The 72,089-nt window shown below is 36.7% G+C and overlaps 1 protein-coding gene across 1 annotated transcript; it reads right to left on the bottom strand.

Annotated features, from left to right (window-relative positions):
- Positions 1-17,952: 17,952 nt before the first annotated feature.
- On the bottom strand, positions 17,953-57,969 carry ADAM7 (ADAM metallopeptidase domain 7). Its single transcript, XM_064368771.1, has 17 exons — positions 57,918-57,969; positions 56,511-56,614; positions 51,577-51,653; positions 41,263-41,341; positions 39,828-39,904; positions 38,624-38,813; positions 36,789-36,842; positions 33,049-33,120; positions 30,363-30,532; positions 27,684-27,768; positions 25,732-25,862; positions 24,050-24,224; positions 22,456-22,545; positions 21,245-21,456; positions 19,934-19,949; positions 19,321-19,419; positions 17,953-18,012 (listed from the first exon to the last, which is right to left on the bottom strand). Exons 1-17 carry the CDS (start codon positions 57,967-57,969, stop codon positions 17,953-17,955), a joined length of 1,743 nt encoding a protein of 580 aa, XP_064224841.1.
- Positions 57,970-72,089: the final 14,120 nt, after the last annotated feature.

Genomic DNA, 72,089 nt, shown 5'->3' with positions numbered 1-72,089 from the left:
GGGCTCCATATAATTGGATGTGACACCAAATGGGAAAAGAGAGTGAATATATTCCTTCCCTTCCTTTGGCATGAAACTCAGCAGAATTTTGACATTTTGACAGTCAGAGTCCAGGCAGGTCACAGGTGCTGCACTTGAATGGGGGATAATTGATAAGTGTAAATGAAAGGAGTACCAGGAAGAGGACGATTTGCCATTTTGCAAAAAGGTATATTTAGGGTTTCAGGAAAATCAAAAAGGATGATGAACCCCAAGGCTATCAGCATCATCTAGTCCTTACCACCCTTATCCTAAAGGGCAAAGGGAGCGAACTGTTGCTGGAAGAGAAAGGTGTGGGGAAGTTGCTGTAGGGGACAAGGCTGTTTGACAAGTGCTGTGGACTTTAATAAAGCAGCACAGCAACTTCCCAACCCATAGCCCTGTGTGAAAAGAGTTGGGAGAATGAAAAGCCCAATCCTAGTCTTCCCTTTCCAGACTTCTGGCTATTGTTCTACTGAACAAACTCCACAGGAAGTCCCAGAAAGAAAATGTTCATTGCTGTTGTCCACAGCATCCTTGGGCAAGAAAAAAGGGTATAAAGTGAATCTGACACTCGTAGAGAGTATCCAGCAGAGGCATCCTGATGATTGAAAGTTCTGAATGATCTGGTGTGCACAGTGCTGGGATGAGATAGCAGAAAGAGAAAGCATAAGCCTGGGTGGACAAACAGCATAAACTTGCATGACTGCAGCCACCTCTGTGATTTGTTGGGTACCTGTGAGAATCCCTGTAGGACTCCCAGAACTATTACAAATGGAGAACATTTTGTCAGGGTCACCACCTGTGAGCGTCTGTCCTGCAGACCCTGACTCAATGATGGATGAATAAAGTACACTAACACACAAATACTATGCTTTGCCAGTTCAGCTGAGTGGGTCCAGGCAGCTTATGGGCACCCTGGAGAATGCTGTAAACAGTTTCACTGGCCCCCACATGCTGGTCTCTCCAGCCTTTTTTCAGCACACATTAAATGACAAAAACTCTGAGTCAACACCACTAGAGTGAGGATTAAAGGACAGGTTCTGATGCCCAAAGCAAGCACCATTAATGGGTAATGTCCCTGGCTGACCTCACCCCAAGAGAGCCATCCAGTTCAAAGGTTACTTTTAAGACCACATGAGTAAACAAGTTATTCATGTAAACTCCCCCATATACCCTAGCCATTTACTTTTCTTATTAACTAAATGTAAAGAGGATTTAGGCTGCCTTCAACCAAAACTTCTACTGAAACTATGCAAACTTCTTGGCCTTCCAAGAAAGTTTGTGACTATATTTTAAAACTTTCTCTAATGTTTTTCCCTTAATATTTTTTCCACTACCCCGCCGAGTGAATCCCTACTATATTTAAAGGTAGGTATTATTCAGTACCTACCAGTGAAGCTTATGGGGAAGCAGTGAAAGCTTTAGTAATGGCTCAGAAACATGCCACTAGTATGTTTCAGAGGTGAGAAGTCTAACTTGGGTGGCTTCACTGCAGAGCCAGCAGTTTTAACAATTTCACTCCTCTGCCTCTATTTTGAAGTCACACTGTAGGGAGACCTGGGATGTTTACATTACATAAAACTATATACTGTGTACTATATCGAGCTTTGAATGATGTACTTTGTATTATTTATAGGTAGATCTTATTTTCACAATCTAAATAGAAAGATAAAAACCGCTTTTTGTTTTTATTATGAGAAATAACAATGAAATTCTAGGCCTCCCAACTGACTGAATGGACCCCTTCTTTTCCAAGGAGAACTCAGAGAAACCTTGAAAACTGAGTTCTCAGGCATGATGGGATGGGAGGTTAGACATGCCTCATTATACCCCTTCCTTAGCAAAGTGCTATTAAGCTTTCTTCCCAAAGAGAAAAACAGAAACCAGCCCTTTCAAAAGACTCTACCAATGATGTCAACCAACCACTGGATACTGCTCTATCTACCCTTTTGCAGTTTCAACAAAACAACAACCACATTCCTTCCTGATAAGAGCCCACCAACCATAGAGTGGCTTTGGTCAGTCTATAAAGAATGTATAATGAGGGTTTTTATGTTCTCTGCTTCACCTTTGGCCATCAGATGGCTGAAAACTCCACCTTGGGGTCATGCTTTTGCAGCCATTTATACTCATGAAGGGTCATGAAACTCAACTGTGCATGCACACATTTCTCTTTTCATAAATATACATGACTGCCATAGCTTTCCAACTATATGTTTGGCCACCCTGCTTAGCATAAATTCCTGTTCCCTTTACCCCTCCCTTGAGGTGTCTGTTTTTGGCTTCTGACCAGAGGCTGTGCTTCCCAGTATGTTAGAATGGTCACCCTTTAGGCTGCCACCCTTTAGGTTTCAACCCTTTATGAGAAATTAAGCTCTCTTTACCAAATTGATAAGCCTCATTATTTTAAAGTTAACAACAGTTATCATGTATATTTCATAGTCTTTCTGAGGGCTGAACACATAGGAGGTGCCAATTAAATTTTTGTTGATGGCTTAGTAGCCTTTGAAAGCTAAATTTCATAAAACTTAGTTATATATAAAAACAACTATCTGGCTATGGCTATTTTATCCCCATAAAACTTCTAATGAATGACACAATGACAATGACAATGAATATCCTTGCTGGAAGCTACTTTCTGTGTATCTCATTTCCCTTGTGTTCATACATTTAACATGAGGAACAACAACTGTTACATCTTCTATATCTGGCATATATTCTCTCACTGGTAAGTATGTTAGAATGTCATGAACAGGAATTACAATTACTTTGAGACATTTTATGTAAAGTGAATTGAAGAGAAAGATCACCCAAGCAAGAAACAATGTTTTGAGATATATATACAGCAGATCTAGTACCATGTTCTGTAAATGAGTGCTTACTACAGAGCACAGTGTTATAGCAGGAGAAATGGCTATTCTCATTCACAATCAAGTGATGAAAAACTGAGAAAATAAAACAAGCCAAAAATTTCACCACAATTGGATAGAGAAAGCTTCCTACTTAGTGTAGTGTTCTTCCAAAGTTTTTTTTTAGGAGTTTACTCTTGTACTTAATATTCAATACAGAAGACACATTTAAGTAGGCATCATCAGGTATCTTCATCCTATATGCCTCCTCTCCAGTAATACACAAGATGTTCTGAAAACTCCGAGTAGATTTTTTACTAAGATGAGAGGTGGGCAGTGGGGTTGGCAATGCCCTTCATGATCCACCTTCTGTGTTAGAGGAAGAATATGTGATGCCCTTGTATGGAAGAAGAGCCTGTGTTATGGTTCTGCATCTGTTCTAAGATCTCAAATGAGCCATCTGCTGTTCTGAGAATGAGGATGGAGAGTCAGGTGTCTCTCATGTTTCTATCTTAAAAATAAGTATTAATTTGTAGATTACTACAGAAAATCTCCATTGATTTTAACTAGTAAATTATGCAACTTTATAAAGATAAATTTGATAATCTCCTTGACTCTTTTGTTTTCTATTCCCACAATGACCCATGCTTAGAGCCTGAAAAAATAGTATTTCACAATGTCCTTCAGGTTCAAACACACAAACTCACATATAAGGATAGATCACCCTGTGCAGTCAGTCTATTTAAGGTTAATGTGTGCCACTTACCATGGGATTGTTTTCCTGTACATATTAGTCCTTCTTCCTAAACTAATATAAGTTCCCAAGAGCAAGGACGATTTAGAGTATCTGTTATGCTTCCTTTCAGATAAATACAATCCCATCTCCTAAGCCACTTTGAACTCACTCACTGCCAAGGTGTACTGCTGACCCTGTCTTGACATGACCTTTTCAGTCATACTCTGAGGACCTATTAGAAATCCTAGTATTTTGGGGGCTATCACTGACTTTCTTAAACAAGTACCCCAGATCTTAACAAAAACTAAAATAAAACTAAAATAACACTTGTATTTCTTTTATTCATAATATCTTGTCAAAATGCAACTTTTCTAAAGAAAAACTTTGCACCTCTTGTAATGGGGGAAAAAACCATACATGCATAAGTAGGAAATTTGTGAAAAAGGGAAAGATTTTAACAAATGAATGCAAATATTAATATCACTAGCTTAGTGTATTTTTAAGTTTTTCTTGTGACATAACTATTCTTCTAAAAACCATCTTCCACCTTCTCTAATATATATGCACATCCTTTGAATACACTCATAAAAATTATTATCCTAGTGACTAAAGGAAAATTGAATTCTCGTATTCTAAGTACTGCAATGTAATGCAACACATTCTAATCATTGGTTTTAATTAAAATAGTAAATCTCTTTTAAAAATCCTTGTGTTATTACTAAAGTCTTGATTTTAACCTTCCTATATTAACATTGCTTCTTAAAGCAAAGAAGTGTGCCCATTACCTAGAAGAAATGAGCCTTCAGTGCTAGGCTTTTTAGTCAAAGGCAGGATGTAGATATTTTGTCAAGTCAGTCAGATAATAATGATGCTGTCATCCAATGATGCTGTCTCATCATTGCAACAAAGAGTTTTGTCTTGATCACTTGCAAACTGGTAATTTCATCTATTTGGAGGGCTCATAGAGGCCATGGATTGAATTTCAAAATTCAATCCTTCATGTGTTTAGGTATATATGTATTGGTTCTAATTTTGAGGCCTCCCATTATACAACAGACTAAAGTCATTTTTTTGTCCATCTATTTTAAATGGAAGAACTCACTTATGCAAACGTATATGGAGAATTTGTACAAGCCTAGTGGCAGACATTGGCTCTCATTCTGGAAGTATTCCAGGCCACTTCTTTTTTGCTTCCCTCATCTCAGCCAGTTCTTCCCAAATTGCCTAGCTCTCCAATTCTAGTTGATTTCAATATGTGGACTCTTGATGCTTCCTCTATTGCAATTTTAAGGACCCACTTTGCACATGCTTCTCTGGCTCAGCCTCAACATTGTCTGTCAGTCACAATTTCACATTGTCTTTCTGGCATGACGTAGAGATGATAAAGGGACAGTCCTGGTCTTCCCTGAACCAACCTTGTGGACATACCCCCTCATTCTACAAATTCTCCAATAGGGAAACCAACTTGAAATTCAGAAAAAAAAAAAAAAAATATATATATATATATATATATATATATATATATATATTTATCCATCCACACATCTATAGGCACCTATATATATTATACATATGTCATATAATAATAGATATAATATTAGATATTTTGGTCTTTATATACTGAAGACCAAAAAAAATACATCTCATGTTATTTCAACCAAGAAATAAAAATATTAAGTTTTTAGCAAAATTATCTAAGTTACTTACTCAATTGTATGAAACATAAGTCGAATTTCTTAATTAGCTCACTGTATCTTGTGAGGGACAGCTACTTTACCTTCTTTGAAAATAGGGTTGTTTTTTTTTTCATAAAATGTATACATCGTTTAAGATATCAAATAATATCCAAAGATTTATAATGAAATACAGGAGCTTCTGCCCCATATGTTACCACTTCTGATTCTCATTTGTTATGTACTAAACATTCCCTACTTTTACATTCCCACTACCAGCCGCTTCCATATATCTAAGTAAGTTACTTGTACTTCCATTTGTACCTTTGTCAGTTTTAGGAATTATATGCTGTCTTGCAACAAAGAAAGTGCAGTCTGATGAGCATTTTCCTTCAACTCTTGAAGGTTTTGCTCCCTTTTCTTCTGACTTCCCAAGCTGCATTAAGAAATATAACGCCATCCTATTTTTAATCCCTTTTTTATAACCTGTATTTTCTCTTGGAGATATTGGGTTCTTCACTTTAAACCCTGTGATTTGAAATTTTACTGTGACTTTTAAGAAGAGTACTTTTTGCATGGAAACTCAAATGCCCTAGTTTTGAAAATATATTTTTCTTTCCTTTTTCATCTCCTTCTTTTTCACTTTACTGAAACATATTTATCCATTGTTATTTGAATAATGCCAATCCATTCTCTCATCGTTTCAGTTAGATATGTTACATCTTTTCACTTTCTCTTCCGTGTTTCAACTATTCTTTTGTTTTTCAACTATATCTCTGTATGCTGTATTTTGGAATACCTTCTTTAGAATTGCCATAAAGCTCACTAAGTATCTCTTTGGTTATGTCCAAAATGCTGTTCAACACATTCACTGTATTTTAAATTTCAACTATGTTATGTGTGTTTTAAATTATTCAGGCCATTTTTATTTTATATTTCTATTTTTCTGGTCATCTTGTAACTTTTTAAATATAATGAATACACTTATTTTATATTTTGAGTCTATTACTTCCAAAATTGATATTTGTGAGACTTTTTTTTTTCTGAGATGGAGTTTTGCTCTTGTCGTCCAGGCTGGAGTGCAACGGTGAGAACTTGGTTCACTGCAACCTCCATCTCCCGAGTACAAGTGATTCTCCTGCCTCAGCGTCCTGAGTAACTTGGATTACAGGTGCCCACCAGCAGTCCAGGTCATTTTTGTATTTTTAGTAGTTATGGGGTTTCACCATGTTGGCCAGGCTGGTCTCGAACTCCTGATCTCAGATGATCCATCCGCCTCAGCCTCCCAAACTGCTGGGATTACAGGAATGAGCCACCTCACCTGGCCATATTTGTGAGTCTTAACGTTGTTGTTTACCTTTTCTACTGACCCTTGCTCTGGATGACTTAGTTCCAGCTCTATTCTGTGATTTTCTGAAACATAGTCTCATGTTCGCGGGAAACTTATTGTGAGATGAAACATTGAGGTTGGGATTAAAGTGGTTTGTATTTACCTTACATTTCTGGATTTATGTTTCTCATTGTTTCTGAACTCAGAATAACCTTTACTTTCTTATCAAAACAGCAGTGCATTTAAAAGTTAAAAAAAGTTCCAGACCTTTTCAGAACCTTTTGGTCTTTTGTACCAGGTATATTTCTTTAGCTTTCTTTTTCACTATTTTGCCAGCTAGGGAAGCTACAATTCAGCTTCACTCTTTACTTGTATCCAACCAGGCACTAACTAGAGAAACAGGGACCAGATTTACTCTCTTATCTGGAACAACTGCAAAAACTTAAAGGGCAAACAGTCTGAGAACAACAATTTAAGGTACAAGCCCTCCAACAGTGAAGGCTGATGAATCCTGAGAGACTGACATGAAGGAGGTGAACTATCTGGTTTCCCAGACTCACTGCCTTGAGAGTTTTCAGGCTGCAGCACAAAGAACGGGGAACCCAGGCAGAGCCCAGCAGATTCCCTGAGGTGAGGAGGAGCTATGGATCCAAGTAAAGTAAGGCAGCTATATTTCACAGCATGTGTTAGTTCATTCTCACACAGCTATAAAGAGATACCCGAGATAGGATAATTAAAAAAAGAGGTTTAACTGGCTTACACTTCCACAGGCTGTACAGAAAGTGTGGCAGCATCTGCTTCTGGTGAGGCCTCAGGGAGCTTTTACTCATGACAGAAAGTAAGGCCAAAGTAGACGTCTTGCATAAAAAGGAAACAATCAAAATTAATCTAGAACAGACGCAGATGTCTGATTTAGCCGACTAGGATATCAAAACACTCTTTATAATATTCAGTATCTTCAAAAATTTATGTAGAGACATGGAAGATATAAAAGATATTAAACATTTACACTGGACTTGGCATTCTAAGACAGGAAACCAAGGAAGATAGAATAGGATAAAAATGTCATTCTTTCTTTTCAAATAGAATGCCTTTCTTGCTTGAGAGGACCTTAACTTTCTCCCTTGAGAGGCCTTTATTGGGGCTTAGAGTGAAAGTTCTAGAGGGGCTTACTCAGGAGAGCTATAAAGTCTTTGCAGTTTGCAGAGAATTTTTGGAATAGCCTAATAGTCTTCTCTATCTCACCAGTGAGTCTGCAGATGAGCAGGGACCATGTACTACATGAGAAGCAAGTGGAGTTGGATCCTGTTTGCAGAATCATCCATATCTTGTTTATTTTCCACTAGTTGTTTAACTTTACTGGGCTTTGTTTGCATAACTTGTAAAAGGAACATGTTTCTTTTAAATCTAAAACAACATTTGATAGATCTACCCTGTACCATATACCCTGTGGTCCTAGTTCAAGGTTCTAGACAGTCAACTGTTAGCACAATAACTGAGTAAAATTGAATGCATATTTTTAAGTAATCACTTTTTTAGGAAAACTTATCTGAGTAATTATTTCTCAGTATACTTTTTTAAGATTTTTTGGTTGATATATGATAGGTGTCCATATTTTCAGGATACATGAATAGGGTGTCTACACTTAACATTCATCACTTGTACATCACATTTCAAATTAGCTGGAAAAAATAATTTGAATGTTTCTTGCATAAAATAGTTAAATATTTAAGGGATAGGTATCCCACTTATCCCAATTTGATTACATAAACTCACCAGTATACTTTTATCATTATATTAACTCACTATATTTATTTACATAAGAAAGTTAAAAATGCATCAAAATTAAGTTCCGTTGTCATCTCCAATCTAACCAGCTTCGCTTTTCTTTTCTTTTCTTTTTTTTTCTTGGTGAAGGAACCAATGAAGCTTCCACACAAATCAGAAACATAGAAGACAACATCAACTGTGCCCTCCACCTCATCCCTGTTCCCTCACCCAATCAAAAAATAACTTATTGAAGCCCTCCCTTAATCTATGTTTCTACCACCCCTGTCTCTCTGAGGTTTCGTATTTTCTAACTTGGAGAGTACACTAGTGTTCTCTAATCCAACCTTCAAAATCATGACTTCTTTCCCCCTACAACAAATTTTACCTTGTTACTTTCATTTAAGTTAATTTACCAAGCCAGTTTTCTTTAAGATATTCACAGCAGGCCAGGCACGGTGGCTCGTGCCTGTAATCCCAACACTTTGGGAGGCTGAGGCAGGCAGATCACTTGAGGCTAGGAGTTCGAGACCAGCCTGGCCAACATGGTGAAACTCTGTCTCTTCAAAAAATAAAAATAATTAGCTGGGCGTGGTGGTGCACATCTGTAGTCCCAGCTACACGGGAGGCTGAGGCAAGAAAACTACTTGAACCCGGGAGGCGGAGGTCACAGTGAGCTGAGATTATGTCACTGCTCTTGAGCCTGGGCAACGTAGCAAGACCTTGTCTCAAACAAGAACAACAACAGATAACCACAGCATAGAATACCGTATGTAGTCTACTTTGATCTATTCTCATACTATGCTTTCCTCTATACCTTATGATATCATTACACTAACATGCTTTCATGATCAGACCCATCAAACTAAGGTATGCTTAAACTCACTGCTTCTCCCTGGAGTGCTAATTCTTTGCTTGGCAAACCACTGTACCTTTGTTAAGACCTTGATTAAAAGTTGCCTCTCTGATGCCTTCTCCATTCCGACAAGCATTACACGCTTCCTCTTCCTTCCCCTGGGCAATTTCACCTACTGCCTTCCTCTGGTGCCATGTATCACATTAATTTACTTTTCTATTTTTTCCCAAGCATTTCAGTTTTCATGTATATGTAGTAATGTATTTTATGTTTAATCTTTTAATTTTTAATTTTTGTGGGTACACAGTATGTATGTATACTCTGAGGATACATGAGTTGTTTTGATACAGACATCACGTAATTTAGGGACCATCCATTTAGAAGCCTGTTTTGCTTGTTCGCAAGGCTTGGTTTTCTCAGGGCAGGGTTTGTACACCTGCATATCTTCATGTCCCCGGAATAATCCTCTAACACAGCAAGTATGAGATGAGTACATGTTGAATGAAAAAGTGAATGGATAAGTAAACAGAATGTACATGACATCAGTCCATATTTGTTGCTTGTTTGTATAATTTTTCCCCTGAAATCTATAGTTGTTCTTGATCTCTGCCTCTGCTTTTTTGTTGTTATTTTTTCTATTTAGAGGAGTCACTGAGGGAGCCTAGTGAAGAGGGTTGTAACTTTGCCTGTTCTGTGATGCAGGAGGTGATGTCACGTGGTTCTGCCATTGTATCATTGTTCCTTCTGAGCCTGAGTGTTCTTTCTCTTGAAGATTCAAGTGAATCAGGGCAGGAGGATGACATCAGACTGGGCTTGTGCCTGATAATTCATTTCTGAAGGTGCGATATTAAGTGTCGCAGTGTCCAGCTGGTGCTATTTTCAGCACAGAAACCTGTTAAACAGCCACAGCACCATTAACGAGATGGAATGAATTGATTTATTTCTCTTCGCAATTGTTTGGCAGTGCCTCAAGACTGAGGCATCAGATTTGCTCAGTGTGCTACTTAGGAGATTATTTCTTCCTTCCCCCAGCCAGCCAGAAGACTGCAGTAGGTAATGATAGCTTAGACTTGGCAAATGTCCTTTTTCAGAGAGAGCACCAGGAGACGTTTCAGAGAAGATCAGATGACTCTCCAGCTGCTTTCCCTAGTGGACCTGAGGAGGCCCGCCCCTGAGCCAGGACTTTAAGGGAGAGGATGGAACAACTTGGAAGCTCAGGGGGTCACTCCAACCATTATTTCCCCATCTGTGGCTTACTGACAAACACTTTGATAACAAGACACTGATTTTGATAACGTGAGAGAAAGGAATAGGTTAATTATGAGATGATGAGTATTTTAAATGCTAAAGGCTTTGTCTAAAACAAATCACATTTTTCCATCCAATGATTCCTCTCTTGAATCTTGTTAGACTGACAATAGATCTTTTAATTTTTTTCTCCCTCTAGGCATGACTTTGAAGAACCTGCAAACGTGAAAATGAAATGGATACTGTGCTCTTTTAGGCTAGGACTGGGGAGGGCCCACTCACTGATCTCTGCTACTCAGCCCCTTTCAACATCAAAGCTCCTTTTTGCAGGATTGAACTCCGAGGCCATTCAGTGGCCAATTGTGATGCTGTTGTCACTGTTAAGACTGGAATGAGTTACGGTTCAGATGGTGGCTTTTGTCTGAGGCCTGGGATTCCTGTTTTGCCATTTCTTGCCTGTGTGTTTGAGGCCCTCTTATCCCTAGCCTTTTCATTTGTAAAATAATCTTTTCTATGGACCTTGTGCATTTCATGGAAATGTCATAGCCTCTTGCAGGTGCCTGGGGTCTGGAAGATGCTTTGTAGATGCCATACCTTTCCTATGTGTTCCAAGTGACCGTCATGTGGTGCATTCTTCATCTGATTCAAGCAAGGAAGAAAGTGTTGGCAGAGGGCTCTATCTCTTTATTGGCCCCTGCCATTCCCTGGCCCACTCTCTTCCCTGTTATTCACAGTGATGGCAGAGTCAGCAACAGACAGTTTGGCCAGACACACTAAGATGAATTAAAGCACCACCTAGGTTGAGGTCTGTTCTGTTAAGAAACCATCATCCAGATCGCATGCAATGCCTAATGCCTATAATCCCAGAACTTTGGGAAGCCAAGGCAGGTGGATAACCTGAGGTCAGGAGTTCAAGAGCAGCCTGAATAACATGGTAAAACCCTGTCTCTACTAAAAATACAAAATTAGTCAGGTGTGGTGGTGCATGCCTGTAATCCCAGCTACTCAGGAGGCTGATGCAGGAGAATCACTTGAACCTGAGAGGCTGAGGTTGCAGTGAACCACAATCGCGTCCTTGTACTCCAGCCTGGGCAACAAGAGTGAAACTCCATCTCAAAAAAAAAAAAAAAAAGCATCTAGAAATTGAAGTCACTATAACACAAAGGAAAGATTCAAGGATCACAAAGTGCCTGCTAGGAAGTGGCCAATGAGGGCTGCACATAGTGTTTAAATGTTAGTCCATCCCCAAATACATACATCCCAAATACAGCCTTGGACAACAGCATCTCAGCCATGCACTGGCCGAATTAGGAGGTGACAGCTGCCTGGCTTTGCTCTTCCTGCCTGCTGTGTTAACTCATGCACCATTATTACTGTGGTTGGGAAGTATGGTGAATGGTAGATGGAAGAAGAGAATGGGAGTGAGATATTTACACAGTTCTGAATGTTGGGGGTGAGGACTGTGCATTTTCCCTGTCAAAATTATATTTATATCAGCAGCATAATAATGATTAAAAGCATACTCTTTGGAGTTAGACGTCCTGGCTTAGAATTATGACTATACTACTTAATCAACTATCTCTCCTTTGACAGATTTGACTTTTTTGATATCAATTTCCCAAGCTGTAAAATGAAAATAGTAGAAGTATTTAACTCATTGTTTTAAGTTAAATGAAGTAAAACATATAAAGTGCTTAGAATAATGTCTGACAAATAGTGTACACTCACTAAATGCTGTTTGTTCTTGCTGCTGAAGTAGCAAATCTCTGGTATCCTTGGGCAAGAGATTTTGGCTTTTGAATTTACTTATCTAAGATCCGCTAGAACAGCTCTAATACACTTTCTTCCCAGCAAGCATTCCTGCGATCCCAAAACCCCCTTTTCTATATTTTTTGTCCTTGGAGACTTCTAAGGTTTAAAGTTATATGTATCTTCTTTTCTTAGCAATCAATACACATTACATATGTCTCACAATTACAACTTTTCCTGGAGACAGATGTTAATGGATTCTGTCCAACCCACAAGACCATCACTGCCCTGTACATCAGCTCTTGAGTTTTCTAAAAGCCTGACCTTCAGTTAGAAAGTGATCAGGAAGCTTCTAAAAAAGCCTAGGAATCTAATCAATATTTCTCACTCCATGATGATGATTAGTAGAGGACATCAATTGTCGTCAGCAGTCCACCACAATGTCAGATAAGTAACACAGGCTGCAGGCTTCTGACATTTACCATCCATTATACATCCCCTGGGAGGTGGGAGCCCTTCCAGTTTCCATGACAGCAGTCAGCCAAGCTAATTTGATGGCCTTCAAAAAAAAAAAAAAAAAGAAAGAAAGAAAGAAAAAAAAAGAAACCAGATAATATATAATTAAACAACAGTAACAAAACTAGACAGTAGTTTTTCAGGAGCCTGGGTTTTTTAGGGTCTATCCAAACACCAATGATTGGACTTCATGACTCAAAAAGTAAAGAAAATTTATCCTTCCAGTCTAAAATCTCCATTCAAAGCTTTCCAGCTGAGAGCCCAGTTCCCCTTTTGTTTAGGGCTATGGTTCTTGATTGTCTATTTCCATCCACAACTCTTCCAGAAATTAACACGGTGTTTGAAACAATTAACCTAGATTTCCTTCTGTAATAATCAGGAATGGAATTGATCACATTCCTTAAGAAATTTACTTAAAGTCTCGATTTTGAAGGCCCAGTGCTGTCTGGAAAAGAAACAGCAGCAGCCTGGAGCAGTTTTCCAGCTAACAGGAATTCGTTAGCTATGTGGCCACCTAGTGGCGCTTCCATGAATGTCACGGACGGAATGTCAGGTACACAGGCAATCGCTGCTAATGAAGAAGTTATTATCTTTCTTAGGCTATGACTTCCTAATTTTAGCACATATGATGTGAGTTTCTGAATTCTAGAATCGTCCAGGAGGACAGATGTCTTGAGAAAAAAGGCAAAATAGCTATGGGGAGATGGTTAGTATTTGAGAATAATTGCTGGTGTATCAGGAATGCTGATGATAGGTCATCCATCAGTGAAGGTTTGTTTTGTGTCATCATCGGTGCATTCCTGGCAGATCTGATGTAAATATGTACGTGAGATTCCTTGCACAGCAACATTTTGATAATATCTTATACAAAGCATGGAATCCGATTTATTGTTTTGAGTGTTTTTTAGTAAGTGGCTGAGCTGGTCCTAAACTGCACAATCAGTTTCCCCCGTCAACTCCCCTAACTCCCTTCCTGAAGTGTCCAGCCATGGGCAGCTCTGCTCAGGTTTTAATTCTCATTTTTATGTTTTATCCTGTTTTTCTATGGGTTGCCCTGGGGTGGGCGTGTTATAGTGGTCAGTAATTTGGACAGAGGTTTTGTTTAAGCCCCCAGGGGTCTGTAAAATTTCAGCCCTCAGAGCACTGGTCTGTGTGTGGGTTTGGAGTGTAATCAAATCTCATCAGCTTTCAGTCCTCTCTTGGATTTTACTCTCCGCGGTGCTCTCTCGGGTACCCACTCCCATGCATGCTGCAGGGGTGAGTGGAGAGCTTGGCAACCCTTCTATGTTTCTCTTCATTCTCAGACGTCCCTGACTGTGACCCTAATTCCAACCTTGGCTGGTCCACTCCTCACCTCAGCTGCAACTCCAGTCCCAGGATAGCTAAGACACATCTTTGTCCTATTTGTTTTCCATAGGTTATAGCATTTTTGCTTATAAATCGTTTGGATGTCCCCAACCCAAATCCAACCCATGGAAGGGCATTAAAAATGTAAATACAGAATTAGATAAACAATGTTGAAAAGATTGATACATATGATGGGCTCTAAAGGGCAAGATCATTTGCTTCCAGATAAATCTATGTCTGTTGAGAGCAGAGGGAACATGACCCAACTGCAAGGACAACTCCATACCCTAAAACATAGCATCTCCAAATACAACAAACTCAGGCTGAATTTGGGCAAGTGTCAGCAGTAGAATGGGTTCTACATCTATGTATGGGGCAGGGACTCCCGATTTCCCATTCCTGGGAAATCATGGTCAGTAACTGGCTCCACGGCCATGGCAAAACTGGGCTGGTAAGGGGTCAACAAGTAACAAGGAGCTGTGACATTTGATTCTGCTCTGTAGACATTGGAAAGAGAGGCTTGCTATCTAAAAGAAATAGAAAGTCCTAAGGCCTGGAGTCTACATATGGACAAACTTGGAGAACGTGATCTAAAATTGAAAAGGGGCTTAACTGTCAGAGGCTTCTGGGGTTGTTTGAAGGAAAGGGAAGCAAATTAGAAATGTAAAGTGATCTGAACAGGAAGCAATACGGTGGGAGAATGGAGGGGGCACAAGGCATGTTTATTATTGGAGAGAGAAGAACTTTGAGAAACAAAATCACCAGAAAGTAGCAGTTAGTTAAATATGGCGCCCAAGACAGAAGCAATGGGGGGAGATGATGTTCTCTGAAAGAGATACGGAAACTATTTAAAAAATGAATCAGAAAGGTGATCCTTTTATAAAGGAAATACCGTATTATCCAAATGTGCTTTGTTCATTCACACATGCAGTGTTCAGGAGAATATGAAGATGTGGCTGTTCCTTAATTTTGGACGTTAGAGGCTTATTGTTTGCTTTAACGATGCCAGCATATATTAGATGTGGAGTTTCTGGGGTTCTTCGCTTTTCCAAAAATTTACATAAAATGTTTAAGTTCCTTCCTTTGGCTTTAAGTGCACATTTGTCCACACCTTTTCTTTTTTTTTTTTAATTGTACTTTAGGTTCTGGGGTACATGTGCAGATCACGCAGGATTGTTGCATAGGTACACACATGGCAATGTGGTTTGCTGCCTCCATCCCCCTGTCACCCACATCTGGCATTTCTCCCCATGTTGTCCCTCCCTGACCTCCCCACCAGCACCATCCTGCTGTTGCTCCCTTGCCCCCCCGCAACAGACCCCAGTGTGTGATGCTCCCCTCCCTGTGTCCATGTGTTCTCGTTGTTCAACACCTGCCTATGAGTGAGACACTGTTTCTTAAAGTGGCGGCTTTGATAAGAACAATGGACGCTGAAGGAAAGCTCCTGTGGTATCCATTGCTGAGTCACTGCTGTGCTCTGCTGCAGGCATGCTCTCCACCAGGAGAAAAACAAGTCAGCAGAGCAACGCAAATGTCAACAGGGTCAACAACCTTTCTGCCTTCCTTTGTAGCCTTCATTTATTTCATCGAGTCAGAACATTTTCATTTAGCACTTGAAATCTTTATTTCAGTAAATGAAAAAAAATATTGCATGTAGTTTTAACAGTTCACAAGACGAAAATAGAGGACACAAGAGAACACCTTGAGAGGCATCTGTGTTAGAAGCAGCTGAAATCATTCCCAGGTTAACCACCCCCATCCCATAACAGACAGGGAGGGGGCAGAGATTGCACAGAAATGGCACATGGTCAAGTTGCACATGATAAAGACCTTAGAAACCCTTCTTAAGAGTTGTGAGTATGTCCTCTCACTTGGAATAAATTTTCTGAAATTCTTGTCACCGTCTGATTTCTCTGTCAGCTTCTTAAGAATTTCTAGAAAGGCAAACCTAGGAATTTAGAATTGCCAGGAGCATTCTGTGTCTTCCTTTCCTGCCACTGTTATCTTAAGGACTATCTTGCAGTTCTGGCCACTATTCTTTTGCCTCTTTCACTGTAAATGACCTGGTGGAATCCGTGTCACTCTGCCCTGCCGTCTTTGGCATTTCTACAGGAATTTCATTTAAGCCAGAATTAGTGATAATGATGTCATGTTGAAGTTTTTAAAAAGTATTTTTATGTTTTCAAAGAAGTAACTTTTTATATGCAGTGTTTTACTTATTAGACTATAAGTTATCATCCTAGAAGTTTGACTCTTAAAAGAAACTAGAGTAACATTTTGTAGGAAAAACCCTACAGCAAGGGTACAAATTTTGATATTGCGCTAAAGAGCATTTGAAAGACCTTAAGAAATTTTTTTCTGCAGCATATGTCTGTGATAGAGAGTGTGAATTCTACTGGTGAGTATTAACAGGAAGAAGTTGTTTCTCTTAAACATATTCTGTCTGGATAAAGAACATTAGAAGAACTACCAAAAATTTGAGTAGCAAATATCTAGGTAAGGTTGTGAAGATCTTGGGATCCAGAATCCCCAGCCTGGGCGTGCACAGCCATTTTGTATATCCAACTTCAAGCTCTAAATAGAAACAGATGGTTAAAAATAAGTTGTTTTCTATAAAATCTGTGAACTATATATTTCTTCATTTATATCTACTAATTAGAATAACCTTTCTGGATTCTGTAGTCCCACATTTGTTTGTGCTTTTAGAGATCTCCCTAGCCATTGCTAATTAAGCAGTTATAAAATAAATAGGCCTATTATGAAAGAAAATAACTGTGTTTTCATTATGGGATGCCAGTTTGCTTGCACTAAGGAGTGTCTCCACTCTCTACTCTCTGTGGGAGAGGTTTGTCATTGTGGAGTGGCAGGATCATTAGAAGATACCGTGCTTTTCAGTGGAGGGAGACGGTATATCTGTATTAAGCAAAATTCCTCATAAGAACACTTTTTTTTTTTTTTTGAGACAGAGTTTCGCTCTTGTTACCCAGGCTGGAGTGCAATGGCGCGATCTCGGCTCACCGCAACCTCCGCCTCCCGCGTTCAGGCAATTCTCCTGCCTCAGCCTCCTGAGTAGCTGGGATTACAGGCACACGCCACCGTGCCCAGCTAATTTTTTGTATTTTTAGTAGAGACGGGGTTTCACCATGTTGACCAGGATGGTCTCGATCTCTTGACCTCGTGATCCACCCGCCTCGGCCTCCCAAAGTGCTGGGATTACAGGCGTGAGCCACCGCGCCCGGCCCAAGAACAGTTTGTGGAAGGAACCTTCATACTAATCCAGTGCCTAGTACACTGTAAAAACTCAGCAAAAATGAAAGAAGGAAGAAATGAAAACAAACTCGAAGTATACTCAAGCCATGCTCATTTTCTTTCCCTTTGACATAAATCACAATTTTTGGATAAATGTTCTAATACAGACATACTAAGTCAAATGTGTAATCAACCCTCCCACTTACTGATTTGGTAAGGGGAAGATTTAGAAAAGTCATCACCAAGGAAACTGTTCCTTTGCTGTGATTCCCAACATTACTAAGTCCTTTAACATATTGAAGAAAACCTGTGGGTTTGTTCCCTCTGACCGACAAAAGTCTGAAAGAATCGTGCTCCTGACCTGTATTGAGACTCTGGCACTGTTGAATTCTAGATTGCTCCTTTGGTCTGGCTTGAAAGTTTTGGATTAAAACAACCTTAGCAGAATTATATATTAGAAATTTAAGCATGTCAGCTAAAACAATTCTGACCCTTTTATTCTGTTGATAAGTACAGAAGATATCCCCAGTAAGTCAATGAGTAGTTAAAGAACACTAAATTATGCCAGCGTTTGAAAAATAACAAAGGGAGGTGCTATCTGTCAGGGTAACCTACCACTTGGCATTTTGATTGGGATCTGCAGTTCCTCTTGAATCTTTACTTGCAGGTTTCTATAATAAATGAATTATGTTGTATCAGGAGCTGCACCAGATGTTACAGTCATGTGCATCCACACACAGACATGTATATGCACACAGACACATGAGCACATACACACATATGCAGACCACCTCTGCTTAACACAGTTTGTAAATTCCTATAGGATTTGGGAAGAGGAGGATAGATAGTTCTGGTTAAGTGAAGTTCTATCAGAAACCATTATTCCTTGTAAAATGTGTGAATCTTCCTGAGAATGTATTAGATAAGAGATTTTCAAACGCTTTTTAATTATTAGCACTTTCATTCCGATAACATCTCTGTTGGAATCCCAGTAAAATTGATTTGAAACATAGACTGCACTGGTTCAAGGAGTAATTCATTCATACAACTCCGCCAGCTGTTTGGCACTTCCTGTGATCCTTTTGTGTGAACTGAAGATTCTGTGCAACCACAGACTAGAACTAATCAACGAATCACAGCGTTTTAGTCATCCATAAAGAAAGCTTAATGAGAATGGTTGCTTTTAAAAATACAGAGTTGAAAATCTATGTGTATTCAGCACCCAGTTCTGAGTAATAAGTGCTCTATGGAGTAACCTTGAGGATGCAGAGATAGAGACTCTAGCTATTTGGGCAATTCCTAGAAATCCTGTAATCATTCTCTATCTGTGTGTTTGTGTTTGTGTGTGTGTGTGTGTGTGTGTGTGTGTGTGTGTGTGTGTGTGTGTGTCTGTTGACTCAGTCTCTAATGCATGTGTGTGCTAATATGGCTATTTTGTTTCTCCTTTATAAATAAAGATGCAGGCATTATACTCCCTCTGCTAAATGAGGGTTCCAGGGGAGTGCCCTCTGGCTGATCAAGGACTCACTGAAAACCATCACTGTTTTTTGCCTTTCAGAACAGGGGCCAGGACTAGAGTGAGGAGAGTGAGGCATTGGTCTCAGGAACAGAATTTAAGGGGTGAAAACTAATTCAGCAATTAAGATAAATTATGTGCAAATGTGTTAGTTTAAAATATCAAAATTAATTTTCAAGAAAATACATTTATCATGATGAACAAAATGAATGCCAACATTTTAAACAAAGACTAGGTCTGCCCCAAGACTTGTCTGGCTCACTTCACCCTCTTCACCCTAATCTCCACACTGTTAAGAAGTAAGTCTCTATGAGAGAGTGTCCCATTTCTACTTCCAGTCAGAGAGCTATCGATGTGATATTTTTGGGCCTTTTCAAGGAACCAACAAATGGTTAAGTTGCATAAAAATTATTAGTGGAAAGGACACAGGCCATCACCAAGAGGAATGGGAGGGGGAACATACAGGTGTGATGTAGTAAGGACTTGAAAAACTGGTGGGCAGGCTTTCCAAGGAATCTGGAGTTCTCTGCTTGTGAAAAGAGATACTGTTAACCTGCAATTCCTAGTAAATATAGAAATACTAAAAGACCCAGATAAATATTCTTGCCTAGATTGTTAGCCTACGACACATGAGTCTATCTAAGGATCACGAGGTCAAGAGATCGAGACCATCCTGGCCAACCTGGTGAAACCCTGTCTCTACTAAAAATACAAAAATTAACCAGACGTGGTGGCATGTGCCTGTAATCCCAGCTACTTGGGAGTCTGAGACAGGAGATTCACTTGAACCTGGGAGGCAGAGGTTGCTGTGAGCCAATATTGCACCACTGTACTCCAGTCTAGCAACAGAGCGAGACTCCGTCTCAAAAAACAAACCCACACATATCGAGTGCTAAATATATACCAATCACCGTGCTATGTACATTTACATATAGTTCTCATTTAAACCTCAGGACAAATAAATGAGAATTATATTAGCATCATGTGGTTTCATTCCTGAAACTTTCAGTGTAAACTTAAAAAAAATCACACATTTATTTTGTCCATTCTAATGGTCAATTAAGACTCGTTTTTACTTTCTTGGAATCACATCTGGCATAAAAAAGAGTATAAATGGATAAAATGATAAGTAATCATCATACTTAACCAGAGAAAGATCCACTATGGCTATGGTCCAGTGACATTCAGCAGAGGCATTTCCGCTAAAATGTCATATATGTGTTCTGGGTGATAGAGTGGGGGCATGCTCTGCAATGTTGCACAATAAAAAACACAAGGCTTATGGGATGCCGAGGGCCTGGTCACAGCATTCAGAACCTCTGGAACTATGTAACAAGACCACCCCACCAAACAAAAATATCCTGACTTAAAAATACTGCCAACGTTATATTTGTATTGGCACTTGCATGTGGCAATAGTCACTTAATTATTAGCCTTAAAATTTGGGGCTTTCGATTCCTTCTTTATGACTTAAATCCTAATGGGCAGTTTCATCATTTCAAAGAGATAATCTTATCAAGAATGATGCTTTCTTCATCAGCTAATTTTTTTAAAAGCTAATGCCTTTGTAGTTAATCTTTGCTTACAGGTTTTGTCTTGTTTTATCGTTGTTGTTTGAGACAGGGTATCACTCTGTAGCCCAGGTTGGAATGCAGTGGCATGATCATAGCTCATGGCAGCCTGAGGCTTGGGCTCCAAAGATTTTTGGTGCCTCAGTCTCCCATGTCGCTAGGGACTACAGGTGTGCACCATTATGCTTGGCTGTGTATATATAGACAAAGCCTTGCCATGTTACCCAGCCTGGTCTCAAACTCCTGGCCTCAAATGATCCTCTTGCCTTGGCCTCCCAAAGTGCTGGAATTACAGCTATCAGCCACCGTGCCTGTCCACTCAGTTTTTTAAGTGAGCTGAATGTATTGGAAATCGTAGCTGTTGCTACAGTCATTGAACAAGCTGTGATTTGCAGGGACATCTGCAGGATTTTCAACATTTTTCTTAGATCTTCATATATTGCTTATATTCCTAGTTTACTGAGTTTTCTCAGGAATAGATTTTAGATTTTTTTCAAATATTTTTCCTGCATCTATTGATATGATCAAATGATTATACACTTTCATTGATAATATACTAAATTAGCTTCATTGCTTTTTTGAATGGTGAAGTTTCTTTGCATTACTGCAGTAACACTTGGTCATGATGCATTATCCTTTATAATGATCGTGATGCTTTGTCCTTCATCATGAGATTCAATTGGCTAAAATCTAATAATAATTCGTGCACCTATATTTGTTAGTGTATTGGTTAGTAGTGTTTTCTTCTCTGATCTTGACCCAATTCCTACAGGGAAATAACAGAAATATAGGCCATCATCTGTGTGAATCATTCACTGTGATTGTCTCTCACCATCATCAAATAATTCGGAGCATTGATCCCCACGAGTGGGACACTTCCCCATGAAGCAGTAGCCTTCTGAGTTCTTGCAAGGAAATCCATTGACTATGAACTGGTCCGTAGGACATGCAGGCGAGTGGCCAGTGCACATTTCAGGCAAATCACATTCATCTTTCACTGGCCTGCATATGGACCCTGCTTTTTTAATCTGTTGAGGAAAAACAAAAAGACTCCTGGATACATTTAGGTCAGTAAGGTTTTGTAAGTGGGTAGAAAGGTGATGTATTTATCTTAAAAAGTTTTTAAGAATAGATCACAACTTCCTTCTCCATTCCACCAAGAATCATTATCATTTGTAAATGTATTGGCACTCATGTGATTTTAGGAATGACAGAATGATGTTTTTGAAATTTGGTATTAGAACAGCCTTGGACAGAGTTGGGATGTACATCAGGTGAAGAAATGGGCAGGTGTTCTTATTTTTCTTGTCTTTGTCCCAGGGGATCCAGTATACAACCTGCCTGCCCCCTACCCACCTAGAACTGGGAACACCTGCCTATGAGGAGGAAATCTCCAGTCTCAGTGAATCAAATTCCTGCATATGAGCTGGAGAAAAATACCCTTGCTTTCACTGCTGGAGGGAACTGCACAGAGAATCTCTCATTCAGCCATTCAATATGAATTTGATTATGCTGGGTTCTAGATGAATTTGAAGATGCATAAGACATGTTTGTTTTCTTTATGAGTTTACAACATATTGGGTGAAAGAAGCGTCAATAAACCCCAGGACAGAGCCATTGGGGTTTCTGGTTGTCTTCCTTAGGAACGTTTCTCTACTTACTAGCCAATCCTAAAATAACCCCCCTTTCCCTTTGAGCTCACGCTTGGGAGTTCACCTATCCTCTCAGCTAAGGTTAAACAGACTGGTGATTATTTACAAAGGAGCAAGGGAAGAGTTGGTCATTTGACTTCCCTCCTAAAACTCCAATTGCTACTTGAAGTTTCTCCACTCCCCAGGCCATAGCACAGCCCAATGCTCAGATGTTGGAGCATCTCACAAGAATCTCTGATGGGTACTTGCAAGCCTAGCTTCATTCTGGAATCAACGGTGCAGGGTTCTCCAATGGTTAGATAACTCTTGGATCCTACATATTCTTAAACAGAAAAAACACTTCTCCTGGCAATGCAGACCTTGTCACGACCTTACCTGACAAGATTCACAGCATTCTCCTTCTGCACAAGTAAATCCTGGCTTCAGTACACATGTGTGTGCATCACAGCAAGGATTAGTACACTCCTGGCAATAATCACAAAAGAAAGATGAGAAGTTGATATGTGCTTTGACTCCTGTTTGAAGAATTAATTAGTTGTGCTTCTGTGTAATCTGCTAGAGTTAAATACTAATGCGTGATTGTTGGCTATGGTGTATACATAAAGATTACTGTTTGGAACTGCTGTTTGGGACTTTCACTGTGTCTCCTTCTCTCGTGCTATTCGGTACACTACACGTAATGGATTCTCATTGACAGAATTAGGGAGTCCAACATTTGCAATCTTCCACTATCCTAATGATCTCCATTTCCTTGAAGGATCTTACCACTTCCCTGTACTGAAGTGTGATGTGAGACAGTTCAGCTGCTGAAGATCTGATTTTACCTTTTGCTCAAGCTGTCAGATGTTTCTGGCTCACTTTTATTTTTTGATATATCATTAAATAGCATCAAAACAGTAACTTATGCCCTGTTTTCTCAAACAAAATTAAAACCTCAAAGAAAATGGAGTCTGGCTGGATAAGGTACTTCACATGTAAGAATGAATTCATGGAACCATTCCAAAGAATGCATATGGACTGGAGGATTTGTTTCTAAAATTAAGCACCTCATTACATCTAAGCTGAGACATTTGAAGACATTCTTATGCCCTTTGGACAGGTCACTGTCTCCAGTCTGATTATGGAGTCTCTGACAGTCCTTGAATTGTGCATTATCTAGACTGTAGATATCAAAGTTGTGGTCTTCTGGCCAGCAACATCAGTGTAACCTTGCAGCTAGGTAGGTGTGCAGAATCTGAGCACCACTCCATACTTACTGAATCTGAGTCCATATTGTAACAGTGTCCCCTGGTGATTCATCTGTACTTATTAATTTGAGAGGCAGTTGTCTAGAACACACACCTATGTGATAAGCTCTTAAAACAAAAAGCTTCTATGTTGGGGAAAAGCGTATCAAGAATTACTTTCAAATTTGCCTCAAGGGCTTTTCCTAAATGCTCCAGAGACCACAACTACAATAAATACATGAAACAGTAGAAGGTTTCTGCTCTATTAAGAAAAAGGTTTCTGCTCTATTAAGAAAGAGTTTTCTAATACAGTTGGAACCGCCCAACTGTGATATAGGTTTGCTTCATAAGGTAGTAAATAAAACTTGATTGAGTAAGAGATTTTGTAGAGCAGATTCCAACTGTGCATGAGAGATCAGACTTAAGGACACTTATGGACCCTCTCACAAGCAGAACCAATTACATATAAACAGGAAAGGTGATGCTGCTGGTCTGCAGCAAGGTCACTACCCATGATTTATGACTTGATAAGAAGCCTTGGAATGAGACTGAACCAATAATTTGCTTTATAAAATAAAAATGGAAAGCTGTTTTTTTAAAAAAAATTAAAAACTTTTTTTTTTTTTTAATTTAAAAAAGCTTTACAAGGAACACTGTGGTTGATTTGATTAATGGCTGCAATCTGCCCAGGTTCTACCTGGTCATAAACTTTGCAATTTAAAGATCACATCATTTGTACATACCTGACCAGTGCCACAGTCACACTCTTCACCCTCATCCACCTTCTTGTTTCCACAGTATTGGAAATCATCGAAATTGTAAGGAAATGGAATGTTGAGCATGCACGTTGGCTTGTGATCCTTCAGATATTGCTGGTATTGGTCTTGGCTGCATTTACTGAATTTTAGTGCAGGAATGCTAGAGATAGAATGAGGTAAAATAAAGATTAATCATATCCATGCAGAGTGCTACAGCAGCTGTGAGCATTTTATGAAGCATTTAGAAAGAACCAATGTAAATGTAAGTAACTGGGTTCTTTATTATAGAAAATACCTTCTCAAAACACAGCTAACCCATGCTATTTTAGTAAAAGTATCTTGGCTGTACATCTTCCAGCAAATCCTTCCTGAAGCCCACATTATAGCCTGATTTTCTATGTTTACTGCTTCTAAATCCTCTTTAATTTGATCCTCTCGAAATAACCTATGTACTTGTTTATCATCCCTACTAGATTACAAGCATGTCAAAGCAATAATTGTATCATGTACGATTTAAAAACAAAACACTAGTTAACACAGTGCCTGGCACAAAGTGGTTCTCTGTAAATTTGTTAAGACAAACGGTGTATTTAATAATACGCATATCCTTAAGAATGTGATATACTTCTTAAAATGAAATCTATCTCCCTTCCATCTTCCTTTTCTTTTGACTCCCTTAACATTTTTATTGAATTAATAATTAAATATGGTAGGACTTTAGAATCTTGATTTCATTAGACTGAGATGGCAGGACTCTGAAAAATATTACTAATTATGTAAATAATAATGTAAAGCTAAATATTAATTACTGAGTTCTTACTCTATGCCAGTCATCACGTTTGGGTGTGTTAGCCACTTTACTTCATTTAATCTATGTTTGGAAGCATTGGTCATTAAGAAACTTTTCTTACTATATACAATGCTTTATGTATACCTGCTATGAAGGAATTCAGACTTATGCAAGACTTAGAACCTGACTGCATGGTAATTTGCAGTACAATGGGGAATGCTGGACATTCATTTATTTTGTAACTATTTATGGTGTATCTACTATGTGCTTGGGACTTTTCTAGTATAATGGTGATGTAACAGTGATCCAAACAGATAAAATCCTCTGACCTTGGGGGAACTAGCTTATATTCTAGCAGGAGAGTAAAATTATAAATAAGCTAAATGCATAAAACAGAGAATATGCTAGATAGTAGTAAGTACTAAGGAGAAGACAAAAAACAAAAGGAGTGGGAGTTGAAATGCCAGGATATATGTGTGCTCTAGATCGGGGGCCAGGGCAAACTTTTGTGGGACAAACATTTGAGTAAAGATGTGAAAGAAGACATTATAGCTTATCGAAAAGGTGACAAAACAAGGCATACAGAGTCTATTTCTCCCCTAATTGCCTTGGTAGTGATTGGTACTAATTGTTCATGGTATACTTTTGCAATGCACCTAGAAAGAGTTTTGAAATTTCTCTCACAGTATCACCAGAGAGAAACACTACCAGTTGGCAAGATTTAGCTTCAGAAGAAAAATTCCCATGCTTAGTTTATTATGTAACAGATTTTTTAGGAAATTACATGGCATAACAACATATGCTGCAATAATGGATTTTGACTCGAAATCCACTTCTGAAATATTTAAGTGTATTCTCTATATTGTTAGAACCTCACCTTCCATCACTGTCCATCACACATTTTCCTGAGGGACAGGTGCATGGGAACTCATCATGCTGCATCCCGAGGCTGTGCCCCAATTGATGGGCCATTCTGTTTGCAACTATATTTGTGTCAGGTAAAAGATCCTGATAAAAAAAAAAAAAAACAATTGCTTTAGAAATTTTTGAAAGATAGCACACTGTAGTACATAGTGCTTCAAACTAGTGGTTAAAAGACTTGGTTTCTAGCTCCTAGTTAACTGGTACCTATTTAAAAAGGCACGGACCGAATTACTTCTGTCCCCTGTATCTCATTTTGTTTAATTATGTAATAGTTAAGAAAGTGACTTTTTAAGTATCTGTAGCTCTAACATTTTGAGTTTCTTTCTTTGTGGTTTAATAATAGTCATTGTTAGATTTATAGAAACTCATTCTTATAAATAGCTAAAAACTGTTAGCTAATATTGCTGTGGTTTTTACCTCTCAAAATTCATATGTTGAAGGAATAAAACTAACCTCAAGGTGGTGATAATAGGAGGTGAAGTCTTTGGAAAGTGATTAAGTCATGGGGGCAGAGCCCTCATAAGTGGGATTAATGGTCTTATAAAAGAGGCTCGAATGAGATTCCCTGCTCCTTCTACCATGTCAGGACATAGCGAGAAGTGGTCAACTATAAGCCAGAGAGACTTCGCCAGATACCCAATCTGCTAAGGCCTTGATCTTGGATTTCCTAGCCTCTGGAACTGTGAGAAACAAATCTCTGTTGTTTCTTAGTCATTCATTCGTGACATTTTGTTAAAACAGCTAGAATGAACTGATAGAAATATCCTACACAATATAAGAAATAATATTGATTGTCCTCTTTGTACTAGATATTCAAATTCAATACAAATAAAAACATGTGAGGTTCTCATTTTCAATGTGTAGTTTCATACGGCACAACAAGGCTATACAATCTTAAAGAGGAAGTTTCCATTATGAGAAAAACTTAAATGTCAGATATATCAAATCCATGGAAGAATTAGTTGTTAACTGCTTTAATTTCTATGTTAATAAAAAATTAATTTCCTGAGAGAGGTAGGCTGTCAGATTACTATAAAGCTAATAAAACATACCAAATTTTGTCATCTCATCTTACTCATACAAAGTTTAACATGTGTCCTGGAGTGGTTATAATATCATAATCTAAGTAGCATATATCATAGTCTAAGTAGCATAATCTAACCGCATGTATCAGATTAAATTGACTTTATGATCCAAAACTGATGTTACTGAAATACCATAGGAAAATCTATAAGCATAAAAATAACTATATAATACATAAGTCATGTGGTCATTTATATAAGTACTAGCTTTTAAGTTTATAGTCTTAATACCAGAAAAGGCATAGCAATGACTAGGCAGCAACGTAAAGGAAATAAATAGAAACCTTCATGTTTTCAAGAATCTCTCAGATGGGATTACTTGCACAACATTTACTAGAAGCTTAGAGACTTTGGAAAGGATCACATAAACAGAGTCAACAGTTTATAGGCCTTATGCTTTCTAAAAGTGAATTGAAAGGCTCTCTTGAAATGATATATGAAGTGGTTTATGTATCTCATTAACAGCACAAGAACAATTATCCTCACTTGCTAAATGAGCCATCAACTTTTGTGGACATTATTTGTCCTTATAAATAGCATATGTCATATGCAAAGGAGCTTTACTAATCATTGTATGCTGATCTGTGCTATGCCATCTTTCCAAACTCTGAACAAAACTAGTTTACCTTCAATATTTATATATAACTTTTAATGAGAAATTTTTACTCATTTAATAAAGAAAACAAAACAGTCTATTTGTGACATATCTTCGTGAGTATATATAAGAAAATGCACACATGATCTCTTTCCATGGAACTCAGGACATTACAGAAATTTTATTCAAACATTTTTGATTAGGTAATATAAATAAAACACAGCCCACCTTAATGACACCGGAGGAATAATAGGGCAGGCACATACCCCCTGGATAAGAAATTCCTTGCACTTGTGTGTAGAGCCACTTCCCACTATGAAAAAGATGCAAATACACTCTTCAATCTGAGTTCATAGTTTAGTTAACACAAATATCAAATTGCAGTGAACCCCAACAATGCCATTGCTTTTGCATGTGAAAATGCCTTCTTATTTCTGGAGTTTTGGAATTGAGGCTGACCTTAGTTGAAATTGAGCTCATCTTTAATCTGTGGGATACTACAGGCATTGAAAAAGCCAGTGAAATCTTAAGCTGACATTATAGAAAGGTATAAAACAAAAACAAAAAAATACAATTCAAAAAATAAAATTGAAATTCCATTTTACCTGACTCTCCTCTACTCTGCCCTCAGCTTTGGATGAAACCACTTACAAGATGAGAAATTAATTAATTAATGAAGTTTAAAAGTGCTTAGAAGGAAAATAAATAAGTAACACGGTGAATGGACTTAACACCATGATTGATTAGCTATGATTGAAAAACATTAAGACTTTTAATCAACCATAGAAACTCAGGTGGGATTTGATAGCTATAATAAAACATTTAAAGGAGTTGTCAGACAAAATGAGGACTGTCGTTGGATTACTTGAAAAGACAAATGTAGATATTTATATTATAGGAATCAAAATTTGATTTGATTTCAGGAATAGTATTTAGAGTTGAACCACTTTAAAAAGAGCCTTTTAAAGGCAGAAGGACCATATCTGGAATGTAATAGAACTCAAAGACGAGAAAGGTGGTCAGACTAAATGACCCCTTTAAGTCTTTACCTTTTTTGGTTAAGATACACTCCATTTTTTTTTTTTATCTTTGAAATGTTTCTCTTCCTACACTTTAGGCATAAGTATTTGACCATCGGTATTTGAAACTGACTATTTCAGTTACTTGAAACCAAGTAATACCATGATAATGCCGTATATACTGTCTTGCCACTTCTATATCTAAGTGAATACAGAAGGGAAGATACCCAAGAAACTTAACACGTAAGAAGTCCCAAACATGATGCTTAATTGGCTATTTAGTAGCATTTCACCCTATCTCCTTACTCGCAGGCATCCTATTGATAACTACTGGTTAGAATAGGAGATATTCTAAGGAAGTTAAACAGTTTTCTACTTACACCCATTCAAAATATTGTTGGTTTTATTTATTAAGTATTTAAAAATACATGTATAAAGAGAGGACAAAGTAGTTAATCTTACCCACTCTGAAATTTATGGTAATACTTTGCTACTCTCCATTCCCCATGATTTTGGGGCATGCTAATGCATGAATATTCAAGTCCAAGCCCAGGCACAACTATACCTCTGGAGATACATGCTATGGGCCATTCCAGATACAAAAACCAGAAATTACATTACTTTGAAGGTCTGATTCACTCTCATTAATCTGCCAAAGGACAGAATTGGACTTCTGACTACAGGTATTGGAAACTTCAGGTTTTTGAGTTCATACTGAAAGTCAACAATTAAATAATAATAGATTACCAGGCTGGGTTTGCAGACTTTAGGGGAAATACCAGTATTACGGGTACATAAGATAGGAAAAGTGGATATTATTCTAATGTAGTAGCTTTAAAGGCATCAGAAGAAATGCTAAAAGATGGCATTGCTCCAAAGTAGTTCTTCCACAATTTAGCATTCTTTAGGATAACAGGACTGTACTAAATACTAGGTTATATTAGATTCAGTTCCATAATTACCTATCCTTTTCCTCTGGGCTAAGTACTGTGCTAGGTATCTTGAATAACAAAAATAATAAGAAAGTCCCTTTTTTCAAGAAATTAAAGATTGAGTAGTCTAGACAAAGTCACACTTTTACTTAGGCATATTAAAGCTGTGACAGGTTTCACTTATCAGGTAAGGTTCCTGTTCCATTATATAGTAGAGAAGATGGTATTGAAGGACTGGTCACCAGGTAGGCAGATTTTGATGGGGGGAATGTCCAGAAAGTGAGGTGCTTTCCCAAAAATGCAAGTTTGGTAGAGTATTAGAATGGTACAACACTGGGAGGGTGGGAGGAGTTAGCACTGGATGCTGATAAGAAATGTAAATGGATTCCAAAAACACTTTGTTTACCTAATGGCATTTTAAGCCTACCAAGCAATATGAATATATCAGAATTTTTCTTTTCTAGTATTAATGTTAGAAAAAAGATTATGAAGTAGTCCACTTGAAAACTTTCTATTTATTCATTGAGACAGGGTCTCTCTTTGTCACTCAGGCTGGAGTGCAGTAGCACAATCACAGCTCATGTTAGCCTTAACCTCCTGGATTCAAGAGATCCCCCAGCCTTAGCCTCCCAAGTAGCTGGTACCACAGGTGCATGCTACCATGCTCAGCTAATTTTTAATTTTTTTGTACAGATGGGGTGTTGGTATGTTGCCTGGAACTGGTCTTGAACTCCTAGACTAAAGCAGTCTTCCCACTTTGGTTTCCTAAAATGTTGCGATTAAAGGTATAAGCCACTGTGCTTCGTTGGAAATTTTCTGTATAGCTACAAATAGCATTTTGTCCCTGTGTACTACCCAAAAGTTACTGCTGAAAAAGTTTTTTTTTTCTGTTCATTTTTTGTTTTCTTTTGTAATAATCCACGTAAAATCTGCAAGGAAATAGAGCAGTCACAAACCTGAGTAATAGAACATGATCAAAATGCTTCCTTGTTTTAAGAATCCTTTCTTGCCAAGCTGAAAAACTCAACAAGGTAGTTTCTATATTTGAATGTAGTTCTATTTTGTCTCCATGTGTCCATATTTCAACACCAACCAACGTCACATGGATGTTTAGCGTTTTATAAATCTGTTAAAAAAAAAACAATTTTTCACAAAGTCAAGTTGCTAGAAAGGTTCTTCTTCATTACTATATTCCTTTATGTTTCCCCCAAAACAATAACTTGAACGTGTGAGGTACGTAAGTAGACAGTGAAAGCCTTATTTTACAAACAGATGTATCAAAATGGAACACAGAGTGCATTGCCCAGAATACCTGATGAATTTTCTGGTCAACAATAAAACTTGATCAGAAAGGTCTCCTTCCTTGACCTATCAAAAGTCTTACAGGCACTGTCTCAGGATGTGCTGGAAGAATTTATTAAAGTTCTGAGGTTAGAACTATCCTAAAACTGTGAATTTACTAACAGTGGCAGGCTGTGTGAGTGCTCCTTACTTACCTTCATTCTTTAGGCCAAGTGTTTATTCTGTGGCAGGTTAGAAAGCTGGTGTTGGTTTTCAAAAACTTAGCTTAGCTGCTGTGTTTGATCTTTATGCTTGATTTTTGTAACTGCCTTTTTTAAAAAAAGAAATCTGAGAAATGTTACTAGGCATTTCTCTAAGCAGGCAGAAATAGTTGTAGCCTATAAACCTCACACCTATGCCTACCTGCTCTGTAAACACCTGGGTGATAGGTACTTTTATGCCAGGAGAAAAGAAATCAGAGTTCATGTAATTATTATGGGAATTTTGAGAGAAAGGAATAAGTGTTGTGTCAGTGTTGTATTGTGGAATATATAGTCAGTACACAATAGTCAGTGCAAGTAGTTTGAAAGAAAGTGAATGATAAACTATGAACACGGAATGAACAGAAATGGAATGATCATCCATACAAAGTTACTAGGCAATGTAACTAGTTAATATGAAGTGTGATACTCATATCATTCCTATAGCAATAACCTTGTGTTAATATTCTACTTTTCTTAACCTACAGGATATGAATATACTGAATTCCATGTGTCAATAGAGCCCAAAAAAGTCATTTCATAATCATGAGAATTAGGTGCCTTTTAAACTCTCCTGAAGTTAGATATCTAGTTAAACTCTGACCTCAGATCTATACTGGAGACTGTGATATGTAGCCTTATTCTTCTTGGCCCTGACTATATATATATATATATATATATATATTAGCACTAAAGGTGGATTGGATAAATTGGAGTAAATTTTTACAAGATACTTCTACATGTGTAGTGGTATAACACTATTCGACGTTAGACTGTGTTTTATTAGATATATATTGCACTCATATTTAAACCCTAAAAATAGTTTTTAAAAACCAATGGTGGGGGTAGAATGAATCATAAAAAATACTCGATCCAAAAGCAGGCAGGACAAAGGATAAGAGAAATGAAGAACATTGAATAAGTAAAAATAATTAACAAAATTATAGATTTTAATTCAATTATATCAACAGTTACATTAAGTGTAAGTTGACCAAATATATCAATTAAAAGACAGAGATCATCAGATTTGATAAAGAAAAAAAATATACTATCTACAATAAATTTAATTTAACTATAAAGTTATAGGTAAAAGTAAAAAGATAGCCAAAGATGTAAGCACAAATCAAAAAAAAGCTGCAGTGGGTGGCCGTATTAATCAGATAAAGTAGGCTTAAGAACAAAGAATATTTACAAAGGTTAAAAAAGGGCATTACAGGATGACAAAATGGTCAATTCTCCGATAAGACATAGTGATTCTAGATGCATTTGCCACTAGTCAACAGAGCTTTGAAATATAGAAAGCAAAAGCTGGTAACACTGAAGGGACAGACAGACAAATTCACCATTATAGCTGGAGAATTCAACACCTTTATCTTAGTAATTGTTATAAAATAGAAAATTAGTATGAATATAGAGATCTGAAAAACACCATCAACCAACTTGACATAATTGGTATCTATAGAAAATTCTATCAGAAACTACAAACAAATGTCCCTCAACTGGTGAATTAATAACCATTGGCCTAGAGGGGCCTTCTTTACAGCTTTTTCTTATGGAATCTCTTTATCCTAGTATTAGGGCTGATGTGTCTTAGAATGAGTCAGCAAAAAAAAATGTGTTGAAATTCAGTATTTTTTAAAGGGTTATATGCTTCATTCTAATTTAGGCAAATTGAGCATTTTAATATATTTTACTGAAACAGTTACCCCACTTTCCATGCCAAACCATGGACAATAAATTATAGCTTAAAAGACTTTTCATTATACAAGGTGACAGAGCAGTGATTTAAAGTAGTGAGATTTGGTTTATAGTGATCTATATTCATATTCTTTGTACATTGCTTCATAAATTTTGTGATTATAGACCAAGTTTTGAAACTTATTTCAATATTAAATGTCATTTACGTAGAAAACTGAAAATTCAGAGCTGCGGTTGTTATTATTTTTTCTAGTGGATTTTGGCTTATTAGTTTATTTGGTGAATATCTGTAGTTTGTTTTGCCTTAATATCAGATGACTACAATTGTCCAGCAGAGATCTGTGATAAAAGGTTATTTTCATTTGTATTTTTGACTTGATTCAAAAACAGTATCAAACCTTACCATGTTGACAAAATTGACCATTCCCCAAATTCGGTTCCTTAGTTTATCATGAGGATGACTATTCCTGCGATACTGGAAATATAAATATTATATTAACATTCATTAATAATAGGAGTTGCATAAAAGCTCAACAAAATACTTCATTCATCATCAGCTATTACAAAGAAAAAAATCATTGGCCTAATGTAAAAAGAGATCTCCTTTCATTCAGCTAAAATCCAGGCAACTTAAATACATTTTTGATATAAGATAACTAAATACAGCCCTTCTAAAGACATGCTTAGGCTTAGTATTACTTCAAGTTTTTCTTTCTAACTTTGTTTTCAAGTTACATTATACTACATTACATTAATTTATTAAACCAACTGATTAGTGTTCTTCAGAGTCCATTGTTATCATGTTGATGACATAAACCTATTGAAGCCACAAAGCAATCAATATACGGCATAGAACAGCAACTTTATTAACCCTTCTGTGTCCTTGGTGTTCACAAAATAAGGAATATGTAGTAACAAAAAAAAAAAAAACACAAAAAAAACCCATTGGAGCTGGAGATGTGCTGAAGAGGGACAGGAAACTGTAGCTATCTCTTCCCTCCAGGAAATAGATAAGAGGACAAACCGGACTTTCATGTTCCATCTATTCTGACTTTTGTTCTCGCCTTATAACTGGATTCCATTTTTGTACTATTGGGATCTTGTATCAATTATCAATTTAGACCTGATCAAATATACTTAATAATAGCATAAGGTGCCCTGTAGGAATAAATTCAAATGGTCAAACGTTTTTCATAATAAAAACAAGAAATTAACCTGCCTTTCCGGAATCTTGCCAGTGTCTACTTGTTACCCTTCCATTGCTCTCCTGTTATCTTAAATATCTAAATACCACTAAGATATAGCTTTAGAATCTCTTCAATTTTTATCTCCCACTACTCAGTCTACTACACCCTGATTATAACTGACACTATTCCATTGAAACTATTCTTAATAACCCACAAATATTCTCTTTTCAAATACATTGTGAACATATTTTCCTTCCTCGTCATCTTGTCCATGTTTAATGTTGACCATTTTCTGTTTCAATAAATTTTTTAATTTCTTGGTTTCTATTACTCCATACACTCCTACGATTTTATTGTTCATCACCATTATCTCCTTAAATACTGGATGATAAATATGTTTCACAACAGGATTTCTATTGATTGATAAGAATTGCCCAAAATTCACTGCCTGAAATTCACTGTGGAGAAAGATTCAGAGGCTATCTTAGGGATCACAAAGATCAGGTACTTTGTCAATCAGTGATTTTCAACCAGAGAAGAGGAAGGAGGAATCGTTAGGTGTGAGCTTTGCACTTTTATTGACAAATCTTTATTTAATGGTTGGTGTTTCCCAGGATTCAGACATTTGTGTCCTGGTCTTTTTTTTCAATTTGGTAGCTCTGAGCGTTATCATCTATATCCTCACTTCACTTTCCTGCTGAGAATTCCTCACTGTCTTCGAGATATGTAAATATCTCAACATTTTTCCAAAGACTGCCTTTGGTTTCCTTATTTTATATGACTGGAATGCCTGAATTTTCTACCCTTCTCTTGCTTTCTTGCCCTTTCTGTTGTTGTTCCTTGGGACGAGATCTTGCTCTGTCACCCAGGCTGGAATGCAGTGGGGTGAACATGGCTCATTGCAGCCTCAATCTCCTGAGCCCAAGTCATCCTCCTGTCTCAGCCTCCCATGTAGCTGGGATCACAGGTACACACCACCACACCCAGCAATTTTTTTCTTCTTTTCTTGTACTTTGTTGCCCAGGCTAGTCTCAAACTTCTGATCTTAAGCAATCCTTCCACCTTGACTTCCCAAAGTTCTGGGATTACAGATGTGAGCCACTGCACCTGACCTCTGCTGCCCTTTTTACTTGGCTATCATATATATCATTAATACTCAGAATCTAGCATATTGGATGTTCATTAACTATTTGTCAAATGAAAATGGATGATTTACCATAGGAACTTCTCTAAATAAAGAAACCCTTAAATATTTTGACACAATTAAAGCGGCATGTGTAAGAGCTATACACATAAAGCCCATTTTAATGCAACTAAAGTCACATCAAGCAACCCCTCTCCTTAGTATCCAAGTTAAAATTTTAATAACCTCTTCTTAATCTTTAATAACACATATATTATCATTAAAGTTTAACACTCATACCTTACTTACAAAGTGTAAAATTGTGACTACCTTTACATTCCTAATCTAAAATTCTGTTGAACATTTTAAGTATGATTTTTTTTCTCCCAAGCTATTATCCTTGCCTGATATTTTAGTACTCAATTTAAATTTTACAACATCTTGCATTAACTGTTTGAACATATTGTTTGAGAAACCTATGTCTTCTTTTGTTTAAAACATATGCTGTTTGTGGTTTACTTATAGGCCATCTATCTCCTTCTTACAGTTGATTTTTAAAGCTTTTTCTTTGCCTTTGATATTCAGACATTTTTCTACAATGTTATCTGATTTACTTATTCCTTTACTTCTGGAAAATTCTCAAGAATTATCTCTCATTTGTCATCTGTCATACAATCATTCTCACTCACTCTTCATAAACTTTGTATTCTGAACTGATGTCTCTTATGTTCTCTTTTACAGTTTCCAACTTTTTATTTCTCTGGAAAAATGGTGGTTTCTCTAACTCCTCCATTCTTCAGTTCACTAATTCTTTCTTCACATGTGTCTAATCTTCTGTTTAATTTTTTCAATGGTATATCATTTTTCCTTTTATAAATGTTAAAACAGATATGCCTGCCCTTTTGTCCAGTCTTTTCTGATTATTTTAATGTCATTTTTATCCGTCTTTACATCTTTAATAACTTTAAACTTGTAATTTAATGTTACAGCATAGTCTGAAATATCACTGGATGATTTACAGTTCCTGGTGAGCTTATTCTCCTTTTCTTTAAGTCGGTTAACTCTTCCTCATGTGGTTCATTTTATCTTGGATTATTAAAAAGTCATTTTAGGGCATTTTTGACTTGACCTCCAGCAGTTTTGCAGGCCTCTAATAAGTTTTTATGTTTAAAAGTTTGCTTGACAATTCTCTATCTGTATAAATATATAATATCATGTCCCACATCTGTGTATAACACAAACAGGGGATTTGTTTTCCCCTGTGTAACGTTTTACCTGCTCATGGCTACACGAAGACAGAAAATTTCCTTAACCTCTTGCAGTTTCTGCGGCACATGTCTAGTTCCCTTTTCTGAGATGGGCAGCCTTTTATGACTCTGAGAATGATGCTGAGGACTCATTTCCAAATTTCAATATTTTCTTCTCATGAGGTTTAATTTCTTGTCTTTTTTGTATTCTATATGTCGGGGTCACCAAGCCTTTGAATTTTACTTACTGTTCTGATAGAGATTTTTTTCTTCATTTTTAGTACTTGGAGATTTTCCACTTTTTCTTTTGAGCTTAACAATAGGTTGCTAAAATGTTTTCAACATTTTAAATGTCGTTCAGCATTTTCATATGTTCTTAATGGGGAGGGATGCTCTATTTCGGGTCAGTCTGCTATTGGGCAAAGAACCCCACAGTCTCTTATGTGTGTCTGTTTTGGTAAGCTAAAAATAGGACTTTGAGCCTAGATTGGACCTCTGATTAGAATACCTTTTTTTCTATGCTAGAATCATAACTACAAATTCTACAAGGAAGAATAAAGAGAAAAATGTTCAGTTGAAAACTTACCATAGTATCATCAGCAACAATGAACAATTCAACATACTTTTCATTGTAGATGCCCTGTAAATTTAAGGAAAATTCAGTGAAATATAATTAATGCTTCTTATCTTAACCCTTTAAGTTTGAAAGAAAAACCCTAATATTTTCATGGTAAGCAATGTTAATATTATTGACACAAAAAGGGAAGGCACATGAATATATAAAAATTGTATGAATTTATCTAAATGAGATCTACTATATGATTAAACATGGGGTCCTATACACCAGATTGTATTATTACTGAAACAATGTTTCCTATTTGACTTTCTTTTTCACGTTTCCTTTTTAAATTTAATTTTTTAATTTCTGGGGTCCATGTGCAGGATGTGTGGGTTTGTTATACAGGTAAACATGTGCCATGGTGGTTTCCTGAACCTATCAACCCATCAGCTAGGTATTAAGCCCAGCATGCATTAGCTCTTTTTTGTACTGCTTTGTTTAGGTTTTCAGATCGAATAAGAGTTGTAGATAATCATAAACACACACTTTAACATTTAGTGTTTTTTTTTTTTTTTCATTTACTGAGTAAATGCTTCATTAGTAAGCTCATGTGAAAACATCCATCTGTAACTGAGAGTTAAAACATCAGCTGGACTAATAGGACTGACTGTATTTCTCCCAACCTCCAAATTTGCAGTAGTCTCAATTCCAAGGAAACATGTATAAATTTTGTTATTCATAGATTTTTTATTTTTTATTTTTATTTTGAGACAGGGTTCACTCTGTCACCCAGACTGGAGTGCAGTGGCACGATCTTGGCTCACTGCAATCTCCGCCTCCTGGGTTCAACTGATTCTTCTGCTTTAGCCTCCCAAGTAGCTGGAATTACAGGTGCATGCCACTAACACCCGGCCATTTTTTTTGTATTTTTAGCAGAGACAGGGTTTCATCATGTTCGCCAGACTGGTCTCGAACTCCTGACCTCAAATGATCTGCCTACCTCAGCCTCCCAAAGTGCTGGGATTACAGGCTTGAGCCACCTTGCCTGGCTGATCTTTTATTTCTATAAAACACCAATACCAGAAAATTTTTCTAAGTGTTCAGCTTTCAGTATGCATGCACTGAGGTACATGCATATTCTCTGAGGACAAGCCGGAGGTAAATTGTTCAGAGATTTGGTGAGACCATTTTGCTATGGACTAAGTAATCATTTATTTGTTGATTTATTCAATCAAGAAACATTCATTTGACATCCAGTATGTTTCAGACACTGTATGAATCATGGACATATGAAAAATAAAAAGAACCATGTAGCTTACAGGCTAACATCCACTAGGAATTTAAGGGGATATAGATTTGTTGTATAGAAAAGCCTAAAGCTCCAAGGAGTACATTTATGCAATCATCCCACCAAAAACTGAACCTGTTTTATCCTTAATTGTCCTTAACTGTTTTTTAAAACATTTGGATGCTAAGAAGGGAAGAACATAGCTTTTCATCCATAACTGCAAAAAGTGGCAGGGAAGACAAGGAAAGACAATATCGCTAGATTAGGTTTTAGGACATTAAATTTTCATTATTTCCAACTACTTATAGCCCCAATGCTATCAACCTACATGTAGGATTATAGAATCATCCTTTTTGGAAACTGATGAAACAAACTGAGATTTACTCTATGAAATAAACACTTTTTACATAGCTAACGAAAACAAAAGTTTTCAAATTTCAAGTAGTATATGAAGTGCCAGACTCAAAGTAGCACTTAGATTTCACTAGCTGGACTCATAGGCATTCTCCCTAGGCATCATCATGAAAATAAAGTTTCATTTGGGGTAAAGATGATTTAGTAATAAATAACTCACTTTCATTTTGTAGTCTCCTTTAGATTCAGTATCCTCTGGAACAGTTTTCCTGGTAAAATTAAGCTCCATACAGGAATGATTGGCAACAAAAGGCACCCTTGGGTTATATTTGAACACCAAATGTTCTCCCTCATCTGAGTATTTCATTGGTTCAATGAGGTATCTTTGGTCATTTACTCTGAAGAATCCCCTGTAAAAATTGGGAACACAATGTCTATTCAAGGTCTATAACTACTCTCCTTTATTTTATTTTATTGACTTTGTCTCTTCAAGAATGAGAAACTACAAAACCAGTGCTTCATGAACATGCAGGAGGGTGCTTTCATTGGTAAGGAAATGTGATGATATGTAACCTTTGACTGAATCAGTACCTTTTTTCTAAGAGTCAACTTACTAGATTTTCAGAAGTTTAACAGTCCAATATCTGCTTTGAGTACAGGTAGAGTAGCAAGTTTCACTGGTGGTTGTGAACCACTTAGGAGATGTTGCAAAAATTTTGTGAGTTTCTATGTCTATCTTGACATGAGATAAATATGAAAGTAAATATATGAAAGTAAAAATACTAGTATGTGATAATTGCGTCATTAAAGGGGATTCTCATTCTTGAAAATACTGAGAACTATTCAAGTAAATTTCTCATAATTAAAGACAGAATTTCCTTCTCGTCCTACTCTTTACCTCTCCACATTGTCCTTCTTTGTCCGTGATGTATAGAGAACTATAGGCTTTACTTCTGATTTTTTAACTTTCAAGAGACTGTAAACACAGTTTGATTTAGTAAAAACCTAAGTGAGTCAAGCATTATTGTATAATGGGAATTTACAAAATTAGAATTAAAAAGACCTGGGTTTTATACTCAGTTTTATCACTAGCAAATGGAATATTCAGGAGAAAGTCTCTAATTTCAGTCAATATCCTGATCTGCAAAATGAGAGGCCAGACTAAATGATTTTCAGTAATCTTTCGAATATGAATCCCTTATCCATGTCCTGCATAGCTTGTCTTGTTCAGCACTATGCATTAGACATCTCTTTATCAAAACATAAATCACAGGCTAGAGCTGAAACTGATTAAAATCCACAGTAGCTTTTGTCTCATGAATTTTTCTACATACCAGGATTGATAAAGCCAAATCAACAAAGTTAATTTCTTTGAAAATCCATAGGAAAACTCATAAAGAACAAAAAAAGATATTCTGCATTACCTTAGACCATTACACGTACTGATACTGGCAGCTGAATCATATTCATGTACTATGGATCCTTGGTAAAAACAGTGATCCTAAAATAGAAGAAGACTCTATTACTTTATGTATAAATATTGATATTATGCAAATTTAATATATAAATATTTTCTGTTCAGAATACATCAACAATTTATTTTGACAAATTGCATTGATATTTGTTCATGCATCTATTCATTAAATTATTTCATTTGGAAGTATTTGAGCCTACTTCAGAGACCTTTTACCTTAATTATGTGATTATTTTGTGTAAAGCAAAGTATAGATTCTTCTCCTAAAAATTAAAGAGTCTGTTAGTGATGACAGTAGTTTTAGAAATGTGACCCTTTTCCTTAGAAATATTACTTCTTAATCCACCCTAAAATTTTTACCATAGTAACCTTTCTGTGATAATATAATTTTTCCCAGTTGCCCATGAAATTAAGCCAAATGCTTGATTATCATTAAAACTAGGTCTCCCTCTTCAACTAGCTCCTCTAATGCCTTTCTCTCCTGCCTCTCTGCTTCAATCACGATGGTGTCTTTGTTACTGCCTACTTGAGGCTCTGCCCATGGTAGTCCAATCAGGTAATTATTTTTCCCATTATTTCCATGTGTTCAAATCCTGCCTATGAATGACATTTTTTATGGCCCTCCAGGGACTCACACCCTTACAAATAACCCACTCCCTGCATAAAAGAATGTTACCCAGTTTTCCTCTTGTATTTTGAAGATTGCATGAAGACTTAGCTCTCATAGAAGTTGACAGTTGCTTTAAAAAGAGGAAATACATTTTTAAATGTATAGTTTTGGGGAAAAAAAAAGTAATGTTCTTGGTAGAAGGTTACAGAGGACAAGTTTTGGAAAAACACAATGGGGGTATAAAAATAAAATCTGTAAATATATATTTTTTTAATTAATGGAATGATAATAATAAATGAATGAAAAATCATTTGAGGATTGAAGAAAAGACCTCAACATTGGTGCATCAGAAAAACCGGGCAAGGTGGTGAGAATCACATAAGGATCAACGAATGGAGATTTTAAAGTTTTGTTTCATAGCTTCGGATTTCATCCATTTAGCTTCATCACAGTCTCATAAGGTGCCTTATATTTTTGGTGTCCTGCTTTACCCTCTTTAGACTTACCACCATATTGAGTGTATAGAAATCAGTTTAGGGGAAAAGAAAGATATGTTAGCAGTTACTGATTTGCTTGGTAGCCAGTAAGCAGCTTCCTTTAGGTTCCACAAGATTATATTTTTTACTCTACAGTTTTTCTGTGAGAGTAGTCAATTCAGAACTCATTTCTGGTGTAGTATTTTCTAGAGCAGCTTGTACAGCTAGAACAGGCTCTCTAAATCACATCAGGAAATACTAGTTTTAGAGAAGAGACATAGGAACGTTCCATAAGATACCATGATCTGAGGATGCCTGGTGAACTCTTCTCCTTTCATGGAGTAGAATGTTTCACTGTAATTTGAGCCTAGGAACTCCCTGAAAAAGAGAGCAGAGAGGTGGTGAGATTTGTTCATTTAAAAATCTGACAGATAAAACCAATAATGTGATGGAGAAGTGTCCAGGTTGCTTCTAAATCTCAGTAAGATCCTCTTCTACTAAAAATAGTAAAGCAAAATCAAGCCCACTGATAGAAAAAGCCTTTCTAGCTAAGTATAATGGTTCATAAAGACTGTAGAAAAGCTAGAAAATAAATTCTGGCAGTTTTAGCAAAGTACTATTTTTTAACTAACTTGGAGAAAATGTTATCTAAGCAAAAATCTGAGACCAAAATCAATGCAAAATACATGCATTAATATATCTGATGAATATAAGACATCATAAGATATATGTGATGAACATGTCTTAGTATGTAATAACCGAACAGCTACATATTTAGATAAAAGCAATGTATTAATTATAATAAATTCATATTAGCCATGCTGTATTTGGAATTGAGCCCAATCAGTCTCTCTCCCCCATGGCAAGACCCTACCATTGCAGTGGTCTCTGTGTCTATAGTGATGGACCTGAATAAAGCCTGCCTTACAGTGCTTTAACAACTGTCACTGAATCATTTTTCTTTAACATCTTTTTGGACTACTCATGGCCACTTTTTGATACCAACCTGAACATAAGAAACTCCTAGATTCTTCAAAAATCAGTCCAAAGCATACTTCCTGACTCCATCAATCAGATTTTGAGATTCCTCCCTAAGGTATATTTCACACTTCCAAAGATGTTCATTTTCATGTTTGCCACATTTTTATTATGTATATTAGAGGTCAGCAAACCTTTTCTGCATAGGTGAAGATAATAAGCATTCAAGGCTATATGGGCCACGTATATGCTATTACACGTTCTCAGTTTCATTTTATTTTTTGTTATTGTTGCTGCTGTTTTGACTCCAAATATTCCAAATTTTAAACATTACTCTTAGATTAAGGGGTGTACATAAATAGAAAACATGTCCAATTTGGCGTACCAATATCGTTTGTTCATCCCAATGTATTTCATGTCAGTCTACCAGGTTACTTGTAACTACCTTAGGAAAGGGACTTTTTCATTTTCATTTATTTGTATCTCCTGGTTTCTAAGATAGTATTTGGAATATTAAGAATGGCCAAAAAAAAATTGCTGAACTAATGTTTAAAATGAATGAAATACGCATTTCGCTTCTGCTATGGCTGAATAAGCTACTATCAAACAGACATTTGATGTATAATTATTTAGTTCTGGATAACATATATAAAGCAAGTACCTAAATGATCTAGGTACTGAGCAAAAGCAGGCAGACTCTGAAGGTATGTCAGCAATCTTAGGGAAAGGGAAAGAGGCAGAGGGAAGAAGGCACAGCATGAGATGTGAAGAAGGCACAGACTGAGAAACAGAGGAAGGCACAGCATGAGATGAGCTTTCCAGTTTTACAGCATTTAGCATGACGTCAGGCTGAAGTCTGCCTTATAGAGGATGGATGAAACGCTGCTGGAAAACCACTGTTGTTCTGATTTGAAAAGCCATATAACAGAGTTTGGAGTAATCACAGTAACAGGAATATACACAAAACACAGTAATTGTTTACAGAAACGAGGATTCCCCCTGCTTTCTCATGGAAAAAAAAATGAGAGAAGGAGAATCCTCAGTTCTGTAAACAAACTCAGTCTCAAATTCAAATTTTTCCTAAACTATGACATGTGAGGGATAGACTAAAAGTAGCCCTGCTAAGAATGAAGCAACTGAACTATAATTTGAGCTGCCATCCAAAAGACAGAATTTGCAGTTTAAGTCTAGCAAAGTTCGTCTCCAAATAAAATGAAAATATCAGAACTTTTCAGCAGAACAGAATTCAGAGCCTGTTTCATATAATGTTCAAATTGTTCATAATTCAAATTTACACAATGAAGAATCATAAAACATTGAATTACTATCAAGAGAAAGGATGATCAGTAGAGACTTATCTCAAGTTAATCCAGAAGCTGAAATTATAGATAATACTTTTAAAGCAGCTACTATAACGATGCTTAGCAAAGTCAGAGAGAGTATATTTTCAGTGCATGCAAAAATGTACAACTGTGGCGGATAAATGAAAGTTATATTTAAAAAAAAAATTGAAAATCTTATAACTGAAAAATACCTAGATAAAAGTTTTACTGGACATACTTAAAATAAGAACACAATTGATAAAAGAAAGAGTTGACAAACTCAATGAGAGATCAATAGAAATTAAACTGAAAAAGGGACAGGAAAAAAAGTAGAGCTTCAGAGCCATGTAGGTTATATCAAAGGTGTAACATACTGATAAGTGGAGTGTGAGAAAGTGGTGAAAGGGTGTCATTGAAAAAAACAGAAAAGTAGTAGCAGAAAATTAACCCAATTTGGTGAAAGACATAATTTCAAGAATTTCAGCAAACATCAAGCAGCATATATATGAAGAAAGTCACTCCTTTGCACATCACTGTCAGATTGCAGAGTATCAGAAATAAAGACAAAAATCTCTAAACCAGAAAGAGAAAGACAATGCAACACATACTGGGGACAGAAATTTACACGACTCTTAACACTGCATTAGAGACTGTGGGCCAGAAGAGAAGAGAACATCATCAATCATCATCTTTTCTTAAAAAATACGGAAAATTGGTGAACTCGGAATTTTATATACAGCAAAAATAGCCTTCAGGAAGGAAGACAAAATAAAGACTTGCAGATAAAAGAAAACTGAGGTAAATTTTTGTCATAGATCTATACCACAAAAATTGTGTAAGTTCTTCAGTCTGGATGAACTTATAACACATGAGAAACAGAACCTCTAACAAAAAGGGAGAGCTGAGAAATGATAAACAAATGAATAAACTAAAACATATTTTCACATAAGATACATATAAATGTTTAAAGCCAAAATTATAGTCATGCATCATGGGATTAATAATGTATATAGATGTGTATGTGTGTGTGTGTATATATATATATGACAACTTTGTACAAATGAGTCATATGTGTAAATGAACTTATTGCAATATATTTGTATTTTACATAAAATGACATGATATTAACTATAAATAATAACAATAATTGTAAGTATATGCTGCAATCTCTAAAATGAAAATTAAATATAATAGAATCATTGTTACAAAGTTAACAGATTAATAAGAAGCCAGTAGGTAAAGTGAAAAATAAATAAAGTAAGCCAAAGTTCGAAGGAAAAGGATAATAACAGAGGAGATAAACAGAAATGAAATAATTCCAACCACACTAGCGATAACATTTAATGTAATGCTAATAGGAATGTTAACGTTAAATGTTAGCTTATTAAAAAGGAATAACGCTAACATTTTCAGTGTTAATGTTACCATTCCAATTAAAAATCAGAGATTATTAGAATGCATCAAAAATTAGGATCAAACTAATTTCCATCTTACAAAAGACATATTTTAAATGTAAAGACACAGATATATTGAAAGGAGATGAATAAAATAGTATCTTATTTATATATTAAACATAAGCAGACTGGACTAGCTATGTTAACATTAGATAACAAACTGCAAAATACACAAATGATTGGCCCAAATATATGTTTTTAAAAAATTGAACAAATCCAAACATTGGTAATTAAATAACATACTTTAAAATGATTCATAATTCAAAGAAGAAATCTCAAAAGAAATAAGAAGATATTTTGAAATAAATGATAATAAAAATGAAAGTATCAAGATTGTTGAGATGTATCTAAATGAAGACTTGAGGGAAATGCTATGACTTTAATATTTTAAATACTTATAAAATATTAAATATTTGTATAACCAGAGAAAAACGCTTAATAAGAAGAATAAAGAAAATAATACAAATAATAAAAGAGATCAGTGAAATAAATAGACAACCAGTAGCAATTATTCACAAAGCTAAAGAAAAGATCAGGCCAGGCATGATGGCTTACTCTTCATAACCCCAGCACTTTGGGAGGCCAAGACAGGAGAATTGCTGGAGCCTCGGAATTCAAGACCAGCCTGGGAAACATGGTGAAACCCTGTCTTTACAAAAAGTTTTTAAAACAACTGGCCAGGCATGATGGTGCATGCCTATAGTCTCAGCTACTCAGGAGGCTGACGTGGGAGGAAGACTTGAGACTGGGAGATTGAGGCTGCAGTAGCCATGATTGTACCACTGCACTCCAGCCTGGGAAACACAGTGGGACTCTGTCTCCAAAACAAAACAAAATTAACAATAACTAAATAAATGAAAGGTCAACAATTGATAGCCCCTTTTAGATTGGTCATGAAGGAGGAAGGATCCAAATTACCAATGTTAAAAATTTAAAAAGCGTTTTCACTAAATAAATTCTTACATTTTTAAAAATTATAACATGATTGTATGAAACACTTTATGCCAAAAAATGGAGCAACTTAAGTGAAATAGAATTTTTTCTTGAAAACTGTAATTTACAACTAATGCACAATACAATAGAAACTTTGAATAACCACTTATCAATAAACTTGAATTTATTATAAGACCTGTTTCCTATGTGTACACAAAAATATGCTCAAGGCACATGCAGGTTCATTTGTAAATTCTGTCAAACACTTTGAAAATAAATAATTTACTTTAGAAAATATAGGAGAGAATATTTCCCAACTCAGGAGCCCAACATAGTCTATTATCAAAATGTGACAAATCTATTGCAAAAACTAGGAACACAAATAGCCATCAGTAACATAATTTCAAAAAGCCTTAATAAGATATTGGCAAACTAAATACAGTAATTTATTATAAAATAATGTATCATGAACAAAAATCATTGTATACTGTCATATGAACATTTCTGTGGATTCAGACAACATAGTTTCAGCAAGCTTTTCAAGGAACTTTCTTAATCTGATAAAGTACATCAATGACAAATGTATAGGTACTGTCGTATTAATCATTTAATATTGAATGCATTCCCTTTAAGATCAGGAGAAGTGTAAGGTTCCTCTCACTCCTTCTAGTAAAATTGTAATGAAGGTCCTGGATATTGTCATAAAATAAATTATAGAAATAAAAGAAATAGTCAGAGAGGAAGATAAAACTTTCAGTATTTTCAGATGACATGATGGTAAATTTCCTAGAAGATTTCTATATACTGTACAAAGCAATCAATAAATTCATTTACTAATGCTGCTGAAATCCAAAGCTGAAATTAAATAATCCATTTTTCTTTTATATAGTAGATGCAAAAATAGAAAAATGAAGTAATAAAAATAATTCATCTTATAAGACCACCGCAAGTAGTAAATATTTAGAAATAAATTTAACAAAAGACAGGTGAGAGCTCCAGATTGTAAACTTTACAACATGTTGATAAACATTAAGGCAGATGAGTTATAACATGAATACCCAGCACTATTGAGATGTTAGTTCTCTCCAAACTTATCTGTAGATTCAATGAGTTAAAATGAAATTCAATAAAATTCCAGCAGGATTTTTAATAGAAATTTCCAAGATGATTCTAAATTTTATATAGAAATGCAAAGGACCTAGAACAAATAAACAGCTCTGATTAGAAGAGTTACACATTGTGCCTTTAAGGTATATTAAAAAGCTGCAGTAATGAAGGCAGTGTAGTCGTGGCTTACAAGCTGAAAATAGATGAATAAGATAGAATAGAGAGCCCAGAAATAGTCATCTGATTTTGGCCAAAGGTGCTCAGGTAATCCAATAGCATGACAAAGACAATTCAACAAAATGGACTGGAATAACTGGCTATAAATATGGAAAAACAAGAATATTGACTTCTCCAGCAAATCTCACACACCCACACCCACACACACACACACACACACACAGGCACGCACACAAATTTAAGGTCATAACAGACCAAAACTAAAAGCTAAAACTATGAAGAGTGTAGAAGAAAACACATGATATCTTTGTGACTTGCAGGTAGGCAATGTTTCTTAGGTCCTAGAAAGTGATGGTCTTAAAGAAAGAACTTGATAAATTAAAATTTCTTTAAAATTACACATTTTTACTTGTTAAAAGACACAATTAAAAACAAATAATTAAAAGGCTACAGACAAGAAAAAACATAACGAGACCTATATTTGAGGAACAGCTGGTATCCTAATTATATGGTGGCTCATGCCTGTAATCCTAGCAGTGCGGGAAGCTGAGGTGGGTGGATTGCCTGAGCTCAGGAGTTCAAGACCAACCTGGCCAACAGTGAAACCCAGTCTCTACTAAAATACAAAAAATTAGCTAGGCATGGTTGTGGATGCCTGTAGTCTCCGGTTCTGAGAAGGCAGAGAGGCACAAGAGGCACTTGAGCCCGGGAGGCAGAGGTTGCAGTGAGCCAAGATTATGCCACTCTACTCCAGTCTGGATGACATAGCGAGGAAAAAAAAAATCCCCTTGAACTCAATAATAACAGGACAAATAATCCAATAAAAATGGATAAATATTTAAAGACAAAAGAAGATATACAAATGGTCAAATAAGCACATAAAAAAGTTTTCAACAGGAAACAGAATATTTAATAAAAATTAAATATTACAACTAACCAACTAGTATAACTAAAATTTTTAAAAGTGACAATACAAAATGATGAATACATAAAAAACTAGTATTCTCATACATTGCTGGTAGTTATTAAAATTTATAAACACTCTGGAAAAGAATCTGTCAGATTTCTATAAAACTAAACATATATATATATCCTGTGACTCAGGAATATCACTCCTTGGTGTTCACCAAAGAGAAATGAAAACATGTTTATAAAAAGACTGTGCATGAATGCTTATGAAAGCCTTACTAATGATAGCCAAACACTGAAAACAGCCCAGTGTCTATTAATAGGGAAATGGATGGACAGACTGCAGTATATTTATCCAACAGAATATTACAAGAAAATAAAGCAAACTTCTGATAAATGCAGCAACATGAATGAATCTCAGTATTAGTATGCCAAATTTTAAAAGTCTTACACAAGAGTACAGGTAGTGTGATTCTTCTTTTAATAATTTCTAGAATGGACAAAAGTAATCTACGGCAAAATAAAAAAAAACTTCCAAGGACAGATTTTGACAGGAGGTGACTAGGAAGAAGCATGAAGAACTTTTCTGAGTGATAGTTCTTTATTTTTATAGGACTTTCATAAGTATGTGCACTTTCCAGACTCAGTGGATGGACCCAGGAATTCTTCTTCTGGGTGTTTATGTAAAAGATTTGAAATCACTATGTGGAAAAAACGTCTCCACCGCTGTGTTCATTGCAACATTATTCACAATAGCCAAATTACGGAATCAACCTAGGCGTCCACCAACAGATGAATAGATAAAGAGAATATGGTAAAGATCCACAATGGAATAATGTTCAGCCTTAAAACAGAAGAAAATTCTGTCATTTGTGACAACATAAATGGGATTGGAGAGCATTATTCCAAATGAAAAAAGCTAGGCACAGGAAGACAAATACCGCATGATCTCATTTATATGTGGACTCTAAAAAAATTGAACTCACAGAAGCAGAGAGTAAAATGGTGGTTACCAGAGACTGTAGCTGTAGGAAAAAGGGGGAGATGATGGTCAAAGTGTACAAAGTCCAGGTTTCATAGGATGAATAATTTAGTTTGTGTTTTATCTATTGCATAGCACAGTGAATTTACTTAATGCTAGTGTGTTTTACAATACAAAATCTCAAGAGAGTAAATTTTAAATGTTCTCACCACAAAAAGTAACTATTTTAGATGATGGACATGTTAATTTGCTTGATTTAATTATTTCACATTGTATTCATGAATTATGACATCACTTGGCCCCATAAATATATACAACCATGGTTTGTCAAATTACAATAAATGAATACATATGTACATGCATACATACATAAATGCAACAAATATGTAGATGCATATTTAGGATTTATGCATTTCATTTTATGAAAACGTTACACAAAGAAAAATTTAGTTATTAACATATATTAGGCTGGGTGCAGTGGCTCATACTTGTAATCCTAGCACTTTGGGAGGTCAAGGCAGGAGTTGCTTGAGTCTAAGAGTTTCAGACCAGCCTGGACAACATGATGAAACTCCATCTCTCTATAAAATACAATTAGCTGGGCATGATGGCATGCTCCTGTAGTCCCAGCTACTTGGGAGGCTGAGGTGGGAGGATTACCTGAGCCCAGGAGGTTGCAATGAGCCATGACTGTACCACTGCACTCCAGCCTGAGTGACAGAGTGAGGCTGTGTCTCAAAACAAACAAACAAACCAAAAACAAATACTAAAGTCTAATGCTAAGCTTATTCATGAATTGAGGGGAAAGTAAACTGATATTGTGATATAATTTGAAATGCATAAAAATAACATGGCAAATAAATGGATTGATATATGGATGAATGGATAGATGAGGAAGATATAAAACGGAAATAGTAATGAATATGTGTATGTATGCATATCTTAATGGGTCTATGGGTATATGTATATATTAGTGGGTATATGAACTTTTTAAATTCTGCTCTACGTGTTAAAATTTTTTCATAATAAAGTGTTTGAGAACATGAACTAGATGTAACAAGTAAATATAATTATTTTATGGTTGTTTTGAAATAGCAAATATAAAATATCTAATAAATTGCTTGATTTTATAGTAGATTCTAAATTAATATTTCTAGTGACTCATATACACATACAAATAAAACTCTTCCTCTATTAATGGATTTATTATAGTAAAAACAAAGTTGACCCAATCAATGTTTCCATGGAATAAATATACAATCTGATTTAACATTGTTGTCCTAGAAAGATTCATCACTATTTCTCAACAGGAGTTTATAAAATAAGTATGTGTTATTATTAAAACCAAGCTGAGTGAAACTTACAGGGCAAGTGTTGAAAATGTCGTCACGGAGAAAAGGACAAATAGAAGGCTAAATTAACAAGATCAGTTTCTGTTTGTTACTGAATTATAAAAATATCCAATTACATAATATTCACAGATTTGGAGGCTCTGTGGTACACACTACATTCACTTACTTTGTAGACCTGAGGGAATGAGGCAGTGTTGCCTATTAGAGATGTTGAAACTAGATTAAAGTGTCCTGTGTATGTACAATTAAATAACTTACCACTCTAGGCTGTTTACCAGAATTAAACAATGGCTAATACAATGAAATTGACTCAGAGGCATAGGAAGCCTGGGGTAATTGTGAAAGTGACTTGAAACTCTTCAGTCAGATCATCTGCATCATCATGTGCATCATGGAGCATTGTGACTCCAGACTAGTTATCTTTTCAGTGCACCTATGATTCTTCCTCAGTAAAGTGCAAATTAAACAGTATCTGTCTCATATAAATTCTTCAGGAGTTAAAAAATAACTTGAGGCAAGAGATAGAAATCTCTCAATTAATGTTAGCTTCTTTCATGCTGAGAAGGTAAAAATATGCAGAGTCTAAATATGTTGTCAATATGGTTATGGAATTAAGTTTATTATTCTGCACATTTGTCCAGTGAGGGATTCAGAATAGAATGAGGGCTTGGGGTGTGTGCGTGTGTGTGTGTGTGTGTGTGTGTGTGTGTGTGTATGTGTGTGTTTTGTTATTTGCTTTTATCTAATAGACCAGTTTCATTTCTCCAGTAGTGTCACTCTTTCTTTTTGCTTACCATCTGACAGCTCCTCATCCTTTTAATATCAGGTGCTCAGAGACAGAGCTATTATGTGTAGAAATGGCCCAACAGAAAAAAGATGAAAATTAAACAACAGCAACAATAGAGATTCTTTTGAAGAAAACCAGTGGAGAAAGTTATATGCATTGGAATTACAGTATTTGGCTACACAAGATGTCTTGATGAAGCAAATGCTCTACAGTTCTTAGTTTACTCTGCAGTGGAACTTCGTTTGATACCTAGTTTACACAACTTAGAAGTCACTTTAAAAACCATATTTTTCGAATTTCTTTTATTCCACTGACCCAACACAGTAATGTATTAACCCTGTTCTTAGAGTGACTACAAAGAGCTCAAAAAAGTCCAAGTATTCACAGTGTGGAGTTGTTGAGGCATGGGAGAACAGTGGCATCTATGATTGTCTTTAAGCTTTTAAGATGTGACTGACTTACACATGAAGATCTTTTATTTGAAGAGGACAAATTCAGATTACATACAAAAAACAATGACTTGAGGAATTCACTTCACTGTCAGTTTTTACGAAAACTGGCATGCCATAACTACTAAAATCCATAAGGTACTGGAGTCACAATAGAACTTACCTGGATCTTAGAAGATGAAGGATTAAAGTTTTTCTGTTTAGTTTTAGTTCATACAACAATTCTTCTTCATACGTTTTCTAAAAAAGAAGATGCATAACATGACTTCAATGTGGGCTCATTTAGTCTGTGCTGGAGCAAGCAGTGCTACAGGTGGACGTTCCCTGTCTCCAATCTACCCAGCAGTCCTTTCAGCCAAATGCTAAATACTGATAAAGATGAATTGAAAGAGAGCTAATATTAAAAGGAGGATTTTACAAACCTCCTTCTAGTCATAATTTATAACTAAATTTCTTCTAGTTATATTTATAATAGAATAAATTATAAATGTTTAGTTATATTTATATTATATATATTTTATTATAGTCATATTTATATTGTGGATATTGATATAATATAGAATACTATAGTTTAATATATTATAGTTTAATAATGAAAATTATGATCAGCAAATAATTATTAATATAATTAATATAATATAAATTAATTTAGTAAATTAATATGATATAGTATATATTGTTATATAATATATATTTATGTTATAGTTATTTATATTATACTATAAATATATTTACTTATTTTTTCTCCCAGTTATATTTTATAACTCCTCCTAGTTATATTTTAACTAAAAATTTCAAAGGGCTTTGTTTCTAGTTATAAAATACAATGAAATGGAAAATGCATATTCTCTCCTCAACCAAGATACACCAGTTACCATATGTCTAAGCAGCAGCCCTATACAGAAATATCCTGTTCATGCATTTTTAAAACAATTTTATGCACACTGTTTTTTGCCTACTATCCACTCAATGATAAATCATGACTATTTCTTATTTTAAAAAATTCTTTTATAGTATGTGTCTTTAGGCAGCTAAGCACATTATGAGTGAAACTTTATTTACTTAATCCATAATTAATGAGAAATTTGGTTTGGGGTATTTCCTATAGTTGGACAAAGCTGCATTTTCAATGACATGAAAAAAAATTTAAAGCTTCTGTTAAATATTTCCAAACTATCCCAAACAAAGGAAGTGCACACATTTAGAACTTCACCATCAATTTATAGCAGTTCTTCCAGTAATAGATAGTATGATTAATACAAATATTTCATATAATGAAATGGTAACTTATTGTGATAAATTGTCTTTCTGGAAGATTATTCTCATCAATACTTTTCCTTTAAGCATTTAGTTATTTGTAGTTTTCATATGGATTCTGATTCATATCCTTTCACCATTTTCTTTTATGGTGTTTTCTTTCTTCATGCTTCATAAAAATTCTCTATAATTTAAAGATTTGGTTGTTGGTCATATTTGTTGTGCGTTTCTTTGAGATGACTGTTTGTTTATGCATTGGCTGCTATTTCAGGCACAGTGATAATATGGAAAACACAGTAGTGTGGAAGATGGAGGTCTCTGCCCTTATGGAAACCCCTGCTTGGCAGAGAAAACACAGTAGTGTAGAAGATGTAGGTCTCTGCCCTCATGGGAACCCCTGCTTGGCAGAGAAAAACTGGATAACCAAGCACACATAGTGGAGTGTAATGAGCATCATAACAGGAGAAATGCAAGGACTGTGCCAGGGATATCGCAAGGAGAAGTCAGGGGCAGGGAACAGTACATGCCGAGGGTCTGAGCCAGGAAGGAACGTGACGCATCTGAAGAACAGAGGAAGGTTGAATATTGCTGGAAAATCAAGTGTAAGTTGAATAGAAATGAAATGACAACACGGGAAGGAGTAAACCATGAGCAACCTAGTAAGTCAAGGATTTGGCCTTAAGAACAAAGAGACGCTAAATATCTAGGCAGAAACATGCAGCAGCAAGTATGGTGTTTTAGTACTTTACTTAGTATTGATAATGGATTAGCAAAACTCAGTACTGTAGCCAGGAAAGCCATTTAAGGCTGTTGATGAATCCAGGTGATATGAGCAAAGGAGTAAGGAATAGATAACTTTGAAAGACGTTTACATGCTGGAATTTACAAGGCTCAGTGATAGATGGAGTAATAGAGTAGTCAAGACTAAGCCTGGATTCCTGATTTGTTTAACTTGTAGAGCTGTGCTACCGTAGCAAGAAGGATCTCAAGAAGGCAGCTATGAGGTCGGGAAGGAAAGTTTTGTATTTGTTAAATGTTAGGTGTGCATTAATTAGGGTCGTTTTGACTGCAGGTTGAACTATAAAATTATGCCTTTATCATACAGACACAGAGTTCACAGGCAGGAGGCCAAGACACTAGGCTACGTGCTCAATCAGACGGAAAGGGTTTGGTCACATTTTGCAACATGATGAGTTGTATGTGTAGAGATGTGCATGTTGTGTGTGTCTGTGTGTGTGTGTGTGTGTGTGTGTCTGCATGTATGTGTATGCGCTGTATGAGTGTAAAGGTGCCACTGGAACTTTTTTGGAAATTGAAATATGGATTTTATATTAACAAATATTAAAAGATTATTGTTAATATGTCAAGTGTGATATTTTAAATTATATCACTAAAATTGTTTTCAATGACAGAATTTGATTTTTAATTTTTATTTTGGAATTATTTTAGATTTACAGAAAAGTTATTGAAAGATAGTACAGAGAGTTTCCACATACTCTGCACCCAGTTTTCCCTGTTTATTAACATCTGACATTGCTATAGTCTATTTGCCACATCGAATGAGCCCAGATTCATATAATATTATCAATTAAAGCTTATAGTTTTTCGGGTTTTCTTAGTTTTTCCCAAATGTACTTTAACTGTTTCAGGATCTGATCCCAGACCCAACACTACATTTAGTTGTCATGTCTCCTTAGCCTCCTCAGTCCCACAGTTTCTCAGAATTTTTAAATTTTTTATGATCTGGACATTTATGGGGAGTGCCCCTCAAGCATTTTGTAGGCTGTCTCGCAATTTATTTTTGTTCTGATGTTTTTCTCATGCTTAAACTGACGTCATGGATTTTGAGGTGAAAACCACAATAGAAAGTGCCATTTTATTACACCCTACCAGCCTCTGGACTTAACAAGTGTTAAACTTGACCACCTGTCTGAGGTGGTGTTTTCTTCTTTCTCTCTGTAAAATTACTCTTTCCCCACTTCAGTATTGTACTCTCTGGAAGGATGTCACAATCTACAGCCTAAACTTAGAGGATGGGGATTTAGGTTCCACCTCCTGGAGAGGACAGCATCTACATAAATTATTTCGTTCTTCTCTCAGAACTGTCCAGTTTTTCCATTTATTTATGTATGTATTTATTATTATATATTATTTAATCATGTATTTATATCACTATGGGCTCATGATATTTGTTTACATTTCATGTTATAACACAAAACGCTATTATTTATTTTGTTGTTCAAATTATCCCAGCTTTGGCCATCGGGAGCTCTTTCTGTTGGCTTCTGAATTCTTTTGACAAGACCCCCCATTGTAGTTTGAATTTTGTTTTGTTTTGTCTGTTTGAGCACTTTGTGGTACTACAAGAAGCTTTAGGTTCATTGTTTATATTTCTTGCCCTTATCCAAGCTTATCTGGCATATTTGTAATGAGATTTTTATTTCATTTTATTTTTTTTTTATTTTTATTTTTTGAGAGAATCTTGCTCTGTTGCCCAGACTGGAGTGCAGTGGCATGATCTCGGCTCACTGCAACCTCTGTCTCCTGGGTTCAAGCGATTTTCCACCTCAGCTTCCCGAGTAGCTGGGATTACAGGTGCAAGCCACCACAGCTGGCTAATTTTTGTGTTTTTAGTAGAGATGGGGTTTCAACATGTTAGCGAGGTTGGTCTCGAATGCCTGGCCTCAAGTGATCTGCCCACCTCAGCCTCCCAAAGTGCTAGGGTTAAAGACATGTGCTACTGTGCCCAGCCATAATGAGATTTTTAACATCAATGTTGATTGAATCTTGAGACAGTAGTTGTGAGAAGAGCCCACCAGTGTATGTGCAATGGGTGGTAGAAAGTTGGTGAAAGCCCCCTTAGCTAAGTAGCAATCTTCAGCCAAGACAAAGTCTGAGACAGTGAGAAAAGTGTTGGATATTAAGAGGAAAATCTTTGCAAAGAGAATTGTTGAAGAAAAATAGTTACATATTACTTCCAAATGGGAGGTGATGGAGAGTTGTTTTTTTATTTTAATCATCTCAAGCCATAGGAAAGAGATCTAAATGGGACTGTTTAGAAAATTGAAATGTATCTAATTTATGATTGAGAACCCTAACAAGTGAGAACCTGGAAAAATGGCTACTCTAATGGTGGGCAGAAGAAACCCATTGGGAAGGGTTTGCACTTCCATAGTATGTTTGGGCAAAGTGCCTCTCAGTATTCTCCATGAGCCAAATTAAAACCTAAGGCTTAAAATCAAATACATAATATAAATATCTAAGGACATTCATCTAATATCTTTTATTACAGTGGAAACTGAAAACATCCTAATTTTGAAGCGTGTTCCCACATACATATGTTATCTATTTTCTATAATATGCATTCATTACTTTTGAAAGTAATATTTTACATATTTTTCTTTATTTTTAACATCTGAATAAATGCCCTTCTAAGCAACAGACCAAGCAGGCCTTTGAGTTCCTCTTAAAGTTGTACATCTTTGCCGCAGACTCTATAAACAAAAACCTGCATAGCAGCCCTCTGCGAAAGCAAAATGCTCAAGATGACATTTTCTAGGCACCAGCTCAGAACAAATGAGGTTGTCATAAGTCAGCCTGGAAAGCTACTTGATAAAGTGGGAAATTTAGAATGGTTTCCCTTAAACTTGAGCTTTACTCATTTTTGTTTTCTAACCCATTGAGAGGTTGCTTATTCCCAAGCACATACTGTATGCTGAATGGGAGTCCTTAGGAAAATTGAAACTTCTCTCTTCCTATTTGCTTCTGGTTGGAGACAGAGACAACTGTCTACATGCGTGTGAAAGCAATAAATCTTATTTACTAAATCAAAACCTGTACCGGTATGTCATCATCATGGGTGTGTTCAATATCTCGTTTCTGTATCAGAGGAAGCTTTTTAGGATGAACCAGTTGTTGACCCTCTACTCCAAGGATGACCTTTTCTACAAGGAAACATAAGGGGGAAAATCCATTTGACATTAACATTCATCCATAGTGACTGAAAAACATAATTTTCTAATACAGTTCATTTTCCCCCAGTTAGCAGCCATGGACAGCAACACTATGAAATATTATTTCCACTTTCCTGGCAAGGAAATTGACACTGATATTAACAAATCAGGAGAATATAAGAAAACTTGGAAAGAAATCAGTGTCCCTCTAATTCTTCCATATTTTCACCTTGTTCTGCAGCTACAATTTCATTTTATTTTATTTATTTGTTTTAAGACAGAGTCTCGTTCTGTCACCCACGCTGGAGTACAGTGACGTGATCTTGGCTTACTGCGGCCTCCACCTCCTGGGTTCAAGTGATTCTCCCACCTCAGCCTCCAGAGTAACTAGGATTACAAACGCACACCACCATGCCTGGCTAAGTTTTGTATTTTTAGTAGAGACGGGGTTTCACCATATTGGCCAGGCTAGTCTCAAACTCTTGACCTCAGGTGATTTGCCTGCCTCATTCTCCCAAAGTGCTGGGATTACAGGTGTGAGTCACCAAACCAGCCTGCAGTTGTCATTTTATTTTCCTCATGCCAGTCTGTGGGTTTTGTCTCCTGTCAAAGCCTGCACTGTTGGCCTGTTTAAATGTAAATTACTGAATTTGGTCTTGCAGTTTGTTTGCATTTAAAGTCTTACCTCCCATAGTTAAGTATAAGACGTTTACCTGTTAGAGAATTTTGGGTAGCCCTGAATCAGTGCTAACCATAATCTTCTATTCATGTCCTATCACCTCGATAGTCGTCTGTAAGGTGAGTCCTGCTTGATTAAGGTGTGATACTTAAAGAACAATACGGAGGAGAGGGCATGGGCTTTTTGGAATATGCTCTGATATGAGTCAAAGGTTTACCAGTTTGTTAACTGTGTGGCCATGAGTAGGATATCTAATCTCTCTCATTTGTAAATACTAGTCTCATTTTCCTTATCTGTAAAGTGAAGATATTAATTTCGAATTTTAAACCTTCAACATACAAAGCGGCTACTGCCAGCAGAGTGCCTGCCATGTTGCGGGTATGCAGTACTTGTCTATTCCCTCCTCCTCCTCACTGTGGGTCAGAGTGTTCAAGAGTGATATGGCATTACCCACATGTATAGACTGTCATGATTAGCCACCATCTAGTTGAAGCTCTTGGCAAAATCACCAATACACAATTAATGTTTTTATCACTTACAGTTTAAAGTTTGTGAATAAAGAGACATGACCTCATAACATAATAAGAAACCCCTGATAAAAATAGCAAGACATACCTTTAACCTGAGGAATGAGAAAAATCATCAAGAATATATACCCAGGAAGCATTCTGAATGATTCTGGTGGAGGAGAGCACAAGTGCTTGAGAAAAGGTGTTCACCTTTCTTCCTCCTCGCTTCTACTGCAGGGATGAAGCACCTCACAGATAGGTGGGCCGTTTTGATCCAGCATGAGGAAGTGTTCCTTGAGGGAGTTACAAAACTCACTAGGTGCTTGAGGCTAAAACCTGGAGGTTGAACATCATGTTCTAATTAAAGACAACCTCTGTGGTGGTGGTGAAGGTTGGCTGAACATAGATTCCTGGGTTATGTCTAATATAAATTTGATTTCAGATATCTGAAAACTTCAAAAGTGGAAAAAAATCAAGAATGTCTTAGAAAAAAATGTTGAAAAATATTTATATATATGCTTTGGTTGAAGACAGTGAAATCCTTGCTATGCAGAGTACCCCATGTAAAAACTATAAAGGAACATTTGTTAAAATAAATAAGAAATATTGAAAATTTATATAGCCTAAATCACATATTGAAATTTTAAAATAAACCCAAACTCCAGAAATGTGTGCAATAAATGATCCAAAGGTGGGAGTAAGTGTCCTTATAATATAGAAGTCTTTCAAATCAATACAAAAAAAGAGATTACTAATGGACAAATCTGCAAAGGGCCTGGACAATTCTATTTGTATGTCTGTGTTCTCTTGTTGTGTGGCCATGGCCAATAGAATCTCTTCATTTGGGATTCTATTTCTCTCTCACCTCTATATCTCTCTAATATTTTCACAAACTGAATCAATCTATGTCAATTGGAAGCTTCCTTTTGATATTTAGACCCTCTGCTCCAAAGATTACCTTTTCTACAAGGAAACATAAGGGGAAAAATCCACCTGGCATTAACATTCATCCACTGTGACTGAAAAACAGAACTGTTCTCATATAGTTCACTTGCTCCCAATGAGCAGCCGTGTATAGCAACATTATAAAAGATAGTCCTCACTTTGCACGTAGGGAAATTGACACTGATATGTACAAATTGAGATAAAATAAGCTGACTTGGAAAGGAGGCAAGGAAATCAGTGTCCCTTGGTTTAAAATGGGGGTACCATTTTAAGTCAAATCAAAAGTCTCTCCTTGATAAATCCTAGTCTTTATTCTATATGTCACTATCACTTTCTTTCCCATTTCCTTTTCAGCTAAATTTATTACACGATATCATCTGGACTTCTTGTAATTTTCTTACCTCCAACTTATCCTAATATATCCCAGTTCTAGCATCTGGCTTTATTATTCTACTGAAATGGCTAATATCTCCAGTGATTTTACCATTTCTATATCCAATAGATATTTTGTTTCCTTATGTCATTTGCCCTCTCAACCACGTTTGGCACTGTTGACCACATCCTTCTTCTTGCGATGTTCTATTTAGCTCCCTTGACACAATAGCCTTCTTAACTTCTTCCTGGTTCACTGGCAACTTGTAGGCATATCCTCTTCTACCCAGGATTTAAATTTTTTAGTTCCTTGAGGTATTTATTCAATACCCTATCTTCCTCCAATTATACTTGTTCCAAAGTTATCTCATCTTCTGAGGCAGGTGAATCACTTGAGGTCAGGAGTTTGAGATCAGCCTGGCAAACATGGTGAAACCCCGTCTCTACTAAAAATACAAAAATTTGCTGGGTGTATTTATTCAATATCCTCTTTTCCTCCAACTATGCTTGTTCCAAAGCCATCTCATCTTCAGTTATCATTGAACTATTGCTATGCTATGCCTCACATTTTATATTTCCAGCCATTTGGGGAACAGATCTTTACAGCCAAGTTTCTAGTTCATGTCATCATTGCGAAGGCTCAACGTCTCTGCAAAATCAATGGGTACAAGACTTAAAGTACATTCCCCCCCACCCCTGCCACTTTGTCCTCTGTCTTGGCCAGCAGTGCCTCATCCCTTTTGCATTGCAATTCTGAAAGTCAGTATTATCATTGACATCTGTTATAATCAGTCCACCACTTTGTTTTTTTTGCCTCCATTCTAGTCTAAGACTTTGTTTGGCTACATTACATTATTAGTGTGATTTTTATTTATTTTTTATTTTTGAGATGCAGTCTCACTCTGTCACCCAGGTTAGAGTGCAGTGGTGCAATCTCAGCTACCTGCAACTTCTGGGCTCAAGCAAATCTCCTGTCTCAGCTTTCTGAGTAGCTTAGACTAGAAGTGCATGCCACTATGCCCAGCTAATTTTTGTATTTTTAGTAGAGATATGGTTTCACCAATGTTGGCCAGGCTGGTCTCAAACTCCTGACCTCAAGTGATCCACCTGCCTCAGCCTCCCAAAGTGCTGGGATTATAGATGTGAGCCACTGCACACAGCCACGAGTGCGATATTTTTAATATGTAAACCTGACCATGTCATGTGCCTGTTAAAAAAATGCTTCAGTATTTTCTGACTGGTGTTAGAAAAAAGCCTCACTTGACTTAAGCTGCCCAGCCCTTATTAACTTTGTGGCTTTGGTTAAGTATAAAACATTTATGTACTTCTGTTTTCTCATCTATAAAATGGGCATAATAATATAAATCTGAAAGAGATGATGTGAATATTAAATGAATCTGTGCTGACAAGTCATCTTTTATTCGGTAGTTAATTCACTCCCCACTTCTCTTAACTATTGTACACCGTTTCTCCTTTCCCTAAATCTCTAAATCTCCTCTTCCTTACTCTCATCTGGCCATCTTGACTTTCTAAGTCACTGGAAAAAAATAAACTATCATAGGAACTCTCACTTTCTCCCATTGTCACATCTACCTTACAATGTGTGCCTGTATAGACTTACTCCTTCCTGTTTTTATGCATGCACTGTTCATGCTTCCAAGGTCTATTCATCTTTAATAGGTAGGATTCTATTCCTTCCCCTCCCTTCAGTGTTATCACTCCAGCAATTGTTCCCCATCTTTACCATATCATTTCATTTAATATGTATACAAACATGATCAGTATTTCTATCCTCTGAAAAATATTTCTTCTTTTACATCACTCTCCCTTCACACAGTTACCACCCATTCTTGGATTCTAGTGGTAAAATTTCAGAAAAATAAATGTCTGCAGCTTGTTTCTAGTTCCTTTCTCCCTATTTGTTGTTGAAATTAGTCCTGTTAGACTTTTAATCCTTTGCTCAACAAAGCAATGTTATAAATGATCTGTACCTTGCTAAATTCAGTGATCGATTTTCTTTTTTTTTTTTTTTTCTTTTTCTTTTTTTTATTGCGTTTTAGGTTTTGGGGTACATGTGAAGAACATGCAAGATTGTTGCATAGGTGCACACGTGGCAGTGTGATTTGCTGCCTTCCTCCCCTTCACCTATATCTGCATTTCTCCCCAAGCTATCTCTCCCTAACTCCCCACCCCCGGCTGTCCCTCCCCTATTTCCCCCAAACAGACCCCAGTGTGTGATGCTCCCCTCCCTGTGTCCATGTGTTCTCAATGGTCAACACCCACCTATGAGTGAGAACATGAGGTGTTTGATTTTGTGTTTCTGTGTCAGCTTGCTGAGAATGATGGTTTCCAGGTTCATCCATGTCCCTACAAAGGATGCGAACTCATCGTTTTTGATGGCTGCATAATATTCCATGATGTATATGTGCCACATTTTCCCTGTCCAGTCTATCATCGATGTGCATTTGGGTTGGTTCCAGGTCTTTGCTATTGTAAACTGTGCTGCAATGAACATTCGTGTGCATGTGTCCTTATAGTAGAACGATTTATAATCCTTTGGATATATACCCAGTAATGGGATTGCTGGGTCAAATGGAATTTCTATTTCTAGGTCCTTGAGGAATCACCATACTTTACAAAAGAAGACATACATGAGGCCAACAAACATATGAAAAAATGCTTATCATCACTGGTCATTAGAGAAATGCAAATCAAAACTACATTGAGATACCATCTCACGCCAGTTAGAATGGCGATCATTAAAAAATCTGGAGACAACAGATGCTGGAGAGGATGCGGAGAAATAGGAACACTTTTACACTGTTGGTGGGAGTGTAAATCAGTTCAACCATTGTGGAAGACAGTGATCGATTTTCAATCCTCACTCACTTGGCCTTTGAGCAGCATCGGATGCAGTGGATAATTACCATCTTTTAAAAGGAGTTGAGTCCCTGGTGCACCATGGATTTCCTCCATGCTGATTCACAGTGTCTTCTTAGTCTCCTTTGTTGGGTCCTCTTTCTCTTCCAAGTGAATAAATGCTATAATTCCCTTGGTTTCATTCTTGAGACTTTTCACTTCTCTGTATACTAATAAGGTGGTTCCCATTAATCTTTTGGTCTTCCATATTATGTATAAAACGATGGCTGCCAAATTTATTTATCTAACCTGATCTCCTCTGAAGTTCAGACACATAGAGGCAACTCTCTTTTCAACATCTTCAGTTGGAGGACTAATGGATTTCACAAGAGTGAGTACAAAGCCAGGTTCCTTATCTCTCCCTCCAAACCTGGGGTTTCCATAGCTTTTTCTATCTTAGGATATTGCAACTTCATTCTTTCAGTTACTCGAGAATCATCCTCAATTCATCTCTTTTCTCCACACTTTGCACTCCATCCTTTAGCAAATCCAGTTGCCACTATCCTGAAAAGGCATCAAGGCTCTGACCATCTCTCACAACATTTGCTGCTACTGGGCTGATTCTTGGATAATCTAGACATTATCATCTCTAGCCTAGTTTATTGAAACGAAACTCTTAATTAGTCTTACTATTTTTCTCTTGGTCCCTCACATGTATTATCCACCTATTACTAGAATGATCTTATTAACATGCATCATATTATGTGATTTCTTCTGTCCAAACTTTTCAATAACTACCATTTTCAGAGTGATAGGCAAAGTTCTGATAGCTCCAGCATCTACATGATCTAGCCTGATGTTCTCTGGCTTCGTATCTTACTACTCTTCCCCTCCCTCACTCTGAATCTATTACCAGGTGCCTTGGCATCTATTGAGCATGCCAAGCTCATTCTGCTTCAAGGGTCTTTTTTTGGCATTCCGTCTTCCCGGAATGTAACCCTCTCAGTCACACATCTGTCCTTCTCTCTCCTTTCAGATCTCTATTAAACATAACATTTTTTGAATCTTCTCTAAGCACCGTATACAAAATAGACCTGCCCACTCCCAGCCTGGCACCTCTAAGCCCTTTTGTGCCTTGTATTAGTCACCATCTGAAATACTATATATTTACGTGTTTGTTTACTTATTTTTCACAGCCTGACTCCTCTCCTTAAAATGTAGCTCTGTGATGATCAAATTGTGTCTGCTTTGTTTACTACTTTATCTTTATTGCCTAGAACTGTAGATTGTCAGTAGATTTTTTTATTGAATGAATGTATAATATAATACATTTACTAACTTGGAAAGATTATCTGGTACATAGTAAGCACTCAGTAAAAGTAAACTTATGGGCCTTTTCCTCCAGGAAGTCCCCTCTCTCTCACTAGAGAAAGAGAGCTGCTGTCTTTTCTCTTTCTTTCTCTTTCTCTTGCCTATTAAACCTCCGCTCCTAAACCCCTCGTGTGTGTCCATGTCCTAAAATTTCCTGGTGTGAGATGACAAACCCCAGGTATTTACTCCAGACAATGCAGCTGTTTTATGATGGGGACCTGGTCCAGATACGAAGGTTACAACATTCATCAAAACAGATGAATACAGAAGCTTCAACTCTGTCCTTTCATTGTGGGGCTCTCAGACTCCATTTTAGAACCAAATCAAATCAATAATGGGCATCCGTCAGCCAGTTAAAAACACAGTTAGTGTGGCTACCATTTTTTTATTTGTTTGTTTGTTTATTTGTTCGTTCGAGATGGAGTTTTGCTCTTGTTGCCCAGGCTGGAGTACAGTGGCACGATCTTGGCTCACTGCAACCTCTGCCTCCTGGGTTCAAGCAATTCTCCTGCCTCAGCCTCCTGAGTAGCTGGGATTACAAGTATGCACCACCACACCTGGCTAACTTTGTATTTTTTTTTAAGTAGTGACGGGTTTCTCCATGTTGGTCAGGCTGGAACTTCCAACCTCTGGTTATCCACCCGCCTTGGCCTCACAAAGTGGTGGGATTACAGGTGTGAACCACCGACCCCAGCCGCGTGGCTGCTATTCTTAAAGACTCTGATGTGAGGCTTACTGGGGAGAACACAGAGAATCCCCCGGCACTCAGGTTGCTGTGCATTTTGGCCATGTTTGAACCAGCTTCTTTCACAGAGGACTTAGCCATCGCATGGGGCTGGAATAGGTTCTGGAGCACCTGAGGATTTCTGTCTGGGACTACTCTCTGGTGTCATCCAAAGTTTTCTGGACTGACCCCAGCCTCCAACCACAGCCTCCCATCCGTGGGCAACAGGATCTCCAGCTTTTCTATCCTAATTTCCTCCTTTCTTGTCGCATCCACTGCCAGTCGGCCTTTTCCTCTAGGAAGTCCCCTCTCTCACACCAGAGAGAGCTCTATTCCTTTCTCTCTCCCTTGCCTATTAAACCTCCACTTCAAACAAAAGGAGAGTAAACTATGATTATTTTAGTTTCTAATGATGGGGAGGTTATAGAAAACCATACAGTCAATAAAAGTACACACTAAGAAGCACATCACCTGGGTTCAGTTTCCAGCACTTACACTTACACTTCCTACCTGTAAACCTTGGACAATATCTGATCTCTCTGTGCTTCAGTTTTTCATCTCCCAAAATAAGAATAGCCATTTTATCTAACTTGTAGCAATTGTTATGAGGATTAATGAAGTGGTTTATGTAAATCACTTAAAAAAATGCCTCATATGTCAATAGCTAGATGTGTTGATTTTCTAAGAGCTATATAAATGCTGTTTGGTATCATTACTTTCATTGATCCAATTGTATGTGCTATTATTTTTTTTCTTTCTTTTGCTCTCTGAACTCCAGGTTCTCTGGCTTTCCCTCTTCACTCCAATATACAATGCTTTCTCCCATTAAAAGGCCCCTAGACATACTTACCTCTTTACCTGTAGTCTCTCCTCCTTGTGGATGAATTAATTTTCTCCTTTTTCAGTTCTCAGTTCAAGGGTAACTATCTCAAGAAAGTCTTCCTGAACACTGAAGTCTATCCCACATTTCTTTATGAAAAATATTCTTTTACTTCTGAAAGTGTATGTTGGTGTGTCCTGCGCTTATTAGTCTGAGTATTTGAATATTTGTCTCCCCCAGAAACCAAAGCTCCATAAAGTAAAAATCGCAGTTGCTTTACTTACTCTAGTACCACAGACCTGACAAGGTCTTGCATATAGACACTGCATTCAGTATAAATTTGTTAAATGAATTACTAAATTAATTTGCAAAATAATTATTATCTGATTAGATCCTTACATTTTTTTTTTCCAGAAATTTCGAACCTGCCATTGAGACAACTTTAACCCAAATTATCATCTTTACTAGTGGAATTTCTAATACTCTTTCTGGCCAATAGAAGAGACAGTTGAAGGCCAGTGGGCCGGCTGAGTGTATCTGACCCTTCACCAAACAAACATTCATTCATGCATCAAGTGGAAATTGTTAGCTTTATTCACAGTGATTATTGAAAAGAACGTTTTAAGTTGAGTGATAGGAAATACGTTGAACTTGGCTCTCTTACAGTCAACATTGTGGAAAATATTGGCTGTGGGTTTGTCGTAAATAGCTTTTATTATTTTGAGATACGTCCCATCAATACCTAGTTTATTGAGAGTTTTTAGCATAAAGGACTGTTGAAATTTGTCGAAGGCCTTCTCTGCATCTATTGAGATAATCATGTGGTTTTTGTCTTTAGTTTATAGACTTGCGTATGTTGAACCAGCCTTGCATCCCCGGGATGAAGCCTACTTGATCATGGCGAATAAGCTTTTTGATGTGCTGTTGCAATCGGTTTGCCAGTATTTTATTGAACATTTTTGCATCTATGTTCATCATGGATATCGGCTTGAAGTTTTCTTTTCTTGTTGAGTCTGCCAGGTTTTGGTATCAGGATGATGTTGGTCTCATAAAATGATTTGGGAAGGATTCCCTCTTTTTGGATTGTTTGGAATAGTTTCAGAAGGAGTGGTACCAGCTCCTCTTTGTATGTCTGGTAGAATTCGACTGTGAACCCATCTGGACCTGGGCTTTTTTTGGTTGGTAGGCTATAAATTGTTGCCTCAACTTCAGCCCTTGTTATTGGTCTATTCAACTTCTTCTTGGGGATAAATGCCAGATATAGGTGATGGGGAGGAAGGCAGCAAACTACATTGCCTTTCATGTACCTATGCAACAATCGTGCATGTTTTTCACATGTACCCCAAAACCTAAAATGCAATAATATATATATATATATGATTGTGGAAAGTAAAATAAGCCAATTTAAAAAATACCAGTCATGGAATCTGAGTTATTTATAATGTCATGTTAAAAGATAAAGCTTTATGGCATTTGTCCAATATATTTCAGCAACTTATGGTCAAGTCAACTTTCTAGTACATCTGAAATATTACATATGGCATTGGCTATGGTTATCCCAGGTGAAACAACCAGGAACTTTAAGAAACTTCACAGAAAAGGTTTTGTAATTTATTCAAACCACATAATAAGCAGAAAGCAGAGAGGAAAATAAATTTTCTGCTGAGCTTTGTGTTATTTTTATTACACACTGAGGCCTCTCTTGTTTAATGTGGGAGAAGAAAAATTTTATTCCTTCTCATAATCACTCTATGATCAATTTTTCAAATTTGAGGAATATGATTCCTCAATTCTAAACTCTACCAGGTCATTGGTATGGGATAGTAAAAATAAAAATGAAGATTTTATAACTAGTCTATAATCTATTCTCATCTTAGGTCACACCTTTCTGTATTTAAATTAATGATATTAAAGAATACAAAGCTTTAAAAAAAATGGACCCTGGAACATTTCAATATCAAAGGAATTCTGTGGAGTCCAAATGCCAAACAAAAGCAGATTTTAGAGAAGATTAAACGAGTATGAGAATGCTCTGTTCTCTTCCTAGTTCTCTGCTGCAAATTAGTGAAGCAACTTCTCATAGCAGGTGTTCTGACTGAGTCGCATCTAGGTTTCCTTGAGGAGTTTTGAGGTCAGAGATTCATGTTTTCATTCCTTATCACCACTGGGATCAGCTCTTTACAGAACACTCAACCAGTAGTACTTGTCTTGGAGGCTTCACAGCTTTGCACACAACTTGCTTTTTCTTCTTTTGATTTCTCTCAAAACCTAGATATTCCTTCAGACTTGCCCTCCTAAGCCTCTTTCTCTTTCTAGTTTCCTCATTCCCATTCCCACTCCTAGCTAGCAACTTGGAGAACAAACTCATCAACTTTCTTAAGGACTTAAAAGAGTGAATTCGCAATAAAGGAGGTCTGGGAAGAATGGCAGTTGATAAAGAATATATTCTGAGTCGGAAATGGAAACCTGCCCACTTTGTGGACCTAAATGCTTACCCTTGTACCACCTTTGTACAAAGAAACATGAAGAAAAGCTGCAATACATTCAAGTGAATAGAGAGACTGAAGAGAATGATTAAAAGTACCTCATTTAAATTAGAATTGTAATGACAAAAAAAAAAAGCTTCATATAGAATTACTGGAATAAAAATTAGCATTTTCTATCTGACTTTACAATAAGTATCATCATAATGTACTCCAAAGACACATTATTCCAGGGGAATTTGTAATTTTCTTCATAGTTTCAAAAGCTCTTTTCAGGTAATAATTATGTTTTAAGTGTTCTGAAAAGAATACCGGTTTCTAAATCAGAAGCCGTGTATTCCCTAACTAATTCAGCTAACTTCAGCAAGTCACGTATTTCTGGGGGCCCCTGCACCTTATTTATAAATTTTGATAGTTATGTTTGATCCCCTAGATTGTTTTGACAACAAAATGTTATGTTTTCATTGCTTTACCGATATTGTAAGTATAGATTTTAACTTACCATTTGGGGGCCTTTTATTATTACCATATTTTCCATTTCCACCCACAGATTTATCAATTAATATATATAGTAAATGTCAAGTAATAAATGTAACAAGAGTCACAAAAATTGACTCACTCTGCTGTCCAAAGGGTTAAGGTTATTCCTAGGGAATGGCAGGCCCAGAGTAAACAGAGTACATAACAATTTCACCTCTTAATTATGGTAATAATATTATTTAGCTAGTGACATTGAATAAACTACTTAATATTTTCATTAATCTTGTTTAATGTACACAGTGATCCTAGTATCCTATACTATATTAGGATCACTGTATACATTAAACAAGATAATTAATGAATAGTGCATAACACATGTATAACTCTCAATTTTGTGAAACTGTTGATGTTTTTCTCAATCTGACTGTTTCATAACAGCTTTAAGAATTTCACTAAGTTCAATAAGGTCAAAATGGCCTAACTAACACACGTTTAAAACCAAATGGTGACAGGGTATAAAAGGCAGTATAATTAGATTTTTCCCATGTTGAATAACTGGGCCCAAGGTGATAGCATTTATACTTCTATTCATAAGTTTCATCTTCTTCCAGTGGCTCCTCCTCATCTTCCTCACTCCTCAGTCCTCCAGTGGCTCTTCCTGCATCTCTAATAGCTAATGACCTTGCTTCCATTTACTGGAAAAAAGAGACAATCAGAAAAGCATTTCTACAAAGTCTCACTACTACTTCTACCCAACTGTCTGTGCCCAGATCCTCTGTCTTACAGTTACTGAGAATGAATGGGCCATGCTTCTGTCAAAGGCTGATACGACCACTTCTGCACTAGACTGTCACTCTTCTTCCCTATGGAAGGACATCATGGCGGTATGAAAAGAAAATATTGGGGCCCCAAAATTATGAAGCTAAGGGAAAAGTCAAGCTGGAAACTGCTCAGGATAGACAAACCTGCCTCCCATTCTATTTTCAAAGTTGTCCCTCTACTCACTGAGATGGATGCTTATTCTAATGTCCTCCTTTGGAAGGGCTCATCAAAAACTCAAAGAATGTAAACGTTTGCCTCTTACCCACCTGTGACCTGGAAGCCCCCTCCCTGCTTCGAGTCATCTCGCCTTCTGGATGGAACCAATGTACTTCTTACATATATTGATTGATGTCTCATGTCTTCCTAAAACATACAAAACCAAGGTATGCCCCGACCACCTTGAGCACATGTCTTCAGGACCTCCCGAGGCTGTGTCATGGGTGCGTTTCCTTAACTTTGGCAAATAAACCTCCTAAAATGATTGATACTTGTCTCATCAGTTTTCTCGACTGAGAGCAGCAACTCACCCACCGTGCCTCCTTTTCCCGTGCTGTCCTGGAGCATTTACACAAGCATATAAACAAGATGCATTTCCTTTCATCTTTAAAAACTTATAGTAACTCTCTTGATCTCGCATTTCCATCCAAATGCCTTCGGTTTTCTGATCTCTTTATAACGAAATCCGCTTAAGGAGTTACCTGTGATCATTGCCACTAGTTCTGCTCATCATTCCCTCTTTAGGCCACCCCACAAGTTTTTGCCCTCATTACTCTGCTGAAACTACTCATCAGGGTCACTAAGAGTCCTCAGGTTTTAAATTCATTGGTCTGTTCTCAGCAGTCCTGACTTCATTTGACCTTTCATTCGTGTTTGATTTGTTATTGATCATCTGCTCTTTGGATACACTTTCTTTGTGTGACTTTCAGCTCAGGTTTTCCTTCTAATTTCTCCCCATGCTCCAGACATGTAAACATGGGAAAAGCCTAAAAGCTCACCTCTTTTGCTTATTCTCCTTCCTGTCTACACTTATTCTTGAATCTCAATAAATTGTATGTCTTTAAAACTATAGCTGTGTGGTTGATTGTCAAATTCATAGAAACCAGAAATATTTCCTTGACTTCAATTATCTATTCATCATCTTCATTTTGGTCTCTAGTAGGGATTCCAACTTTAATGCATACAAAAGCCAAACTCGTGATCTTCATCCCCCAACTCTTTCTCCATATGTCTTTCTCACCTCAGGTACATGGCAACACTGTCAATAGAGCTCCTCAAGGCAAAGACCCTGAAGTCATCATTGACACCTTGCTTCCTCTCACACTCTATAATCTGTCAGAAAATCCTGTTGTCTCCTCCTTCAGAACATGCTCTGAATTTCACCACTTCTCATCTCCACTGTCACCACTCAGCTAATCCATAATCACCTCTCACTAGGACTTCTGCAGCTGCCTCTTGATTGGCAGTGTCATCGCTTTTGTCCTTGCTTCTCTCCCATAATTCCTTTTTTAAAAAAACTTAGCCAGTCATCCTTTTAAAATGGACACAATGCCATGTCATTATTTGTTTAAAATCTTCCAATAGCTTCCCACCCCCCTGTGAGTAGGTGAGTAGAAACTGAATTCCTTGCAATGATCTCCAAGTCCCCACTTGCTCTGGGGCCCTGTTGCTTATGAACCTTATCCCTTACCCACCCCCTGCTCACCTTCTCTGCCCTTCTTGCTGTATGTAACATGCTGTGTTCTTGCTGTAAGATGCCAGCATGTTGTTATTCTAGGGCTCCTTCCTCCTAGCTCTGTCCCTCACCTCTTTTAGTTCTTTTTTTTTTTTAATTGTACATCACCTTTGCAGTAAGACCTTCCCACTTTTCAGAAAATATCAGCACTTTCCACTCTATTTTAGTTTGCACTCCCCCCACATACGTGCATTTAAACATGCATCCCCCTCCCCACTTGGTGTCTTATATCACTTCTTAGCACCTGCTTGATGAAGGCTTTATTTATGTATTTCTCATCTATCTTTCTGTACTAGAATGCAACATAGAATTTCATCTGTGGTTCAGTGCAAAATCCTTAATGTCTAGAGTAGTCCCTCACATATAGTCATATAGTAGCCTCTCAATAAATACTCTTGGTGTAAAATGACCATTTTAAAGAATATTGTCCTTATAGTACATTTGCTTGCATTTCTTATAATAGCTTACATTTTCTTTCCAAGAACTGGGTGTAATGAATAAATAACCAAGACTCCAGATTCTTCTTTCTGAAGACAATTTCCTAGTATCATGAATGCTCAAGGATAGGGAGACCTAAGTTATCATGCCCAGTCACTGTTTGGAAAATGTTTTATAATCATCAACTAAGAAAGAGTAGAGATGCTACTTTTGGCCAGCTGGTCACTTGGTTGGTTGGTCTGCTCAGTTCTTGGTGTCCCTGCTCCTTTTATTGGCATGCCTGTGTGAATTCTCCCACGCAGCTATCTTTGCTTTCATCCTCCTACAGTTTTTGCTGGAACAGTTTTCAAGGTTGACTGAACAGAACTCTGAGGGCACCTGTAAAGCCTTTTGCAGCTTAATCGTATTTTTAATTCCATATCACCTTTCTCCTCCAATTTGACAATATGATAAATCATCCTCTGGCATGAGGGGCTTCCTGCCCCATGCCCATCACTTTCCCCAAACCCACACATGTAATATCACATTCTCCAGGTAAGCTCTGCTACCTCTCCCTGATTCCTAGCACTCTGCCTGCCTCTGCTCTGCAGTCTGCCTGCTTGTGTGTGAGGGCCTTTGAGTGAGTCTTGAATCTTTTTTTCCCTCGTTATTGTGGACTAGTTGTAGTGAGCTGTGAGGTATTAAGTTAATTAGTTTGTTTAGACCTTAATAAAGTGATAAATTTTAAGTTGCAGGTCCTCTGCCTATTCCTGCTTCTGAACATTTGCAATGCCAGGAATCATAGGTCACATTCTAATATTATCTTTCACAATATGTGTAGGCTCCTTGAAGACAGAAACCATGGCTAACATTCACGTGTCTTCTGCACGGTCTGAAAACACTAGACCGTGCACATTGCTGGGACTCCATAAGTAGTAGTTTAAGAAATTAATTGATTTATCGTAACTTTATTGCCACACTCAATTTATAGAATAGATGGTGAATATTATAGATTTGATGTGACTAAGAAACAACACTCAATTTATATAATAGATGGTGAATATTATAGATTTGATGTGACTAAGAAACAATTACCACTGCAACCTTTATTTTCATAAAAATATATACTGCTCTGGGTCTCTACAGTTAGCCCAAGGCTGCTGAAAAGCTCCAGAGTTATCTGGGATCAAGAGCTATTCATAAGCCATCGAATACCAGAGCCAAGGCCATAGTAATAGTTATAAAATCCTGAA

Source organism: Aotus nancymaae, unplaced genomic scaffold, assembly GCF_030222135.1.
Source record: "Aotus nancymaae isolate 86718 unplaced genomic scaffold, 86718_ANA_hifiasm-v0.15.2.pri h1tg000079l, whole genome shotgun sequence".
In the NCBI taxonomy this organism is placed as follows: Eukaryota; Metazoa; Chordata; class Mammalia; order Primates; family Aotidae; genus Aotus; species Aotus nancymaae.
The sequence above is the reverse complement of the archived record's forward strand: the minus strand, read 5'-3'. Positions and strand labels throughout refer to the sequence as shown.

Bases quoted from the DNA above. Each gene is read 5' to 3' on its own strand.
- ADAM7 (XM_064368771.1), bottom strand. From the start codon at position 57,969: ATGCTTCCTGGGTATATATTCTTGATGATTTTTCTCATTCCTCAGGTT. The intron at 25,863-27,683 runs GTGGGCTGTGTT...TTTTTTTATCAG, and splicing joins ATTCCTCCGGTGTCATTAAG to GATCTTTTACCTGACACAAA. The intron at 21,457-22,455 runs GTAAGGTCGTGA...TTTCCTCAACAG, and splicing joins AATGCTGTGAATCTTGTCAG to ATTAAAAAAGCAGGGTCCAT.